This window comes from Lissotriton vulgaris, unplaced genomic scaffold (assembly GCF_964263255.1).
Source record: "Lissotriton vulgaris unplaced genomic scaffold, aLisVul1.2 SCAFFOLD_1376, whole genome shotgun sequence".
Taxonomy (NCBI): domain Eukaryota; kingdom Metazoa; phylum Chordata; class Amphibia; order Caudata; family Salamandridae; genus Lissotriton; species Lissotriton vulgaris.
Genome location: NW_028254681.1, coordinates 412,252 through 473,199, shown reverse-complemented (window position 1 = coordinate 473,199; position 60,948 = coordinate 412,252). Strand labels below are relative to the sequence as shown.

At 49.4% G+C, this 60,948-nt stretch overlaps 2 long non-coding RNA genes across 2 annotated transcripts; one reads left to right on the top strand and one right to left on the bottom strand.

Moving 5' to 3' along the window:
• The first annotated feature begins 1,848 nt into the window (after positions 1 to 1,848).
• LOC147659466 (uncharacterized) lies at positions 1,849 to 13,732 on the top strand. Its single transcript, XR_015307240.1, has 3 exons — positions 1,849 to 1,934; positions 12,169 to 12,259; positions 13,190 to 13,732. It is a non-coding gene; the product is annotated as an uncharacterized LOC147659466 (long non-coding RNA).
• A 2,487-nt stretch (positions 13,733 to 16,219) lies between these two features.
• Positions 16,220 to 26,161, bottom strand: LOC147659465 (uncharacterized). The gene is made up of 5 exons (XR_015307237.1): positions 25,950 to 26,161; positions 23,946 to 24,357; positions 18,400 to 18,518; positions 16,818 to 16,896; positions 16,220 to 16,317 (listed from the first exon to the last, which is right to left on the bottom strand). It is a non-coding gene; the product is annotated as an uncharacterized LOC147659465 (long non-coding RNA).
• Positions 26,162 to 60,948: the final 34,787 nt, after the last annotated feature.

The following is a 60,948-nucleotide window of genomic DNA, read 5'->3' as shown; positions in this document are numbered from 1 at the left end:
ACTTCCTGTCTCTTTATTTCATGAACACCGAGGCTGCCTGGTCTTGGTTCCACCTCGTGCCTCTTTCTTCCCCCTACACTTCCTGTCTCTTTATCTCATGAACACCGAGGCTGCCTGGTCTTGGTTCCACCTCACGCCTCTTTCTTCCACCACCTACACTTCCTCTCTCTTTATCTCATGAATACCGAGGCGGCCTGGTCTTGATTCCACCTCACGTCTCTTTCTTCCACCCCCTACACTTCCTGTCTCTTCATCTCATGAATACCGAGGCTGCCTGGTCTTGATTCCACCTCACGTCTCTTTCTTCCACCCCCTACACTTCCTGTCTCTTTATCTCATGAATACTGAGGCTGCCTGGTCTTGATTCCACCTCATGCCTCTTTCTCCCCCCTACACTTCCTGTCTCTATACCTCATGAATACTGAGGCTGCCTGGTCATGATTCCACCTCATGCCTCTTTCTCCCCCCTACACTTCCTGTCTCTATACCTCATGAATACTGAGGCTGCCTGGTCTTGATTCCACCTCATGCCTCTTTCTTCCACCCCCTACACTTCCTGTCTCTATCTCATGAATACTGAGGCTGCCTGGTCTTGATTCCACCTCATGCCTCTTTCTTCCACCCTCTACACTTCCTGTCTCTTTATCTCATGAATACCGAGGCTGCCTGGTCTCGATTCCACCTCATTCCTCTTTCTTCCACCACCCTACACTTCCTGTCTCTTTATCTCATGAATACCGAGGCTGCCTGGTCTCGATTCCACCTCATGCCTCTTTCTTCCACCCTACACTTCCTGTCTCTTTATCTCATGAATACTGAGGCTGCCTGGTCTTGATTCCACTTCACGCCTCTTTCTTCCACCACCCTACACTTCCTGTCTCTTTATCTCATGAATACCGAGGCTGCCTGGTCTCGATTCCACCTCATGCCTCTTTCTTCCACCCTACACTTCCTGTCTTTATCTCATACTTGGAATTTTGTTTCCAATTCCTTCTCCTTTTCATGTTCACTGTTTTCCTATATTTCTATCTCTTCTGCCCAGATCTCTGTGGGCTCGCTCAGCCCTCTCTGGTTCTCTTACTCTCTCCAGGCCTCAGTTAATGTGTGATGTTGAAAGATCAGTCCCAACACCCACCTCCTGCAACCCTGGACACCGAGCGCACTCCACAGCCGGGCCGGCGTCTGCCGCTGCACTATTTACACGACTGTCTCACCAGTTCTCCGTTTAGAAACTTCTGAGGGATGAAAGAGCGCGCTGCTCGTGTGAGAATCCAACCTGTGACCAGTGGATTAAGTGCCAGTACCAGCAGCAGGAGAAAAACCCACTGAGCTGTTAGGACAATGGACAAGTTTGAGGTGGACGTTTCTACCGCCTGGACTGCTGGTCACCTCATGTCTGAAAGTGCAGACTCATGAGTAAGGGCTTGAATGCATCACTGTGTGAGTCAGAGAGACCTGGGCAGAGAGGATTGTGGGATACCTCCATCTGGATGGGATTTAAAGTGTCCGGTGTGAGTCACGAGGGTGAGGCGTCTGCTGTCCAGGCCGGACATTGAGTGGAATGACGCATCACACGGACTCCTCACGGCTGCGATCGCAGGGGGCCCTGGCACAGTCACTAGTGCTTCACAAGGAAGAATGCTCGGCTAGCGCCCAGAAGCCCCGAGGCTTTGATTGACGGACACCGCTCCCTGATGCCCTGCTCGCCTTTGATGTTATGCGGTTCATAGTCATAGACTGATTTTAAAAGACTCACTTGGAGCGCTGAAGCTGGACTTGGCTTTTATTTCAGTCCCCTCCTGATAGAGCCCGCGGTGGGCAGCCCCCGTGCCCCATGCCCGGGCATGTCGATGCCCCGGCGTCCTTGTACTCTGAGCCGAAAATGATAAATGCTCCCACCTACTAGGATCCGCAGGGGGTAGTAGCACGTTGAGGTACCCCACCCTTCGAATCCTTGAGTATTGGGACAGCACTGCGCAATGGGGAGGGACAGGCCAGGCGCTGCGCAGGAGGGGAGGGGGGGGGTGGACAGGCCAGGCGCTGCGCAGGGGGGGGGGACAGGTCCGGCGCTGCGCACGGGGGGTGGGGGGGGGGGGAGACAGGTCCGGCACTGCGCACGGGGGGGGGGAAGAACAGGCCAGGCGCTGCGCACTGGGGGGTGGGGGGGGGGGAAGAACAGGCCAGGCGCTGCGCACTGGGGGGGGGGGGAAAGAACAGAACAGGCCAGGCGCTGCGCACTGGGGGGGGGAAAGAACAGGCCAGGCCAGGCGCTGCGCACTGGCGGGTGGGGGAACAGGCCAGGCGCTGCGCACGGGGGGGGGGGGGGGGGGGTGGAACAGGCCAGGCGCTGCGCACGGGGGGGGGGGGGGGGGGGGTGGAACAGGCCAGGCGCTGCGCACGGGGAGGGGGTGGGGGGTGGAACAGGCCAGGCGCTGCGCACGGGGGGGGGTGGAACAGGCCAGGCGCTGCACACGGGGGGGGGGGGGGAACAGGCCAGGCGCTGCACACGGGGGGGGACAGGCCAGGCGCTGCGCACGGGGGGGGGGACCAGGCCAGGCGCTGCGCACTGGGGGGGGGGGGGAGACAGGCCAGGCGCTACGCACTGGTACTGGGACAGTTGTAGGAAAGTAGGATCTACTTATGGTTACCCCCACTTTTTGCTAAATGTAATACGTTTTTGACTAGTCTGACTGGGCACCTGCTAATCAGGACCCCAGTCTATCTGCTTTCTCTCTAAATGGCTATGTACTTAGGCACACTCCAGATTGGATACTGGGGTACCCTTGTCAGTCCCTAGTATATGGTACACATGTACCCAGGGGATAGGTACCCCAGAGGCCTCCCATGGGCTGAAGCATGTATTATGCCACTCATGAGAGGCCATGTAAAATGGAACAACCGGCCTGCCATTGCAGCCTGTGTAAGTTGGAGCATGCACCACTTACAATGTAGGTTTACTATATTTAAGGGTCACTGCACTTAAAACCTAGAAGTCACCCCTTCTGCAGGCCTTTATAATCCTGAAGGCAGGGTGCTTGGTTCTAAGTGAGAGGGTGCCACTGCATGAACCCCTGCTGCCTACTGAGTCCATTCTCCCGGGTTGTCAGTGAAGCAGCCATATACAACCTATAGAGAGGCATTATGCAACTGCGTGATGACCAACTCTAAAACAGCTGAAACAAACCCGGTCGTGTTTGGTGTCAAACATGTTGGAATCATACCCCCACAACAGTAAACAGTGTGGGAGGTATGATTCCACCTCTCTGTGGCGAGCTTCGTGGGGTCCCTGGTGTTCCCGGTACCAGCCTTCTAGTCCTGTACTGCACAAAATGGTTGCTGCCAGAGACATTTCTGCACTCCTGCTGCTGAGCCGAGCTCGAGCAGGGGAAGGCAGAACATTAAGGTGTGACCACCTCCCAGACAGGATTTAGTGTATTAGGTCTGGGTGGGTGCGCTTGCCAATGACCTAAAGTCTTCATGAGGGGCACATTTGGGGTCTCTGTGCAAAGTCCAGTTCAAACCAGTCCTAGGAGACATTGGCTCCTGCTCTGGTGCGTAACTGGACAAAGGAAATGGGAGTAACCTCCACTCTGTTCAGACCCTTCCCTAGGAGGGTCCCCTAATTCTTTCGAACCCTCTCCTGTGGGTACATAAGAGTTACCTGGCTGTAGGACCTTAGATTCGACATGGACAAGATACTGAACCAGAAACCACTGCACTTCGACCGTCTGGACCCGCTGGACTTAGTTTGGGCCAGACTTCATCTACCTCTGTCTGTTGCACCTTCTGTGCTCGTGCATCATACAGGCTCCGTGTAGGACCCGTGGAAGCATCAGGGACAACCAAAGATAATCTCCCTTGGAGTGAAGGAGTCACTTCCCTGCATTCGCAGGCAGCTCAACACTGCAAACCGATCTGCTGATCCGGAGCTCCTACGGACTCCGAAGGATCCAGCAACACAGGAGATGCCCCTTAAGGCCTGAGCTGCCCTCTTACTGAGTTTGAGGCCAGTGTCTCTTGCGGGGGCTGCAATACCCGAACCCCTGTGCGCCGCGTGCATTTGCAAGTGCATGTGGTTGTTGGCAATTCCTGAACAAGTGCATTGGGCTCCGAGTAGCCCCAACATCTGGCACTATTTCCTACCAAGAACTTTGACCTCACACTGGGTGCTCCGTGGGCTGTGCTGAAATCGCTCGAGGTCCTCTTGCGACTCCTGTGCCTTCGAACTGTGGGTCCAATTGATGGTCAACTTTTTACTAGTGGAGAGCATATACCAGGCCAACTTCACAGTTGCGGTCCAGGTCCGTTCTGTGCTGGTACAAGAGGTGCAATGCATTAGCTGGTCCATAGAATGACTGCAGACACTTCCCCAGTCACCTGTACACATTTACCTGTGCACCCACGGAGGTGCACAGAAGCCTCGCCCCTATTATTATTATTATATTTATTTTTATAGAGCGCGCAGCTACCCGGAGGTTTCCCGGCGCTAAAGACATTTTGAGCGAAAATACAGTACGGGGACAGAAGGGCTTATAGGAGGATTATTGGTTGAACAACAATGTTTTTAGGTTCCTACGGAATTGGAGGTAGCATTTGTCCGTGCGGAGCTGGATGGGGAGAGAATTCCAAAGAGAAGGGGCAAGGAATGAGAAGGAGCGTCCACCCATTCTTGCTCGGTTAATCCTGGGTACCTGAAACTTATGTTGGCTTGAAGAGCGGAGGGTTCTTGGAGGGCAATATTGGTGAACAAGGGTGCTCAGGTAGGATGGTGATTTGCCTGCCTTAATTCTGTGCATGAAACACAAGGCTTTACATTTTGTGCGGCTTTCGATTCGAAGCCAGTGAAGACTACGTGGACTAGAGGAGGTGTAATATTTTTTGGGCAGTTTGCAGAGCAGCCTAACCGCTTCGTTTTGTACTGTTTGAAATTTCCTCGTGACTTCTTTACAGGCTCCCAGGTACAAGATGTTGCTGTAGTCCAGTCTAGATGTGATTAGGGCCTGGACTACGTTTTTTTGTGTGTCCTGGGGGAGCATCCACATGATTTTCCTGAGCCACTTGAGGATGGTAAAACAAGTGGCTGCAACTCTGACCGCTTGTTGTTTCATAGACATTTGGTCATCAAAAATGATGCCAAGATTGCGAGCGGTTTTGGAGGGAGAGGGTGTGGGTCCCATCCGAGATGGCCAATGTTGGGGGCCCCACAAGGCAGTGTGCTTACCAAACAGAAGCAGTTCGGTCTTTCCTGCATTGAGTTTCAGTTTGTTATCATGCATCCATTTGGCAATGTTGTTAAGGCCGGAGCAGAGGGAAGACGGGTTAGAATGTGCATTAGCGGAGAGGGAATAAATGAGCTGGGTGTCATCAGCATCCGAGTAGATCGTCAACCCAGATAGTTCCGCTAAAGTAGCAAGGGGACTGATGTAAAAATTAAATAAAATGGGGCTGAGAATCGAGCCTTGGGAGGAGGGTGGAAGAGAAGACTTGGAAGGTTCTGTCAGTAAGGAAGCTTTTGAGCCATGCAAGGGCAGATCCAGATATGCCACAAGTTTGCAAGGTGTTAAGGAGGATGGTGTGGGAAACCGTGTCAAACGCGGCACTGAGGTAGAGTAAGATGAGTGCCACGGTTTCCCTATTGTCAACTTGCCGGCGTATGGTCTCGGAGACCCGTAGAAGGGTCGATTCAGTTGAGAAACCTGCCCTAAATCCTGACTGAGATGTGTGAAGGAGGTTATTTGTTTCTGTAAAGTAAGTTGGGTAACAATATGTTTTTCCAAGATTTTAGAAAATAGGGGTAGGAGCGAGATTGGGCGGAAATTAGAAGGGTCATCTGGATCCGCAGTAGCTTTCTTCAATAAGGGTGATACCATAGCATGTTTCCACGCCTTGGGGACTTTGGCTTCCCTTAAGGAGGAGTTAAGGAGCTCCAGAATGAGCATAAGGGAAGGGGTGTCGAGTGTCAGAAGGATTTGTGGGGGAAAGGGATCCATAAGGGAACCAGATTTGATAGTTTTGATGATTTCACGTAATGACAGGTTGAGCAAATCCTAGTTAGCTAAATGCTGAGAGGTGTCACCTAAAGATGGATCCGGTCTAGCATTGTCAGAGAGAGAAATCATTTTGGGAAATTCAGGTACTATTGGAGAAGAAGTTGGGTCTTTGAAATCTGCATAGATTTTAGCTATTTTGTTTATAAAAAATTCTGCGAGAACATTGCACTGTGAGGAGTCCAAGCAAGGGGCTTTCGGTTGACAGGTAGAACCAGAGAGTTCTTGCACAATTTTAAAAAGTGCTTTGGGACGGTTTTGAGCATTCTCAATAGTTAATTTGGTATATTCAGCTCTGGCTATTTTACAGTTAGCATGGTATTTCGATAGGGCAGCTTTATATAATAGCTTTATTGAGGGGTCGTCAGGTGCACGCCATCGACGCTCTAAATTTTTGCAAGCAGTTTTTTCAAGTTTAATTGAGTCTGTAAACCAAGAGGCAGGGGGATGATGTGAGTTCTGCTTTTTATTTCTTTGTGGAAGGCATACATTGATGGCAGAACTAAGCCAGTTGTGGATAACTGCGGCCTCCTCGATGTTTGTTATGTTAGTGAGGGGCCTGGTTTCTTCAAGGCGTGCATTCAGCTGGGCAGTTTCGAGTTTTTTCCAATTTCTCATTACCCTAGGTCCAGTAGGAGCAGTCTGAGAAGTGACAGGCAGGGGGACAGTTATTGTAAATTCCACCAAGTAATGGTCGGACCAGGGGATAGGTACATGTGGTTTACATACAATATTGTCAAGATTGGAGAAGATCGGATCAAGTAGATTGCCAGCCTTATGGGTTGGGCCAGAGTTGCAAAGAGTAAGGTTTAATGCTGCTAGGTCAGCTATGAGGTTGGTACTGGTGTGACAAGAGATATCATTAAAGTGGATATTTAGGTCTCCGACTATCAGAAAGTTAGTGGCATCTAACAGGAACGGGGCAATGTACTCAGGAAAGGAGGTTGCCCAGGTGCTGGCTGTGCCGGGAGCACAATAGATTAAAGCACCAGATAAGGTGAAGTTTGTGGATAGTAGGAGCTTAAAAGATCCAGCTTCGCAGTTTTGGATGTCAAGGTCTATCCATTTACAGGTGTATATATTTTGAAAAATAATTGCAATCCCACCTCCCTCTTTATGCAGTCTATTTTTGCTAATGTAGGTGTAGTTCGCGGGTAGGGCTGCTGCTATATCTGGCCCTGAGCTGTTCAACCAGGTCTCAGCACAGCACTGCCCCTAGCACAGACCCCTCCCCTCCCCTCCCCCCCACACACACACACACAGAAAACCCTATCTGGGGTTCGGACTTCCTGTCCCACTGGGACAGTAGCAAACTCCCAATCTCGGATTCCGGCAGAGGCCGCAAAGCACTGAAGCCTGCAGCATAGTACAGGTGCACCCGACAGTGCTGCGTTTCTTGGTAGCCCACGTCAGGCACCCGACAGTGCTGCGTTTTTTGGTAGCCCACGTCAGGCACCCGACAGTGCTGAGTTTCTTGGTAGCCCACGTCAGGCACCCGACAGTGCTGCGTTTCTTGGTAGCCCACGTCAGGCACCCAACAGTGCTGCGTTTCTTGGTAGCCCACGTCAGGCACCTGACAGTGCTGCGTTTCTTTATAGCCCACGTCAGGCACCTGACAGTGCTTAGTTTCTTGGTAGCCCATGTCACACCCCTGACGGTGCTGCTGTTTCACAGGCTGGACTGTTCCCACGAGGCACAGTGTCAGACTGATCCCACGAGGCACAGGGTCAGACTGATTAGCATATAGCCATGTCTGAACTGGGGAGGGGGGTGCTTGCAATGTTCAACACTCCCTCCATCATCCCCTTTGTTTTGCAGATGCACATCTGGTCAGCTTGATAGATGGTTTGAGTTCCAGGCTGAGCCCACCCACGATTTCATTTTCTGAGTTTCCAAAATTAGTACCATTGATAGTGGTAACACTACTAGCGCTTGGAGTCTGACTGGTTTGGCGATGGTTCAGTTGTCATATGGTGCATTAAACCTTAAAGCACATTGGACCTTGATGTCTGCAGGTGTGGTGGTGTCTCACTGATGTAGATTAACTCTCATTAAGAGCACTGCCCTTAAATACTGGCTGCCTCCATACACGCATTACATACTATAAGCGCCAAGAAGTCCAGGCACAAGTCCCACGACCATATATACAGCCAAACGCCCCTCGCTATGTGTATGAAGCCGGTTCTGTACATACACTATACCAAAGAAAGGTGTACTGTGAACAGAGTCCCCAGAGGCTTAAGTTGTTAATACTAAAAGCTCCGAGTGTGGTAGTGTGGTCCAGCAGTTTGGCTTATCAGAAGGTAGAGTTAAGAAGATCTTGAACACTCAGACAAGAAATGATGTCACACACTCAAGGACTGAATCCAAGACCAATTGTTTTGTATTAAAAATTATTACTTTGTTATTTTATATTTAAAATCAAGAGTAACTAAGTTGCAGGTAAGTAAGTTTTTAAAATTAGCAATATTTTTCGAATGTAGCAGGAATTTTTTTGCAAGGCAGTAATCAATGCTTTACAGTGATAGAAATACTTGATATTGCCAATGAGAACGGGAGGACTTTGCAATGCGTTGGTATGCTATGGGAGCAGAAACGTTCTACGCATTAACAGGTAACTTACTTTTCCAGTCTTCAAGGGTTTGGACCAACACTGGGACAGGAACAGTTTAAGGTAGGTAATGCACCAGCAGCGGCACAGGGCATGTCAAAGGTCACAGAGCCCAATGTTAGTCAATGGAGACTGAGGGCACCCGAAAAGGTGTGGGATTCAGTATCTACACGGCGGCCGTCAATACTGCCATGAATATTTATCGTAGCAGGGGAGCAATGTAGATGGATAATATTCATTAGACGGCCAAACCAGTTACCGTAGTGGTCGCCATCAGCAAGTTGCTGGAGATCGAATGGAGTCACTGATAACCCAGTACTTGTGGTCGTAGGGACAGAGATGGGATGGAGACAGGACATATGTGGAGGGGATGGAGTAGTTCCGCTCCTGTCGGACTGCCAGAGAGGCAGCGGTCGGGCAGGTGGTGCAGGAGGGTGCCGACAAGGCATCTTGCCCAATGGCACAGGCTCTCTGGAACAGAGCTGCGATTAGCTTGGGTCGTTGAGCCAAGAGGATCTCTAGCTCATGGGAGCCGTCCAGCTGCAGTGCTTTCATCTGGCAGGGCAGAGTCCCATCGACAAAAGTGCCGGTTCTCTACCACTGCTGTCTTAGGGTTCTTTTGCAGCAGTGCCCCCAAAGGCAGCCTTCCCGCCTCTAGTTAAGAAACCTAAGGTTCAGCAGCATGGGAGGAAGGGCAAGTATAGGAGGGGGTCGGGCAAACCAGATCAGGACAGGCGGCCCCCTACAGGTGTTCCTCTTGAACCGGCGATCCATACTGTGCCGCCCCAGGTGCCTGTGGTACCGCACAGCAGCACCCCTACGACTCCGGTGGGGCCCACACCGAACGACGAGATGGGGGCTATGTTGGCAGAACTTCGGGGGGCATTAGCTGCAATGGTCCCTAGCCCCACCGCCTTCGCTGCAAATACAGGAAGCAGTCCAGTAGTGGTTAACAACCCCCCCCCCCCTCGCACCCGTAGCGCAGCCAGTAGATGCTTGTCCAGGGGGCGCAGTAGTGGAAATTTTGAGTGCCCTGAGGGCATTGGCGCCGGGGCCGAAACCCCGGGAAATAGAAGGGGTAGGGGCATTGCCAGTGGTGGGGTCTCCCCCTCCTCCCCTTGGGACCACAGCAGCGGCTGTAGCTCCGTGGGCGCCAGGGATCCCAGAAGGGGGCGCGCTCGGCGAAATTAGCAGGCAGCTAGCCATCCTGGTCAAGGCGCTGGGCAGCAATCCACCAGCAGCGCAAAATGTGGCCCCAACCCTGCAAAAGGCACCTGAATTTTCAGGAGGTAAGCCTGAGGACGCGGGCAGGGTGGCGGAAGGGGTGGCTAAAGTAGGGGGGGCCAGGGCTATGTACTGTCCAAGCCGCGTAAGTTAGCGACGCATGTAACACCTGAAGTGAAAGAGAAAATCTTGAAAGGGGAATACATTGATATGTTCTCTTTAATTAGGCCAAAGCGTTGGGAGGTGGAAAGCAAAGACAAAGAGGGGAAGGACAGCTCCGTTAGGGACAGGAGACCGAGGGTTGAGGAGTCCATCACAAATTGGCTCTTTGGTTTTCAAGTGTTCATGACAGTCATCATGGAGAAAAAGCCTGAGTTGGCTGTGTCGTTGGTATATTACATGCATAAAATTCTGAAAGCACACACGACGCATGGTGGTACTGCATGGCTCGATTATGATAAAGACTTCAGATGGAAAAGGTTCAAGACCCAGAAATAGGGTGGGATCAGGTGGAAGACAACGTCTGGCTAGAGAGCGTAAATGGGAGATCTGAGGGGGGTTCAGGTCTAATAGGCAGCCCTTTCGGCCATCCCAGGGAGGACCTGGGGAGAAGAGGGGTACGTGCTGGGCCTTCAAAAGTCTGAACTTGGCCCACAGGTTAGTGTAAATTCAAGCATGCGTGCTCCTTCTGCGGGCACCCCTCCCACCCAGAGTTCAAATGAATCAAAAAATCCAAAGTAAAAGGAGGTAGTGGCAAGGAGATTAAGCCTCCACAGCCTTAAGTTGCCTACTCCTGTGGATATAGGGAAACAGATTTATTGGCTGAATCAGTACCCAGACCGGTCAGCAGCCAAACTACTGTACTTGGGGTTTTCAGAAGGTTTCCGCATTCCAGCACAAGGAGTTCCCCTATAGAGTATTGTAAAAACTTAGCGTCTGCGCGATTACAGCCTCAAGTAGTGGAATTGAAGGTAGAGAAGGAACTAGCGTTGGGGCGTGTTGCAGGACCTTTCCCGGTCCCGCCTCTGCCCGGTTATGTCTGTTCCCCCCTGGGTGTAGTACCCAAGAAAGAACCTGGCCAGTTTAGAATGATTCATAATCTGTCTGCGCCGCAAGGGGCCTCAGTAATCGATGCGATTGACCCATCCATGTGTTCAGTGACATATTCCTCATTCAACGCTGCCCTGAAAAAATTGAGAGAATTGGGTCCCAAAGCGATGGCCAAAATAGACATAGAACAGGCATTTCGCCTGTTGCCAGTCCACCCTGAAGATTACAAGTTGTTAGGCTTTCAGCTGAATCAGCAGTTTTATTATGACTGGTGCATGCCGATGGGGTGCGCTGTGTCTTGTAAGTACTTTGAAACCTTAAGTTCCATGCTCCAATGGTGGTTTTCTCACAGGACTGGGTGCAAAGAGGTGGTACATTACTTGGATGACTTCATGGTCATGGGTTCTGCTGTGTCAGGAGCATGTGCACAGGCGTTAGAGCAGCTGGTAGCCATGTTCAGGGAGTTTCAGATACCTTTGGCCCCCGGACAGACAGTGGGTCCGGAGACATGCATGTCCTTTTTGGGCATTGAAATTGACACAGTGGCAGGCGAGTGTAGGTTGCAGCTTGACAAGGTACAAGCCTTCCCCACAGCAATTGATTCTGCATTGGCCAGTGCCAAAGTAACTCTACACCAATTGCAGGTGTTGGTAGGCCAGTTGAACTTCGCCCTCAGGATTATCCCAATGGGCCGTCCCTTCGAGATAAATAGCAAGGGCCATGGTGGGCTTGACACAGAAGCATCACCGAGTGCGCCTTCGGGCTGAGGTGAGGGAGGACCTTAGAGTGTGGCGGGATTTCCTGGAACATTTTAATGGCGCGGTTGTGAGGCCGGCACCACCGGTGTCCAACATAGAGCTGGGCCTGTTCACGGATGCAGCAGGCAGCATTGGTTTCGGGGCAATCCTGGGTCCTCAGTGGTGTGGGGTCGAGTGGCCACAGGAGTGGCATGAGAGTCGCCTGACCAGGAACATAGCCTTCTTGGAATTATTCCCAATCCTAGTGGCAGTGACCATATGGGCAGAGCAATTCAGGAATAGGTCAGTCATATTTTGGTTGGATAACATGGCAGTAGTGGAGGCCATTAACAGGCAGAGTGCTACATGTAGGCATGTCCTGAGGGTACTGTAGCGCTTGGTGTTAACATGTTTAAAACTGAACTTGCTGTTTAGGGCGGCACACATCCCAGGGGTAGACAGTCATGCTGCTGACGCTTTGTCTCGTTCCAAGTTGCAGGACTTCCGGAGGTGTCACCCCGAGGCGGAGGATCGGATGACAGGGTTTCCACCATCACTGTGGAGGATTGGAGCCCCGCACTAGATGGCTGGTAGGTGCCTCATTGAGTGAACGCACTCGGAAAGCATATCAACAGATTATTTTGTCTTACAGGACGGTGGTGCAGAAGGCAGGTATTGCAAATTGGTTTTCAGATCAGGCAATGTACTTCTTCCTCCAAGAACTCAGGGATCAAGGCAGGCCACTCTTACGCCAGGGCCCATGTGTCAGCAGTGGGGTTCTTCGCTAGATTAGCGGGTGCACACGACCCTGGGGCATCATTTGTTGTCAGGAAGGCCTTGTCAGGGTGGGCTAAGTTAGAGGGCCCTAGGCGAGACGGTAGACGTTCTTTTGACATTAGGATCCTGGGCTGCATCTTGGGAGTCCTTCCTAGGATATGCATTTCGGTGTTTGAAAGCACGCTTTTCTCTGCAGTGTATTCTTTAGCCTTTTATGGGGCTTTTCGCTTGGGAGAGATTGTGGGGACTGCTAGAACTGACCTAGATGGGTGGGGGGGTGGGGGGGGATCCAGTTTGAGGACACCAGGATTGCCGCCGGGGAATTGGTAGTGGTCCCGAGGAAATCTAAGAACGACCAGTCAGGCAAAGGGGCGGTGATACATCTGAGCCCCGCGCCTGCGGCACCTATTTGCCCGGTCGCCTGTATGCAGGCATACTTAGTAATCTGCCCGCAGGGGAGGGGTCAGGCCCTATTCATTCACAAACAAGGAGACTGTGTCGCAGTACCAGTTTAAGGCTGTGCTGCGGAGGGCCCTGGTAGAAGTGGGACAGGGAAATTCTGGATAATCATCTCATTCCTTTAGGATAGGGGCAGCGACACTAGCAGCAGGGGCAAGACTGTCCTCTTCCGCAGTAGTGGGACGTTGGTCGTCCGAATGTTGCAAACGATACGCAAGGCCTGAGTTGCTTTGACATGATAACTTGACTATGCCTGACTTTTCCATTTCTTCTCCGATTACTAGTATGCGGAGAAAGGTGGTGTGGGTATTGGGACACTCGTTCGTGCGGCGGTGCGGTTGCAACAACGGCGAGTGCGGAAACCATCTGGCTTGGAGGGGACTGAATTCTTGTGGCATGGAGTAGGAGGAATGCGCATTCGGCATTTGCGGTGGCTCGTCGAGGATATTAAAGAACGTGAGGGACAGAAGTCCCCGGATCTGATCATCATCCACCTGGGAGGCAACGACATGGTAGATCGTGGACGCCTGGCAGTTAAAGAGGCGCTGCTCACAGAATTCGCATGGTTGGGGAGGACCTTTCCGCAGGCCAGGATCGCATGGTCCTGCATGATCCCACAACAATCTTGGGGGAATGGAATCCGGGCTAGGGTTTTGAATGTGTCGGTCAGACGTCTGAATGGGGAGTTGGCCAAGTTGTGCTCAGTGAGGGGTCGCTTGGTCCACCTCCCACACAAAATGATTTCCGGAGCTACAATGTTTCACCAAGATGGAGTTCACTTGTCGGACTTCGGCACGGACACATGGATCAGGGAAATTTTGTCCTTTGCGCAGAATTTACTTGAGGGGGGAGGGGGGGGAGGGGGGAGGGCGACGGACCTGTGGCCCTAGTCACCCTTGTGGCGGTAATGAGACATTGGACCATTGACATACACCTACACAATTGACGGGAGTCCGCCTTGCGCACTCCCTAAGCCAGCACCGAGGGTAGAGACGGTAAGCTCTCCGCAGGGAAATGGAGGCCACCAGCTGGGGAGGAGAGGGCGACAGGTACGAGCCTCCTGGGAACCTGGGCAGCCTGGTGGCCGAGGGGTGGGCCCTGGAAATGGCGGACAAGGACTCGAGGGTTGGGGCCCACCACTCAGAGGGCGCAGGTGGGTTGTACCTGGCATGGGGAACTCAGCCTGGGGAGATGCGAGCCAAAGGGCCCCTTGGTGCTGAGGGAAAGAAGAATGTTAATAATACAAATGCCAATTTGATGAATGTTTAATGCAATTTGATAATGTTTATGTTTACCTGATCTTAGCTTTGTCATGTGTAACCCCTTACGTGCTGCCTCGGTGCATTGGCCGACGGCAGCACTACCTCCTCAGTGCTGCACACGACCATTGGACGTCCATTCAGCACTAGTTCCAATGGACAGCGCAGCACTGGGGCGGAATGTTTAATAGCATCTTTGAGGTTATGATTGTTGTTATTAAACATGGCCGTTTTACACCGAGCCTTTCTCAAAGAGTTCATTGCAAGGTGGGTTTGGGCGGGCAGGGAGCATGCTGGGGGATCCGGGCCCTATTAGATCCTGCATAGAATCAATTTGGGTCTGCAGCTCGGAGCTGTGGCGAGCACACCTGGCTGACACCGCTGAATCACCGTGGGGGGAGGTAAGAAAACTGTGGGGGTGGTAAGGAACACAGTGGGGTACGACCGCCGCAATACATTGTGGGGTGCGACCGCTGCAACAGCTAGCTGATTGCGTGTCTGTTTGTGGCTGCCCACCTCCCTCCCCTTTAACCCACCAAGTGAATGCCGGCTGTGGGATCACGAGGGCTGCTGGTGAGCTTGAGAGTCCGGGCACACATGGCGCAAGGCCCAGCTGCACCAGTTTCCCTGCATGCATAAGTGCCTACTTAACTGGGTGTCCGCAGATATTTTTCTGGTAAGAAGTGAATGTTGCTGCAGACTTCATAGCCTGCACAGAATGCATCTTAAGGCCGCCACACCCCTCCAGCGGCTGCACACACTACACCCCTACCTCTCGTCCCAGTATCCTATTACTTCACGTTGTTGCTGGGGTGAGGTCTGGTGCACAGACTTACTAATGACCTGGCGCTGTGCTGTTAGGCACCCCAGTCTGTCCCGATAGGCCTGACAACATGCTGGAGTCTGATATTTGCAGCCATTATATCTTTCGCCATGATGCCCCAGAATCTTACACCTACTGCTCCGTGTGCGAGCGAGTCCTGCTCATGCCCCGCATAGTGGAGGGTGCTGGGGTGAGGCAGAGCCTCGAGCGCATCATATTGCAGATATTAGATCCACCTGACTGGACCCAGGTTATTTAGGTGGACAATCCCACATCTAGTATAGAGGATCCATCTTCCACTGCCCTGGATGCATGCAGCGTTGTGCCCGATTGCTGCACAATAGGAAAGGCGGACGCCAAACAAACCAAACTCTTGTTTGAGGGCAACTGTCACACCCGCCAGGTGGAAAAGCCCCAAGATCAAAAAAATACCACGTAGCCTGAGAATCATGTGGCGACCGTTGAGGACATCTGCTTGATAACACTGGATGTAAACTCTAACCTGAGGAGTTGAGACCCCAAACTAGACCGCCTTACGGCTCAGCTGGAGCAAGCCAAACAGCGAGTGGATAAACATGACGAGACTCAATCACCTATAAACCAGGGTCTCCGATGCAGGTTATATGCAGGTCGCAACTAAGCAGCATATGATGCAGATGGATAAAGTTCTGGATATTATAAAACGAAGACAAGGAGGCCGGCTCCAGGCACAACATCTTACGCATTTCAGGTATTCCAGAGACCACGGCCATCTCAAAAATTGAGGACTATGTAGAGGCTTTACTTGGGAGAGCTTATTGGCACTGACCCATCCGGTATTTTCTTTGTAGAGAACCCACCACTCACTTAGCTCAAGACCACCACTGGGAGGCCAGGCCAATAGTGGCTCGCCTACTGAACTACCACACAGACATCTCTAAAACAGGCTCACAAGCATGGGGCGATACACCAGGGCAACAACATCTCCTCCTGCACCGACTTCACCTTCACAGATCACAGACTCCCTCCCCCACTAACACCATTCTAATAGCTATCTTACATTGCAAGAAACTTAAGGGAGAAGCAATTTGGTAAAATAAGTCACTACCCCTCACAATTAAGTGGTAAATTCCATCTTCTAAAGATGGACATTAACACTATTTGCAAACATTCAACCCACAGGAGAGCCCCTGTGAGGAAACCTTGACCACCCTTTCCAGTTCTCAAAATTAGCACAGACACAATTATTCAGTTCAACACTTTATTTTACAAGAATGTGAAGCTGTGAAATGAGACGAGGTCTGGTCACCAAAGATTTCCTCCAAGAGGCTTCCTGTGGGAGGAGCGTCACCTACAAGAAAACAAGATGAAGAACATGAGTGGGGACAGCTAAGGTCACCAGATGTTACAGCATCAAAAATCAACCAAGACTATCAGATTATTTACAGGTTTACTCCAACCTCTGCTGTAAACCAAACCAGTAGGATTCCTCCTTCAACCTACAGCCGAGAGAAGGCCCTCAAGCATGTCAGCATATTAAAGGAGGCAGAAAAATGGAGTATGCACAGGCCACTGCCTAGTGAGCTAGTAAGAACACATGTATACATATACCCCATACCCTTGGAAACTTCACTCCTTGAAATTCATTGCTGGGCCACCCTGTGTGTGCGCAGAGATACTTTCTATTCTCCAATTCCCCTCCAGTCCTCTGAGCAATACCACCTTACTCGTGCCATTCCACCACCAGCGTGGATCACTGCTTTCTCCAAACTACTATAGCAAATTTAGTCACATGCGCAACATAATTGGGTAGTGCATGTTACGTCCACACTTCATGAACCCATCACTTACCTTTCATAGTGCAGGGAAAGTCAGACACAGAGTGGACCACCGAGCAACACCAGGTCAGCTGCGGAAGGCGGCTCAGAGGCTGTGGAAAACAGCAACACATTAGGATCTGAAACCATGCACTTGGTTCAGAGGGCAATGATAATTGGTACAAAACTCGGCAAGCCAATATGATTTACCAAAATAATGTAGCAAGGCCTCTTCTGATTCTACTGGTCTGCAGAGGCGCTTGCAAGGGCACATTTGTGAGCTCCCTCCAGTCCTTACTGCATGCGCATCGTGCCCAACTGCACTGCTTCATTTCCACCTCAGGCCATGGAAAGACTCTAGAACACATTTTGCTCTTACATTGCTACTATTCATACTCCTTACAAACCCAGTTGCGTTTGAAGACAAACGATTTCATGAATTACAGGGTGAACGGAATTACCTACTTCATAGATTCAATTTTAATCCTGAAAAAGCAGAGCAATTGGTTTCCAGCAAGGTTTAGAGTATTTCTCTTCTCCTCCCTCCCTCCCTCCCTCCCTCCCTCCCTCCCCACCACCACTGAACTCAAACACCTTTTTTATGAACATCAAAACAGTCAGGTTCTACAAACAGGCGGTTAATGAAATTCTTTGTGGTAAAAGTAAATTGTACACTTTTCAAAACTATTCACCAGGGATTTAATTGGAAACAGGTTCCGCATTGTTATGGTATATTCTATTGCAGATGGAGAAAAAAAATTCCAACACACAATAGTACTCAGTTTATTTTATGGTAATTTGAATTAAATTTCAATAACACTGGATTTCCATGATTTAGTCACCTCAGTTTACTTGCCATCACAATGGGTGCTTCCAACACCCACCAACCACGCATGCAACCTGTGAGTCATTCTGGACAACGCTCTGACCCAGCAAGTCAACACTTTCTTCCTCCTGCTTCAACACCCTCCGCAAGATCTACAGATGGATCCTCACTGAAAGCAGAAGTCACCCAAGCACTAGTCAGCAGCAGGCTGGACTATGGCAACGCCCTCTACACAGGAACCGCGGCCACACTCCAGAAGAGACTAACACATACAAACCACCTCTGCACGCCTCATCCTTGTACTCCCTCACCACCCACCTGAGAGATCTGCACTGGCTCACGGTCAACAAGAGGATCAACTTCAAGCTCCCCACCCACGCCCAACTTCAAGCTCCTCACCCACGCCCACAAAGCACGCCAACACTGGACCAGTATACCTCAAACGACTGTCCTACACCCCAAACCGCCAGCTTCACTCAGCCAACCTCACACTCACCACCATGCCACGCACCGCCAAACGACCACCAGCAGAAGATCATTTTCCCACCAAGACATGGAACACCCTCCCCATCCACCTGTGGCAGACCCAGGGTCTGCTGACCTCAGGAGAACTCTCAGACCTGGCTGTTCGACTTGCAGCTGCTCCCCAACACACACACACACACACACACACACACACACACACACACACACACCCCCCTCCTCTGCACCCTGAGACCCTCACGGGCGAGTAGCACGCTCTACAAATGTTTGATTGAATTGATTTACATCATATAAACTCATGACTTACCCTTTCAAGTGCAGTTTGATTTAGATCGGTTCCAAGCAGACATGTAGGAAACGTCTTCATCTGTGCATCAGGAATTTGTTCTGGATTGAGAAGAGGCCGCTTCTAAAGCAGTGGTAAATCTGTAATGATAACAAGGACAAGTTAGAACAAAGCTCCAGTGGAGAATCAATTATCTTCAGGAGGGACAGTGACATATTTGGCCATACTGTACCAGCAATCAAAAGGTAGCAGCTCGTCTGCCACAAGGGTTTCTCCTCGAGGGATTGGAGTATATTTCACTGCGAGATGCCCAAATAGAGGCGTTCTGTACGGCCCTTGGGTGCCAAAATTCAGGCTATCTCGAGAGAGGCGACAGACCAGCGCCAATTTCCGCCACCTCTCCATAGACGTCAGCACTGCAGCCGGTTCCCCACATGGTCACCACCCCTAAAAGTCCTTTGATGGCCACATGGGGAGCCGGCTGCAGTGCTGAGGTCGGGCTTAAATTAAAGCCACATTTTTTAATTTAGTCATCACATAATAAAAAAAAGTAGTAAGAAATGAGAGTAGAGAAAGTGGGAATACAAAGACAGGAAAGACAAGAGGCAGGATATTTGCGGAAAAGTAACAATGTAAAGATTGGGCATCACAGCTACCCACCAAGGGGGTACTCAAATGTTTTGCATCTAAAGACATTCACCAAATAATCTTCACTAGCCATCCCTTATGGGAGGCTAGCAGCTCAAACGCCGGGACATGCAGCCTTAATTGGCACAAGTACCTAGGGCATGGTACTAAAGAAGCTGCCCAAGGGCTGCAGCATGGATTATGCCACCCTCAGGGAGACACACAAACTGCATGCAGACTGCCACTGCAGGATGCGTGAAAGGGTGCACGCCCTTCGGCAAACCAGACCTAGCACACCATGTGCAATGCCCAAATTCAGTGCCTTATATGCAATTCAGTCATATAGCAGGCGTTAGAGTCATAGGGTGCATTCTAATTATTGTACGGGGCATATCTGCATGAGCCTAGTTCCATAGGCAGTTCAGGCTGGACTGAACCCAAGGTGAGCAGGGTCAGGATTGATTTGCATATGGCTGGGTTTGAACTGGAATGGCATTGGAAGCCACAAAACAGGATTTAGGCCCAGATCTCTGTTCTGGAGAGTGAATGTCTGGCATTGCTCAACATTCTGTCCATCAATTGTGTTTTAAAAGTTCCCTTAAGAAAGTATTGCAAGCAATCAGGCAGCTCTGTTAAATATATGTACTGGTCATTACAAGTTACTCAGCTACATAATCAAGGAACCAAAATGGTGCGTGGTATCAAACACCTAGCCTCAATAAATCTATACGGATGCCAGGCCCAGATGTGCAAAATGCACCCAGAGGGCATCTTAAAGGTGCCCCCTGACTGGCATTATTCAGCCTGCCACCACAGACCAGACGTTTGATCCAACCCCCTTCCTTTGCCCCCCAGACTTGAGTCGCACTCTGGCCAGAACAATGCCTGCTTTGGAGGAAGGGTGTTCACACCACCTTCAGCAGGAAGGCTAGAGAAAGCAGGATGTCAGTCTGGGGATGAAGTCCTCGCCAGTCTTGCATAGGAGAGCATGGCTTACCTCAGACGAAGAAAGCTTCCCCCTGCCCAGAGGGGTATTTGGCATCAGAGCAGGTGGGAAATTAGTCAGTAGGTGTGTCACAGGTTAGGCTCACCCGTAAGGTGCGCCTGCTGAAGGACAGCCAGGAAAAAGGTTTCACCATCTTTGATTTGATGACACTAGGAACTCAGTCGGGATTGTGCCCAATCTCCACCAGAAGTGGGGCTAGGGAGGAGGAGGGGGGGGGGGGGGGGTGTAGTCATCCCAGCATAAGTATCCCATTGAGTACTACCTTACACTCCCCCTAAATTCAGTATTTAGGGGTCCCCGACAACAGGAATTCAGATTATACTTCCTCAGAGCTGAATAGGACAATAGAGCAGTCACCGGGAAACAGGAATGGTCACGCACTTGGCGCAAGACCCCGTGTAACTGCTGGAATCGCGACAATTGCAAAAACCCAACTCGTCCGAAAGCAGTGCATCCTCTCCAATGCTTGGAGGACGGCCCGTCACTTTGACAGCCAGTTAAAATCTCCCTTCGGGTGGAGGAGCCACCCCCCTACGATCACAGTGGTATTGAGACCTGCTGGCCAAGAGGCTCACCAGGGGCGCATCTCGCTAGGAAGAAGTCTTCATAGCTCCAGGAGATCAGATCCATCCCTGTGCCAAGTTGAGGGATGAAAGGCCCTCAAGGTGTTCTACAGCACCATTAATTACCCTGCCCTTGTATGATCTATTTTATTATTATGTCACGATTAGAGCATGTTATGTTATGTGTGTCTTTTATAGCGCTCGGCTACTCAAGAGTGTCCCGGCGCTTTATTGACAGCCTGAAAAAGACAAACACAACACACAGATTAAAAGAGAACAGGGTTGGCAGAATAAAGAAGTCTAGGAAGCAAAAAGCCAAGTTTTCAGGCCCTTCCTGAAGGCCAACAAATTTGAGGTACTGCGCAATGTCAGGGGCCGAGAGTTCCAAAGCTGTAGGGCCCGGGACAAAGGAACGACCTCCAATACGGGCCTTCCTCACATGAGGAACAGTGGCAAGAAACAACGACTCTGATCTCAGAGATCGTGAAGGACGATAGAAGACAAGCCTCCTTTGAAGGTATTTAGCCCCTGCGGCATAAAGGGCCTTGTGAGCAAGAGTTAAGGCTTTGAAAACTACCCGCTTCCGGATAGGCAGCCAGTGAAGAGACTGCAACAAGCCAGAAACTGACTCGCCTATGCAGGCCAAAAATGGCACGCGCTGACGCGTTCTGGACCACCTGCATCCGTTGCAGGAGATATTCCGGCAGGCCAAGATATAGGACGTTGGAATAGTCCAGTCTTGAACCGATCAAGGCCTGTACCGTGGTCCTCCTGGGTCCTCAGAGAGCAAACGGAAAAACTTCCGAAGCATGCGGAGAAGACCAAAGCAGGTGCCAGTGAGGGCAAGGATCTGAGATCTTAAAGTTAGGCCATTGTCAATTTTGATCCCCAAATTCTTAGCTAACTGAGACGACCGCACCGGAGGAGACATGTCAGCGGGCCACCATACCTGCCAGTCCGGATTGGATTGACAGCCGAAGAATAGCACCTCCGATTTATCTGAGTTGCACTTGAGGCTGTTCAGTTGGAGCCCTTTGAAAACAGCCCCAAGGCACTCTCGGATACTCTCTCCATCAAAATCCTCTCCTTTCCAACAGGTAAAGAGCAACTGGGTGTCGTCGGCGTAGGATACAATCTGGGCCCCGAAAGACTCAGCCAGGGCCGCCAGAGGGGTCATAAAGATGTTAAAGAGAGTCGGGCTCAACACAGAGCCCTGCGGGACTCAGACTCCCAATGGCAGCATCTCAGCAGAGCTGAAGGAGGCCCAGACCATTTGTCGGCGGCCGGCCAGAAAAGATGTAAACCAGCTAAGCACCGTCCCCCTCAGACCGATCTCATGAAGTCTGACGAGCAAACCCTCATGGGGGACGGTGTTGAAGGCCGCCGACAAGTCAAGCATTATCAGCATGGCTCTGCCACCCAAGTCCAGCATCTCCTTGATGGCTTCAGACACCTCCAGCAGCGCAGTCTCAGTGATAAGATTAGGGCGAAAGCCCGATTGAGTGGAATGAAGCAGATCGTGCGATTCCAAAAAATTAGAAAGCACATTGTTCACGTGCTTCTCCAGGATTTTGGCCAATGCAGGAAGGAGAGAAATGGGTCTGTAATTGGCCAAGACCTCGGGATCTAGACCAGGCTTCTTAATAAGGGGAATGACCATAGCCTGTTTCCAAGCTGGTGGGACCACGCCCTGGCTCAAAGAGATTCAGGAGGGGATTGACCAGCGGATTTACCACTGCCGCCTTCTTCGCCAGAAATTTGGCCGGACAAGGGTCGAGCGGCGAACCCGATTTAAGATTGGCCAGGAGTGTCAATGACGAATGAGTTGAAATAGGCGGAAAGTCTGTCAGGACTGGCCCTTGGGGAACCGATTGAACTGGTCCATCCTCAAGACAAGGGGAGACAACAGCCGGCCTCGATGGAAAAGAGCCCTGAATCAGCTTAATCTTTGTGGTAAAGAAGCATGCGAGATCCGACGGCCACGTCTCAATGGGGGCAGTCTGGGTCGCATTCACCGTGGGGCAATAAATTCCCTAACGATCGTGAAGATCTTTGCAGGAATTCGAGGCAGCCTCAATCCTCCTAGCAAAGTAGCTCTTCTCGAGGAGGATGTCTCGATGATAGGCTTTGACCATGGTTCTATATTAGAGTCTGGCAACTGGATCGTACTGAGCTCACCAGGCCCTTTCCGCCACCTTGCATTGCCTACGGGAGGCAAGCAGCGCTTCAGTGAACCAGGGAGCAGAGACCCGTTTGGACAATGAACGAGGCCCCCTCGAAGGGGCCAAGTCATTCAGCCTGTCCACAAACCAGGCCTGCAAGGACTCCAGGTCCCTATCCAGAACCCCCGTAAGAGGGCAAGGATGTTCGCTCAGTGCCTGCGTTAACATTTCTGGGGTCACCCGATGGTATGCCCTCGACGCTGATCCTTGCTGTCTGGGGTCACTACTCAGGGGTTTCTTATTGCAAGTCAATAGCTGCCATCTGCTCACCCCCTTGCACTGCCCATCACCATGATTAAAAGCCTTAAATACAGCTATAAAGTGTGCATTTAGCTACACAGCAGCTTAGAATGGAGGGATGGTAGAATCCATACGAACAAATGCAATGTATCAAAGGGATGCAGTGAGAAGAGTTTGGGGGGGCTGGCCTGCTCACACAGGTGGTATTGGATTGGCATCAGATTCTATGGTGAAGACTGCAGCATGACTAAAGGTACATTGAATGGTTTCATTTGTTGTATGGTCAGTTGACCCTTAAACCAGGAAGTAGTATTCATTTCCATTCCCCAATCTGTTGTTCAAGAGTCTGATTTTCTTGCCTCAAGAAGGGTGGAGCTGAAAGGGGTCTGTTTTTTGGCCTAATCAGTTTTGTAGTTTGTAGGGTAAAAGAATATTACAATGGCAGAGTGAGAGTTGACTCTTATGCACCAAGTTCAGAGCAGGCCAGGTTCATCCAGAGGGTAAGAATAGACTAGAAGAGCCGACGGAGCGCAGACTACCCAACGGAGGGAACTTAAGTACAGATAATGAGTTTATGGCAGAAACACCTTTATGGAAAAGTTGTCGTTTTACGGGCCTCACACTAATGTAATAAGGTGCACTAATATAAAGCCAGTTTCTGCAGTTTGGATTTTGTGCAGTTTTAAGGGCTCCTACTCCCCTTGCAGCCCAGGGTGAGCAGTGGCTCCAGTAGATTCACTGTGTGTATCCTCCCCCTCAGTGTTCATGGAGTCTGGCTACAAAGAGTCACACTGCAGTCTTTGAGAGGAGAGGCCTTCTTGAAGATGAAGGTCACTAAGCTTGGACCCCATGGATGAGAAGCAGCGTTGCCAGATTACTCCGGACTACACTACATTTTAACGCGCTTACCTCAATCTTTCCTGAAAATGCTCTGCATGGAGAACCCCAAGTAGAGCAATTCAGCAACGCCGGCTTAAACCCAGAGATTGCAGGACCGGAGAAATTGTCTTCGTGGCAAACACCAGGTTTCGCTGAATTACTTTATTTTGAGAAATCAAAGTCATGGGCACACTGATTTAGTGGAAGAGTCCAAAGAAGCCACAGGGAAGCCAGCAGAACCTAATTAGAAAGAAAAAACTAGCAGATTCATTGCAAGCTGCGGAGGAGAAATCATTCTAGGGGAAATGTCCGCAGACAAGACCCACGAAAGAACCAGCCAAGCACTCCACGACTTCCATCTAAGGAAAGAGAAAGGCTTGGAATTGCCAAGGCAAGCTTCACCACGCTGTGCCAACACGCTACACTGCGCCTCTGGAACAACCTGAAAAAGAGGATAAAAAAAGTTAATGCAAACTCAAGCTAAGACACATAGGCTAGCGGGCAAAATACCATCCCACAACACCCCACCACCTACAAAGGTGGTTGGTACTGACTGATATGAGAAGTTCTGAAAAGTTGCAGGAAACATAACCAGCTACGAGCCTGTATGAAAACAAAAAAAACAAAAAAACACACAAACATTACATTGCACGCCATCTTTAAAGAGATGGCATCTCCACACTGCGCGCTTCCATGGAAACCCACGACCACCCTCTCAAACCGAGAGAACCTACCAACTGTAACCCCTGTACAGATCCACAGGGGGGGGGGGGCACAAACCCCCCAAAATGTACGAACAGCCCCTAAAATATAACCAAAATAAGGAACTGCACCAATCTTTCAGCGGCTTCCCCAGGAGACAGAGGCAACAGACACAGCGGCACAAAAGTGTTCTGGGTCACCTTCTTCCCAAATTCATAATAGGCGCTCAACACCCGTAACGCTGCTCCCACAACCAGAAATGACACGTCCTCTCCCTGAACTCAGCGCTCCCAGCAAGAAGTGTTTTGATAAATGACCGTGCGGAAGCCCCTCTCCTAACTGGAGCTCAACCCTAAGAAACTAACATCGGGTGCCTTACCCTGGAGCCAGACACACGGACTGCAAGAATCACCTGGAAACGAAAAACTAACAGCATTACTGCACAATAGAACCGTGAAATGGACTTTAATTCAAACGGCAAACAACTCGTACAAAACGCCCCGAACCTTAGAACCGAAATTGCATCAAACATTTCCTCTCCCACCTTTAACACCGGTTTGAACAGCAAGCACTGCAAAAGCAGAAAGTTGTTATAAATCGTCTTTATTGGCATTTACAATAGGAGACAAAACAAAGAAAGCAACCGATTCCATCATCTGCCTTTCAAATAACTACCCCCACCCCCGATTCACTCCGGTCCTTGAGATTCATAGCTGTACTGGAAGCGTAAACTAGAATTTAACCTACTAGAATGATATCTTGTTTAATTCTTATCAATTCACTATATCTTGTTTAGGGAACTCCAGATTTCCCAGACTGGTGTGTCCCTTCCAGGTACCATTTTCCCACCCATGAGAGTTATTCCAGTTTTATATTGAACTACAACTCCCAGAATACAATCTTATACTAATAGAAAATTGCTTTGCCAAGTCATTTGACCATATTTACACCAAATGGTTTGTTTTGGATGAATAGTTTAGAAATACACGTTACACACACACACACACACACACACTAAACATCACAATACAAAGACTTAAATATATAAGCATTTAACCTCAATGCGGCCAGGGTTGAAAGGCATAAAAACAGTTCAAATAGTTGTATTCAGTACAGATTAACGTGTACCTAAATAACAAGCCAGAGAATGGAGACAAAAGCGGAGTAATACAGTGTAAGAAATCAAATTGAGGTATAACAGTATCTCAAAGGAAAGCATTATCTGGTCCAAAAGACAACTTCAAGAAAGATTGAAAATTACACGAAGAGCTGTAATTGAACATTTACGAAGTACATAAAACAAACACCACCAACGCTCGGTCCTTCACCCACCTCCGAAAAACAGTTCAGTCTTCAGACTTCATCCGCCAGGAGATGAACACTGAAGGCCTAAAATACAAAACCAGAACATTACGGACACCAAAGTCACTCGGGAACGTTGGGTGAGTAACAATACTCAACAACATAGCAGAAAACGTAAACAGCAGAGAACTGCATTTAAATCCGAAACAAGCTCCCCAACCTCCCTCCACACACACCAACTCACCAGAACAAGGAAACAGCAGCAGAGTTTAAATCAATAGTTCAGGTGAGACACGAGGTCACGTGGCCACCTTTGGACAAAACAGAGGCTCGCTGTTCATTAGAGGCCACGCCTATTGCGGTCACGTGACAGTCTCATGGCCAATCCGAGGCTTCCCTGGGATTTTGGCGGGAACGAGGAGGCAGGTGGAGCTCGAGGGGATGGAGCCGGGTGAACCTTCCAGGTGTCACTGATTGGCTCCAGACTGAGAGCGGAGCTGTGATTGGCCAGGTGGTATTAGGTGATGGAGCAGCTGTGTCTTCAGCTCCCGGAAGCTTCTGGGTACCTGAGGGTGAGCAGGGAATAGCCCCGGAAGAGGAATTGTTCTCTGGTCGGAGTAGGTTCGCCTAATCACACTGGGCCTTTAATACCTCGCATGGTTCATTTCAAAAGGGGGCGTGCCTTGTGCACAGTTTATTGACTAGGGCTGCAGGGGAGAAGCCCAGGAGTGGAGTGAGAATAAAGGAAAGAGGGGGGACGGGTTAGGGTTGTGACCTGCCTCTATTTCACCAGGCCATGCTCTCTCGTCCTGGACTTTTCTTTGATAGTCTGAGGCATTCTGGGAGTTGTAGTCTTGGTTCATCTGCAGTGCACAGCACTGAACATGTCGGATTAACATGCTTCCTGTAAAAGGAAAAGCTAGGCCTGCATCCAAGGGTGGCTGACCGGGACGGAGATGTTAGGTTTAAAAAATATCTGTTATTACATCGGGATTTTGTTTCATAATGGATGCAGCCATCCACAGACAAGATGTGTTCACTTTCCAAACCAAGTTTCAAGGTTTACACACTTGCAACAATGCACTTTTGCTGATGGAGTCCCATTACAAAGCAGAGATACAAATTGGTATGGGGCAGCACTTTTAATGTGGCTTGACCAACTTTACAGTACTTTAAATTAGTAGGTACTGAGTACCTGCACTTCATCAATTTGAAAGGGAGAGTACCAGCACTGGTGAATTACTTGTAATGGGAGAGTACGGACACTGATGCATTGCTTGTAATAGGAGAGTACGAGCACTGGTGCATTACTTGTAATGGGAGAGTACGGACACTGATGCATTGCTTGTAATGGAAGAGTACGAGCACTGGTGCATTACTTGTAATGGGAGAGTACCAGCACTGCTGCATTACTTGTAATGGGAGGGTACCAGCACTGGTGCATTACTTGTAATGAAAGAGTACTGGTGCATTACTTGTAATGAGAGAGTACCAGCACTGGTGCATTACTTGTAATGGGAGAGTACCAGCACTGGTGCATTACTTGTAATGGGAGAGTACCAGCACTGGTGCATCACTTGTAATGTAAGAGTACCAGCACTGGTGCATTACTTGTAATGGGAGAGTACCAGCACTGGTGCATTACTTGTAATGGGTGAGTGCCATCACTGGTTCATTACTTGTAATGTAAGAGTATCAGCACTGGTGCATTACTTGTAATGGGAGAGTACAGCACTGATGCATTACTTGTAATGTAAAAGTACCAGCACTGGGGCATCACTTGTAATGGGAGAGTACCAGCACTGGTGCATTACTTGTAATGGGAGAGTACCAGCACTGGTGTGTTACTTGTAATGGGTGAGTGCCATCACTGGTTCATTACTTGTAATGTAACAGTACCAGCACTGGTGCATCACTTGTAATGGGAGAGTACTAGCACTGGTGCATTACTTTTAATGGGAGAGTACCAGCACTGGTGAATTACTTAAAATGTGAGAGTACCAGCACTGGTCCATTACTTGCAATGGGAGAGTACCGGCACTGGTGAATTACTTGTAATGGGAGAGTACAGGCACTGGTGCATTACTTGTAATGTAAGAGTACCAGCACTGGTGCATCACTTGTAATGGGAGAGTACTAGCACTGGTGCATTACTTTTAATGGGAGAGTACCAGCACTGGTGCATTACTTAAAATGTGAGAGTACCAGCACTGGTGCCCTACTTGTAATAGGAGAGTACCGGCACTGGCGAATTACATGTAATGGGAGAGTACAGGCACTGGTGCATTACTTGTAATGTAAGAGTACCAGCACTGGTGCATCACTTGTAATGGGAGAGTACTAGCACTGGTCCATTACTTGCAATGGGAGAGTACCAGCACTGGTGCATTACTTAAAATGTGAGAGTACCAGTGCTGGTGCCCTACTTGTAATAGGAGAGTACCGGCACTGGTGAATTACATGTAATGGGAGAGTACAGGCACTGGTGCATTACTTGTAATGTAAGAGTACCAGCACTGGTGCATCACTTGTAATGGGAGAGTACTAGCACTGGTCCATTACTTGCAATGGGAGAGTACCAGCACTGGTGCATTACTTAAAATGTGAGAGTACCAGTACTGGTGCCCTACTTGTAATTGGAGAGTACCGACACTGGTGAATTACATGTAATGGGAAAGTACAGGCACTGGTGCATTACTTGTAATGGGAGAGTACCAGCACTGATGCATTACTTGTAACAGGAGAGTACAGATATTTCTTGGTAGCAAACAGGCCTTTTGGGTAGTGAGTAAGCTGAATTTCTATATGTACTTATTTCTTTCCATTTTCAGCCCTGGTGCTAGAGCGCCCCTCATTCCAGTACTGTGACTACTCTGCTGATCTGCGAGAGCACTGCAACATTGTTCTATAGTACCTCACACCCTTTCAATTTTCACTCTGGTCTCACACACAACTCTATTAAACTTCCCCAGTCCTGACTCAGTATCCCTGACCCATCAGCCGTACCTGTACTGGGACCAACGTACCTGCCGATCCAGTGCTGGAACCCCGCCCTCCTTCACCACCACTACTACCCATGCACCTCAACGCTAGTCCTCCTTACCCTCAGCTGCGCCAGTACTGAAACCAGTAACCTGTATGCTGCCGACCCCACTGCAGCACTGACCTGCAGTACCTGGTGCTATTCTGAAATTGGCACCATTAACACAGAGATCCGTACTTTGGAGACCATCGACTACCATAAATGCATGCATGAAAAAACAAGAGGAAATTAACCCCCCCCCCCAAAAAAAATTACTCGATACAACACTTTCTTTTGTTGACATATCTAGTGCTTAGAATCACTGGAGGAATCATCATCCATCTGCCTGGCTCCAAGGCTTGTTGGCTCCAAGGCTTGTTGGCTCAGTCTACAACCGAGAACCCAAGATTTGTTTTATGATGCATAATATAGCCTTATAGCCCGCCATAGCGGGCTATATCGGCTATTAAAGTCCCACTGAATCGTTAAAGGCCCGAGCCGAAGGACTTTAACAAGACAGCGGGACTTTAATTGCCGGTACAGCCCTGCTACGAAGGCCTATAAGGCTATTAGAACATTCTGCCACTAGAGGGCAGAATGTTCTAACAAATTAAACAAAGGGTTCTCGAAGCTCGAGGGGATATAAATCCCCTCGAGCTTCAGAAGCCTTTGTAGAACATTGGAATGTTGCTCTGCGGGCTTTTACCGGCCCATAGAAGCAGGGAGCACTCCATTGTCTGCAATGGAGCTCCCAACATTCCAATGTTCTAATGAACATTATTGACATTTGTTGGACCCGGCCTCGTGGCGTGGTTCCCCCCCGCTACTCAACTCCCCGTTAGCCCAGCTCCATACCTAGAAACCCGTAGTTGCTCTGCCCATGTCCGACCAAACACCCATGGCCTGCATCGGCCTGTCCCCGGCCACCTTCCCAGCCCGCGTGCCCCAAACCCGCAAGGCCCCATAGGCCACCGGCAGCCATTTTCCCTTCCCGAGATCCCTGATGCCGTGGGCCTAGCATGACCGCAGCCCCAGCGCAGCGTAGGCTCCAGACGCGCCAGCCCCCGTTGGGAGGGTGAGGGCTACCCTAGTGAGAGAGACGAGGAGTTTCGATGGCACCTCCGGCTTTCCCTGAGAGACTGGTTTCGATCACACCTCTGGTCTACCCCCTGAGGGCTAGTTTCGATTGCACCTCTGGCCTCCCCGAGTGCTGGCTCCAGACCTGCTGGGCGTCTGGGAATTCCCGGACACATCCTCAAAGGGGATCAAAGAACCAACTCCCATGGGCCTCACCCATGGGCCACCCCCACAGCCTCGGACCTCCACCTGTGAGGGTCCGGACATCAAAGGGCCACTGGACTATATCAAGGGCCACCCCGGAACTAGCGGGCAGTTGTATCTTGGACAAGGAAGCCCTGCTGATCTGATCGCGGCTGAACTGAACCTCGTGAACTCTTTGAGCCCTGCTGACGCTGTCGCGGCTCGTTCTTGGAACTGAACCATCGGAGCCCTGCTGACCTCGTCGCGGCTCGAGCTTGAACCTTGAAGACATCTACTGAACTCTCTGAGCCCTGCTGACGTGGTCGCGGCTCCTCCTGAACTTCCTCCAGAGCGAGCCCTGCTGACGTTGTCGCGGCTCGAGGAATATTCTAGTCCGGCTGGACTATCGAATCTACCAAACAAGAGAGAACCATCCTCAAGTGAGTAGGATCACTAGTGCGACTACCACCTTCCGTATCCCCCCGGCTAGAGGATTGAGAGCTGTGCGCAGGGTACGCTACGTACTGGCCTACGAGAGTAAGACTGTCCCGCTACCCCCTCCCTAAAAGACTTGAGACTCTCTGCGATCCCTCGATCATTGTACATAAGTGTGATAATACTTTTCTTCGTGATTATAAAGAAGTTGATAACAAATCCCTTGGTGTTGTGTCTGTTCATAAGCGTGGTGTTGTCTTCGTGTGTACGATTCGCTACCTGAGGCCTTCCCCGGTGGAGACCCCTCATAAGGCTCGGCATTATTGGTGGGAGAGGTGGGTCACGGAGGAGTTGGGTAGACATAACCCGGCCACTGGGATCGCCGCTTCTAACATTGGTGGCAGCGGTGGGATAAGAGCCTACGCCTAGAATCATACAGTAAAGTGACTGACACACCACCCGAACAAGACCAACCATGAGTCTCACCGGAACCAGCGAGAAAACCGCATTCCAGAAAGAAAAACTGGAAGATTATACCCACAAAGAGATAAAACAATTCTGTAAAGATTTCCGCATCGCTACCACTGGGTTGAGCACCAAAGACGACTTCCAGAAAGCCCTGACGGCCTGGGTGGAAGCCGGGGCCCCTCTCCCCACGACTGAAGGAAACGGTGGAGAGGAAGAGCCACTGACCGAAACTGACGGCCCGAGGGATGAGGGAGCCGACTCCCTGCCACGGAATACCAGCGCGGAGAGAGGTCTGTCAATAGAAGAAATGGCAGACCGGGAGCGCAACCGAAACCACGAGCTAGAACTGGCCCGACTTAAAATCGAAGGAGAACTCAAGCTGGCAGAACAAAAACTAGCCATCGAGCAGTTACGGCTGCAAGGAGAATTGGAAGACAAGAAGCTCCAGCGAGAGCTAGAAGAAAAGAAGCTCCAGCGGGAGCTAGAGGAAAAGAAGCTCCAGCGGGAGCACGAAGGGAAGAAACTCCAACTCGAACACGAGCGCAGCTTGAAAGAGCTCAAAATTAAAGCCTGGAACGAAGAGACCCGACCCCCGGGAAACAGAGACCCTGGACCCCTGGTCGAACCGAAAGTACACATCCCCAAGGATGTGGTGAAGGAGTATTATAAGAATGACGATATCCAGCAGTGGTTCAAAGCGTACAAGGTCGCCATGACAGCCCACCGAGTACCTGAGAAGGATTGGGGGGCTGGATTGTGGGGCCGCTTCCTCAGCGAGGGAAGAGACACCCTGCTGGATCTGCCCTCCGTCAACGTGAACTCCTACACCCACATGAAGGACGCCCTCATGGCCCGCTATGGGCTCACTCCGGAAATGTACCGACAGAGATTTCGCGACTGCAAAAAGATACCCAGCACCACATGGGTCGAATATGTGAATTTCTACAGCTGGGCTTTGGAAGGGTGGATCAAGGGCAGCAAAGTGACCACCTTCGAAGGACTCGTAGACAGACCTCATCGCCTATGAACATCTGACCAACAATTGCTTTGTAGAACTGAGACAGCACCTTCTCGATAGCAAGTTGGCCGACCCCCGGAAGTTGGTTGTCGAGGCTGATCAATGGGTGAACACCCGAGTCCCCCGAAGCCCAGTGGGGGACTATAACAGAAACGAGCAAGAAAAGCCATGTCAGAGGGGCAGGGGGAATCAGAATAGACAGAGGGGTCCCCAGGCAGGGCCTCCTCGCAGTCCCCCTAGAACCCAGCCAGGGACCTCCCCGCCAGACGCAAGGGCCGGATTCCCTCCTGTTAGATCAGGACCCCGAATAGCCACAGCCTGCTACCGATGTAACCAAACAGGGCACTATGCCAACGACCCCAACTTCCCCATGCTCAAGAAGGCCCCTGTTGCAGGTCCCCCTGAGCGCCACCTCACCAACGTAGCTCTAGAAGAAGAAGAGGAGATAGAGGACCCCGAGGGGTGGGAACCAGCAGCCATGACCTTAGTCTCCCTGGGGGATAGAGATATGGTCCCCGGAACCTTCCTACCAGACAACACAGAGAAATACCGACAGCAGGTGACTGTCAACGGGTTCCGCATAGGAGCTCTCCCAGATACCGGGGCCAGCATTACTGCTGTGAAAGAGCACCTAGTCACCCCAGACCAAATAGTACCCCGTGCCTCCTGCAGAGTGATCTCCGCTGACAATTCCGTCCGCACCTGTAAGATAGCTCAGGTCCCATTCGAGTGGGAGGGCGTCTCCGGAGAGTTACGAGTGGTGGTCCGCACCGACATGGCCGTGGACTGTCTCCTCGGTAACGACCTGGAGAGCTCCCCCTGGAAGCAAGTAGAGCGAAAGACACACCTCGAGATGGTGGGCCTACCCAAGTGGGCTTGCGTGACCACCCGATCCATGTCGGCCCGGGTGGCCACTCCCGTTGAGCTGACCCCTGACAACCCTCGCCCTGTCTCCGCCGAGCCGGAGGGCAGCGGGCAGACCGAAGGCCTTGACCTCTTTCCCAGCGAAAGCAGCGACCCCGACCCTGGTCTCCTGGACCAAGCTGGTGAGCCAGCCCCGAGCACGGACGACCTCCCTGAGTTGGCCCAGTGGCGCCAAGAGGGGGGCCCTACCAGGGGGGGCCCTCCGGGAGGAGTTCTGCCTGGAGCAGACATCCTGTCCCTCCCTAGTGGGGCCACGGCAGCAGGCCGCCGCCCAGGCCGCCGGCGACCAGTCCGGCTCCCACCATATCTATTGGGAAAATGGCCTGCTATATAGCGAACAGAAGTCCGCCAAACTAGGGTCCGCCCGAGTGCTGGTGGTACCCCTACGTTTCCGCGGATTCCTACTCAACCTGGCCTATGATGTGCCCTTGGCGGGACACGTGGGTCAAGATAAAACGTACCACCGGTTGGTCACCCATTTCTACTGGCCACACATGCGCTCTGATGTGGAGGCCCACTGCAGGTCCTGCCCCACGTGTCAGGCTAGCGGAAAGAGCGGAGGGTGACGCAAAGCTCCTCTCCAACCCTTCCCCGTGGTCAGTACCCCCTTTGAACGGGTGGGAATCGATATCGTGGGGCCCCTTGACCCCCGAACGTCCTTAGGACACCGGTTCATCCTGGTGGACCACGCCACCCGATACCCCAAGGCCACCCCCCTCCGAACAGTGACAGCCCCCGTGGTGGGGCGGGCCCTCATGGGGATCTTCTCCCGGGTGGGGTTCCCGCGAGAGGTAGTGAGCGACAGAGGAACAAACCTCATCTCCAAGTACATGAAGTCTCTCTGGCAACAGTGCGGGGTGACGTACAAGTTCACCACCCTGTACCACCCCCAAGGTAACGGCCTGGTCGAGCGGTTCAACCGCACCCTCTAGGGGATGATCATGGGCCTCGAGGAATCCCTGAGACGCAAGTGGGATGTCCTCCTCCCCTGCCTCCTGTTCGCGTACCGCAAAGTCCCCCAGAAGTCCCTGGGGTTCAGCCCCTTCGAGCTGCTCTACGGGCACCCCGTCCGAGGACCCCTCAGCCTGGTCAAGGAAGGGTGGGACGATGTCCTTGGAGCCCCCACCAGATGTGTTTCGATACATTCTGGCTCTTCGCAGCCTAACTCTGAAGTTCCGAGACCTGGCTGAGGCAAACCTCGAGGCCAGTCAAGAAGAAATGAAAAGGTGGTATGACCAGAATGCCACTCTGGTCGAGTTTCAGCCCGGACAACAGGTCTGGGTGATGGCCCCTGTGGAACCCTGTGCCCTGCAGGACAAGTGGGCAGGTCCCTTCAAAGTGGTGGAGCGAAAAAGTCAGGTTACCTACCTCGTTGACGTACAGTACCCGAGGAACCCCGTGCGGTCCGAGTTGAGTTTACTCCTCGCCACCGACGTCGGAGCAGAAGAAGAGACGGATCCTCTCCCCGATCTCTTGTGTGTGCGAAGGAAAAAGATGGCTCCGTAGAGGGAGTGAGTCTCGTCCCCTCCCAGACCCACGAGCAGCTCGAAGACTGTCGCCAGTTATTGGGACAGTTCTCTGACCTATTCTCCCTCATCCCCGGAGTCACCAGTTGGTGCATCCTTGATGTGGACATCGGGGTCAGCCCTCTGGTACGGCACAGGGCCTACCGCGTTCTCGACAGAGTGCGAGTCTGCATCAAGGCCGAAGTCTCCAAGATGTTAGCCCTGGGAGTGGTAGAAGCCTCTGACAGCCCATGGGCCAGCCCAGTGGTCCTGGTTCCGAAGGCGGCCGCCCCCGGCACTGTTCCCGAGCTGAGGTTCTGGGTAGACTACCGCGGACTCAACGGACTCACCAGAACCGACGCTCACCCAATTCTCCGAGCAGACGAGCTCATTGACCGCCTGGGGTCTGCTCGATACCTCAGCACCTTCGACCTGACCAGTGGATAGTGGCAGATCGCCCTGACCGAGGGGGCCCGAGAGAGGTCCGCCTTTTCCATCCCGGATGGCCACTACCATTTCCGGGTGATGCACTTCGGCATGAAAAATGCCCCCGCCACCTTCCAGAGACTAGTGAATCAGGTACTGGCGGGGTTGGAAGAATTCAGCGCCGCATATCTGGATGATATTGCGGTGTTCAGCTCCCACTGGCATGAACATCTCCTCCACCTCCGGGAGGTCTTGTTAGCCCTACAGAGGGCCGGTCTCACCATTAAGGCCAGTAAGTGTCAAATCGGACAAGGGTCCGTGGTCCACCTGGGGCACCAGGTCGGCAGTGGCCTCGTGGCCCTTCTCCAACCCAAGATCGATGCGATTGTGGCCTGGGAGGCCCCCTCCACCCAGACGGAGGTGCGGGCGTTCCTCGGGCTCACGGGGTACTACCGAAGATTCATAAAGGGATATGGTAGCATCGTAGTGCCCCTTACCGAATCGACCTCCAAGAACCAGCCGAAGAAAGTTAACTGGACCCCCGCCTGCCAAGAGGCGTTTGAAGCTCTAAAGCACGCCATGTGCACTGCCCCTGTGTTGCAGGCCCCCCACTACTCCAAAGAGTTTGTGGTCCAAACCGACGCCTCCGAGCATGGCATCGGGCCGTCCTGTCCCAGTTGAATGAGAAAGGCCTGGATCAGCCAGTGGCCTTCATTAGCCGGAGGTTACTCCCTCGAGAACAAAGGTGGAGCACCATCGAGCGGGAGGCCTTCGCAGTGGTTTGGGCTCTGAAGAAGCTGAGGCCCTACCTGTTCGGTACTCACTTCTGAGTCCAAACCGCCCACCGACCTCTCCGGTGGCTAATGCAAATGAGAGGGGAAAACCCCCAAATTGTTGCGATGGTCCATCTCCCTCCAGGGGATGGACTTCACTGTTGAGCACCGGCCAGGTGTTGACCACGCCAACGCGGACGGCCTGTCCCGATTCTTCTGCCGCAGTGAAGAGAACCCCCAAGGGGATGGGTAGTTCTCTCCACCTTTCAGCTGGGGGGGGGGATGCGTGTTGGACCCGGCCTCGTGGCTTGGTCCCCCCCCGCTACTCAGCTCCCCGTTAGCCCAGCTCCATACCTAGAAACCTGTAGATGCTCTGCCTATGTCCGACCAAACACCCATGGCCCACATCGGCCTGTCCCCGGCCACCTTCCCAGCCCGCGCGCCCCAAACCCGCAAGGCCCCATCGGCAGCCATTTTCCCTTCCCGAGATCCCTGATGCCGTGGGCCTAGCATGACCCCAGCCCCAGCGCAGCGTAGGCTCCAGACGCGCCAGCCCCCGTTAGGAGGGTAAGGGCTACCCTAGTGAGAGAGACGAGGAGTTTCGATGGCACCTCCGGCTTTCCCTGAGAGACTGGTTTCGATCACACCTCTGGTCTACCCCCTGAGGGCCAGTTTCGATTGCTCCTCTGGCCTCCCCGAGTGCTGGCTCCAGACCTGCTAGGCGTCTGGGAATTCCCGGACGCATCCTCAAAGGGGACCAAAGAACCAACCGCCGGACCTCACCCATGGGCTGCCCCCACAGCCTCGGATCTCCACCTTTGAGGGTCCGGACATCAAAGGGCCACTGGACTATATCAAGGGCAGCGGGCAGTTGTATCTTGGACAAGGAAGCCCTGCTGATCTGATCGTGGCTGAACTGAACCTCGTGAACTCTTTGAGCCCTGCTGACGCTGTCGCGGCTCGTTCTTGGAACTGAACCATCGGAGCCCTGCTGACCTCGTCGCGGCTCGAGCTTGAACCTTGAAGACATCTACCGAACTCTCTGAGCCCTGCTGACGTGGTCGCGGCTCCTCCTGAACTTCCTCCAGAGCGAGCCCTGCTGACGTTGTCGTGGCTCGAGGAATATTCTAGTCCGGCTGGACTATCGAATCTACCAAACTCGAGAGAACCATCCTCAAGTGAGTAGGATCACTAGTGCGACTACCACCGTCCGTATCCCCCCGGCTCGAGGATTGAGAGCTGTGCGCAGGGTATGCTCCGTGCTGGCCTACGAGAGTAAGACTGTCCCGTTACCCCCTCCCTAAAAGACTTGAGACTCTCTGCGATCCCTCGATCATTGTACATACCTGTGATAATACTTTTCTTGGTGATTATAAAGAAGTTGATAACGAATCCCTTGGTGTTGTGTCTGTTCATAAGTGTGGTGTTGTCTTCGTGTGCACGATTCGCTTCCTGAGGCCTTCCCCGGTGGAGACCCCTCATAAGGCTCGGCATTATTGGTGGGAGAGGTGGGTCACGGAGGAGTCGGGTAGACATAACCCGGCCTCTGGGATCGCCCCTTCTAACAACATTGATTTCACATGGCCACACCACCATCCCCTTCAAATGATTCCTCGATCCAGAGTCCTTTGTTGGTTCTCCCCCTGTGCCTTTTGGTGCAAACCCACCGCTGCCACCCGCTCCTTCAACTATTACTCACCAGATGATGGACGGCAGATCTTTCACCATTGTGGAAATGGCTCTTTGTTCTTTTTTGGTGTAGTCCTTCCTCTTCCTGTGTTCGTCCTGCCCCTGAATCATGGGTGCATTACTCATGTCCTTCCACTGCTCACTTTTTCAGGCTCTATCTTTTTTTCTGAGCGTTTAAGCACTCTACTAAAGTGCATCTTTTTCCGCAGTCTCCCTCCTGTGCTTCTACCTGACCCGTATTCCTCCTGCCTAAACACCCTACATTACCTGTTGTGCTGTCCCCCCAAAACGCGATCCCTCTGTTTCTGTTGTTACCTCCCTCACGCCCTTGTCTCCCCATCCAACCCACCCTCCTGTCATTGTCCTTGTTCCCAGCGTCAGCTTCGTAATACCCCTTTTTAGGTCGAAGCCTGTCAAACAGCGCAGCTGTCTGGTTTGCTAAAGGTATCTTGTGGACAATCAGAAAGCTTCCCGGGGAATGCACTCCAACCTTGATTACCATTGGCTTTGTGGTTTGGAACTCACATTTTCTGGCTTTCTATTTGCTGGCTTTATTTGTTTTAGGCTGCTCAGGTTGAGTTTGTTGCTCTCAAGGAGCAAATCCATTTCACACCACCTCTCCTTGTATTCTTTACAAACGCACTTCTTTCTGTAATCAGGCCTGTACATCTTGTTCTTATCTTGTCACGTTTGCTGTGCATTCAAAGACAGAGGTCAAATGTCAGTCTTCAGAGGGAGCTTGGTGTTTACTTTTCTTCCTCTGACTTCAAAGTGAGAGGATTTATGTGGCAATCTTGCTGGATACAGGAGTGGGGAGGTGGGAAAGGGTTTTTGTCTAGAACATATTTAAATCAACTGGGCAAGTATTTTAGAATTAGCAAAGCACAAATGAAGCACACTTTTTTTAATTCTGAAGTGGAAATAAATTCTTTAATCTGATCAAAACAGATAAATACGCTAGATTATGCCATTTCCACACATTATTTTTTGTGCACTGGATAGTCGTATTAGTAAAAGTGTAAAGCTGTGCAAATGTAATGTCCATTTCAATTGAAAATGCATAGTCTGTAATGGCAGTGTCCTACCACGCCATGCATAATCCATTCTACGCCACGGCACTCTATTTATTTATTTTTTATTTATAAAGTTTATATAGCGCGAACTTGATCCCGAAGGATATCAGAGCGCCTTACAATTTGAGGCCAAGGTAACAAATCAGAACGTTAGTCTCACATGGGGGAAGCATAGAATCTTTATTTATTTACCTGCTGCTGGTAAGTTCTAATTATTGACCTGATTTTTGGGCTGTAATTTGATTACTGGTACTGCACCATTCCACTCTACGCCACTTCACTCTGCTCTGGAACAATCCACTCTTCGCCACTGCTCTCTACTCCATTCTGCACCACTCCACGCTATGCAACTGCACTCTACACCACTCTACTTGAAACCATGTAATGTAAGTCATTGCACTCTGCACCACTGTAGTCTATGCAACTCTACTCTATGTTACTGCGCTCTACGCACCTACACTCTACTCTGCAACACTGCACTCTCTGCCGCTGAACTCAACGCCACTCTTCACTGCACTCTACGGGACTGCACTCTATGCTACTTTATTCTAAACCACTCTACTCTACTCTGTACCACTCTACTGTGCACCACTCTATGCTATTCTACTCTGCACCACTGCAAGCTATGCCACTGTATTCTACACCACTGCAAGCTATGCCGCTCCCCTCCAGGCCATTGCACACCCCTATGCACCACTCTAAACTATGCCACCACATTCTATGATGCTACTCTGTACGCCACTATACTCTGCAAGACTCTACGACTATGCACTCTACACCAGCCCAATCCACTCTACGCGACTCCACTCTACGCGACTCCACTCTATGCTTTATGTTAGAGCACCATATTTATGTAATATCAGCGTTTGCAGCACACACCACAAGGGAGTTGTGTCATGGGTACAGTTATGATACAACTCTTCAAGTTTCATTAGTAGGTCTCGGGCCTATAACACCCTCAGTTGATCCTGCAAACATTTAAACCTCGATCTGTCAAGGAATACCGTCTTCTTTGCAGCCGGCTCTCAATCCACTAAGCTATCTGATGTAATGCCATTTAACATATTGTAGCAATGAAAAGTCCTTAAATCCAGAATATGAAAATAGATCTGATTTATTGAAGATTAGTTTCAGGTCAAGTTGATAATACAAAAATATGTAGGTCCAATGGTAACCCCACCGGGAGCAGCTGGACTGCTGCTCAGCCTCGGATGTAACTGACGTTCATTTCAAGCCTACACAACCAGCACTCTATGTGACATCATAGATGTGTGCTGAGCTAGTTATAACAAACACTAAAGAAGGACAGGAAGAAGGAAAAGCAAGATGTAACACATATCAATCTCAACTAGGAACTGACCCAGGATGTTAGAATGCGACAGGCTCAGACAAAAAGCTGAAATGCGGAGCTAGTAATACACAGTTAGCCATCTAACCAGTGTCCATTTTCAGCAAATGGAAACATATCTATCTGTCTTGGTTTGAGGGTACCAGCGTGCCTCTCACCCCCCTGCCTGGGTGAGTGCCCGCCTCGCAATGAACCTAGGTGAGTCACGCAGAGACTGACTCGCCAGGTCGGGCATCTCACAGCCTGATGCGTGACACAGGCTCTGGACTACATGTCTGGGACATAACCTTTGATATTACGGAATTAAGTACATAGAAACTGGTTATTCACCTCGCCACTAAACTGTCTGAGGCGAGTTTCTGTCTGCAACTTCCTCCCAGACCCAGTTTACATTTTTCACTGCATACCACGTGCCCCACCTTGACTTCAACCTTGATGTGCAGTATGTTTTTTTAACACCTTGTTGTGGCTGACAGTTGTTTGGGGAGCCCCCACCAGAGCGGGCTTTACTTTGTGTCACTGTGGACTCAGTTAATTGTACTTGTATTTCTATAGCGCTTACTACCTGTGACGAGGAGTTGAAGCGCTGTTTCGGCGAGTAGCACGCTACTCTAGGACTCAAAAAGGAATAGCAGTGAATTAGTATAGGGAGATATTAAATTAATTTGAGTGGGGACATGTGAGTTTGTTATTTGGATTAAACAAGGATAGTGAAGGGATAGCAGAGGGAAGAGTTTGCATTTATATAGCGCTTGCTACCCCTGATGAGGTGTCAAAGCACTTTTTGGCCGGTAGCACGGTACTCTGGAACCCAAGCAGGATTATTGGGGTAATTAGTATAGGGAATATGAAATGAATTTGATCGGTGGATATGTTAGTATGTTATTTGTATTGAAAAAGGACAGTGGAGGGATAGAAGAGGGAAGGGTGTGCAATTTAAATAGCGCTTGCCAGCCCTGATAAGGTGTTGAAGTGCTTTTTGGCAAGTAGCACGCTACTCCGGTACCCAAACAGGATCAGTGGTGAATTAGTCTAGAAAAATATGAAATTAATTTACGCAGTGGACATGTGAGTCTGTTATTTGGATTGGAACGGATAGTGGAGGGATAGAAGAGACAAGAGTCTAGAAAGTGTTTTTTTGGGAGTTCGTAGCAGTAAGTGGAGATTTGGGATGAGTAAAGGGGAAGTGAATGGAAGAAGAGTCAGAGGGAAGGGATTAGAAAGGCTTGTTTGGGAGATCTGAATAGTGAAGAGGTTTGAGATGATGCAAGGAGGGGCAGAGGACGGAAGAATCTAGAAAGGGTTATTTTGGAGATCATAGTAGTGGCACGGGGTTTGAGATGAGTCAGAGAGTGGAGGTAAAGAGGTATAGGGTGAGATTTAGGGCTGTGCATTGGAGATGCTGAATAAGAAGCAAAGAAATAAATATAAAGGTACATAGGTACATGGAAGGTATGTATGTATAAGTAAGATAATATATCTAGATTTAAATTGCAGATAATCCAGTACTGCCCCAAAATCAGTCACATGGCTGGATTTTCTAAGGACAGTGACGAGTATTTACACCAAATTTTGGCTACGCCTGAGTCCACACGCGAACGGCTAAAAGATCCCACCAAAAAAGCTGAAGAGATGGCTGCAGTGAAGGCGCCTGGAGTCAGTAACACTCACAACTTCCGGGCTCCAGCCAGTGACACAGCCAGTGTGGGATGGGCCCCAGTGCAAGGGAGGAAATGGGCCCCCTGGTCGCTGTCTTAACTGTGAAACACAGCAATAGTTAGGGTTCAGTGGGCTCCGGTGCTACTGCACCTACTGCACCAACAGAAGCCACGCCCCCGGCTCTAACCTTAGTAGATATGATAGGGAGAGGATCCTAGAATAAAGAAATCAGACAAAATACACTTGGATCTTCATGGCCCCCAAAACAAGGTCTCACTCGTCGGTGATGTAAAACAACATGGCGTCCAAGAGTTTTAGATGGGTACAATGAGGTCCTGTTTATTACGCACTGTGATATCAATCAATCAATCAATCATAGGCATTTATATCGCGCACTACTTACCCGGAGGGTCTCAAGGCGCTGGGGGGGGGGGGGGGGGGTCCCGCTACTGCTCGAACAGCCAGGTCTTGAGCTTCTTCCTGAAGGAGAGGTGGTCTTGGGTCAGGCGTAGGTCGGGAGGGAGGGAGTTCCAAGTCTTGGCAGCCAGGTGGGAGAAGGACCTTCCTCCTGTTGTCGCTCTGCGGATGCGGGGGACGGTGGCGAGGGCGTGACTGGTCGAGCGGAGGTGGCGTTTGGGGGCGTAGAAGTTGAGGCAGCTGTTGAGGTAGGTCGGGCCTTGGTTGTGTAGGGCTTTGTGTGCGTGGGTGAGGAGCCGGAAGGTGATTCTTTTGTTGATCGGGAGCCAGTGCAGGTCTCCCAGGTGTCTGGCGATGTGGCTTCATCTGGGGACGTCGAGGATGAGTCTCGCCGAGGCGTTCTGGATCCGCTGGAGTCTCTTCTGGAGCTTGGCGGTGGTTCCGGCGTAGAGGGCGTTGCCGTAGTCCAGTCGGCTGGTGACGAGGGCCTGGGTGACTGTCTTCCTGGTCTCGGTGGGGATCCACCGGAAGATCTTACGTAGCATGCGCAGGATGTTGAAACAGGACGAGGAGACGGCGTTGACTTGTCTGGTCATGGAGAGGGAGGAGTCCAGGATGAAGCCCAGGTTGCGTGCGTGGTCTGTTGGTTTGGGTGCGTTGCCCAGGGCGGGGGGCCACCAGGAGTCGTCCCAGGCGGAGGGTGAGGAGCCCAGGATGAGGACTTCTGTCTTGTCTGTGTTCAGTTTCAGGTGGCTGGTCGTCATCCACTCGGCCACGTCTTTCATCCCTTCGTGTAGGTTGGCTTTGGCGGTGGCGGGGTCGTTGGTCAGGGAGAGGATCAGCTGGGTGTCATCGGCGTAGGAGATGATGTTCAGGTTGTGTTGGCGTGCGATGGCTGCAAGGGGGCTCATGTAGACATTGAAGAAGGTAGGGCTGAGTGAGGATCCCTGAGGGACGCCGCAGATGACTTCCGTGGCTTCTGATCTGAATGGGGGCAGACGGACTCTCTGTGTCCTTCCGGCGAGGAAGGAGATGATCCATTTCAGTGCTTTCTCCTCGATTCCGACGTTGCTGAGGCGCTGCACTAGGGTGCGGTGGCAGACAGTGTCGAATGCCGCGGAGAGGTCCAGGAGGATGAGGACCGCTGTTTCTCCGTTGTCCAGCAGGGTTCGGATGTCGTCGGTGGCAGCGATGAGGGCGGTCTCGGTGCTGTGGTTGGCCCGGAAGCCTGACTGAGATGGGTCGAGGGATCCAGTCGTCTCGAAGAAGGCTGCCAGTTGCTTGTTGACGGTCTTCTCGATGACTTTGGCTGGAAACGGGAGGAGCGAGATGGGGCGGTAGTTCTTGAGTTCGGTGGGGTCCGCCGTTGGTTTCTTTAGTAGAGCGCTGAGTTCGGCTTGCTTCCAGCTCTCAGGGAAGGTGGCGGTGTCGAAGGAGGTGTTGATAATGTCCCGCAGGTGGGGTGCGATGACAGCGTCGGCCTTGTTGAAGACGTGGTGAGGGCAGGGGTCGTTTGGAGATCCGGAGTGGATGGAGTTCATCGTGCGGATGGTGTCTTCGAGGTTGATCGGTGTCCAGGCGTTGAGGGTGGTGGTGGGGGGCGTTGGTGTGGTCGTGGAGAGCGTTGTTTGTGTGCTGAAGCTGTTGTGTATGTCAGCGATCTTGTTGTAGAAGTAGGAGGCGAGGGAGTTGCAGAGGTCTTGCGATGGGGTGATGTCGTTGGTTCCGGCGTTGGGGTTGGAGAGCTCTTTGACGATGTTGAAGAGTTCCTTGCTGTTGTGTGCGTTGTTGTCCAGCCGGTCCTTGAATGCTGTTTTCTTGGTGGCGCGGATCAGTTGATGGTGCTTTCGGGTGGCGAGCTTGAGGGTGGTCATGTTGTCCGGTGTTGGGTCTCTTCTCCAGGCTTTCTCGAGGGCACGGCAGTACTTTTTGGAGCTATGGGGCTCGACCATATGTTGTCACACAGGAGGCGTCACAGTCTTCAAGCACCAGCATGAATACAACACGTAAAGCGTTAAGTGTTGATCAGTGCAGATAGCGCTTGTGCCCAAAACAGTCCCGGTGTGAGAGAAGAGGCTGCACGTGTTTCGTCAACCAGACTTTTTCAAGGCTAAACTTGACAAAAAGCAGATCGTAAATAGTAATCAACGGTGATCCTAACTTCTAGTATGTGATGTATATGGTGTGGGGGACTTGGGGGTGTGGGGTAATGCTATTGCATGGCAACTGGTCATGGACAACGGTGAGAACAATAAGTCATTTAATTAATAATGAAATGCAATATTGGCATTTATCAGCAGTAGTGAACATAGGCGATAACAGAAAAGGGCTTCAGCGCCTCGCCTGGGGTAGTAAGCGCTATATAAAGACAATTACAGTTACTATCTTGCACTCACTGTCCTACTCACACTTCAAGTTGCCGGGTTAGTCCCTTCTGCGCACGCGCACACTCCGCTCGGTGCGGCCCTCAAGCCTAGAGGCTACTCTTTCATTGTGGAACCAAGAAAAGCGTCCCAACATCTGCCTGGCAGCTGGAAAAACCTCTGCTTCCTGTGCTGAAGGGATGTCCCCTCCTTATCTCCCACTGGGGAATGTTTCCATAGCCAGGAGGCGTCAGCAGCTGGTGGCCTCGTGGGTGGGCCGGAAGCGGAAATGACTTCCGGCTACCAGCGTCCTGGCCACGCCACAATCACAAGGGAAGCCCTTGTGGGGAGATGCGGCCTGGTGCACACAGTACCCACTGCTGGAATCATTCGAGGTACATTCCAATCCCAGCTTCCAAAACTGATCAAACTGTGTGATTTTGGGAAGGTCACAGTCACTTCTTGTGGCCTGTGGCTCAAAACGCCAATTATACTCAGCTACTACATTTCAGATGTCTCAGAAATAAACACATAAGGTAGAAAGCATTTAAATATCAACTTTATACTTCATGTTTTGTGGAAGGTTTCTTAAAAAAATGAAGAGGTTTACGCCCAACCATAAAAATATGATGATTGATACACAGCATGGAAAGAAATGCTTCAAGTAAAAAAAGAAAAACACTCAAAAAAGCTCAAGTCACTTTAGTGATGTATAATTGGAGATCCCAGGTATACTCCTCGGCAAACTGTGTGATCACAGGCAAATCACAACCTGTCCATCATCTCACTTTCCTTATCTGCCGAATTTCTGGGTGATTTTCAAATGGCTGAACACAGTTCCCAACAGTATGAAAAGACTGGCTGGTGCAAAGATTATGTCTCATGTTAAAGTGACGTCACTTGCTGCTGGCCCCAGCGTCTCCCCCCCCCCCTCCCCCACGCTCAGTCCTGCTGTATTCTAGAGTCACCGACTTCTACCTCGTTACATAGTGCACCCTAAAACTTGGGTCTTCCCAACTGATGCAGGAACGGATCCATGCCAGATTTTTAGGATATCCATAGGCGGTACCTTTTGTCACACTCACTCCTCATCGCATTCCTTTTCATTCCCTGCGGTTATCGTGAAAATGTGACATGGATTTTGCACCCTCCCTGGAAGCCAGGCAGAAAAAGCTGACGTCACTCGGCCATTCTCTGCACACCAGCTCAGGTCCCTAAGCTGGTATTTGTGGTTGTGGAAAGCTTGTGGCTTTTGACAGGTGGCGGGCGGCCTGTGGAAGCCCTTGCCAAGGGCTCTGGTTCCTCGGCGCTGCCAGTTGGCGGCTGGCGCAGCGCGTTGCTGGCACCACAGCTGGTCTCTTGAACTCAGGTGCTCCAGAACCGGTTCCCAGGGTCTGTGAAGCCATTCTGGGTCAGAATGGTCCTTTCCCCCTCCAGGCCCACTATCCTGTGAGTCGCGCCAACAAGCTTGGCCCAGGTTGGCACTGGTCAGCCCATCACCAGACTGTGGAGGGCAGCTGCACAGTGGGGGCTTTTCTTGGGGGGGGGCACAGCTGGCAGGAAGGATTTGATGCAGCTGGGAGAGATTGGACCAGGGCTCTGTGTGGACCATTCAGGGCTCAAGTTGGTCTAAAGTCCTGGACAACCGCGCCTTGTCATGGCCTTCCAGCACCCCAGATGGCTCATTGTGCATAGAAAGTGTCGGAGGGGAGACTCCTGCCAACGCTTCAGACTTCCCATCAGCGACATTTAAAGATGCTTCGCATGGGAGAAGCGAACATGCAGCAGGCGCTGGAAATAAGATTTTGTTTTTTAAATGGTGAAAGAAAATAGTCACTCTCTAGTTACATCATGTATTAATTATGTGTCATGAGTATGTATGGAGCCACGTGCAACAAAGGCCCCTTTGGACCCGTCTGAGCTGCGACGTGGAAGGAGTCTTTAAAAAAAAAACCAAGCATTGGCAAAGTCAATAGGCTCGGCTTCATTCTGAGTCCTGATTAAACAGTACAGAAAAGCCTGCGGCATTAAAAACAGACTGCCCTCTGCATCCGATCAACCATGAGATACAACATTTAATATGCAAGGATTCAATGTTGTTTTGAGATATATGTAAAATAGTCCCTCATGCATTGCAATGCAAGCACTCCGATGAAAATGAATGGTTCACAAAGCAGTCGATAGCATGAGGTCACAGGACATATCTCTGGGTGGGGCTAAAGTGCACTCACATATTTTAATGAATTGTTAGCAATAGGTCTTACAGACCTAAAATGTCTTCCTGGTTAGCTAAGACTTTAGAACCAGCTGGAATACTGAGGAATCGCAACCATGGAGGAGAGGGAAATACAAGTGCATGTAAATGCAAAGCGAAAGAAACACAGAGGGGCAGAGACAGAAAAACAGGATGAGACCAAGAGAGAGAGCAGGCTCAAAGTTACTATCAAAAGACTGTTGTAGGTGTAGGCCTCGCTTTTGTTGATTCTTGTCCTTGGTCCCTTGGATTCCATCCTGCTGACCTTCAGACATTTCACTTACGCTGGACAGCCTCATCTCTTTCTCCCCCTCAGGTCCCCCTCTCTCCTCTCACCAATATCAGCCTCCAACTCTTCTCCCTCACATACCGCTCTCTACCCCTTTTTATTTAATTTATTTTTTATTTATCTTTTCACTCTGTAAATATGTGATATATACTTGTCCAAGCCGAATCTCTGGTAATATGGAATCCTGAGAAAATCTACTATTTGTATATATATATATATATATATATATATATATATATATATATATATATATATATATATGTATATTGAGATAACTCTAACCACTAGTATATGTAGTAGACCTTTGTACTCACTACCATTCCTATGTGATTCTTAGAGTTTATCCATTTGTATCTCCTCCTTGAGTGACTTTACAACTTGTACATTTGCAATTTTTTCTATTTGTATTTCTTCCTTGAGTGACTTTACAACTTGTACATTTGCAAAATTGTTTCCTGTTTGTATCTTTTATGTAACTCATGTAATCCTAAATCCATATGTATCGCAACTGGTTCTTTTGTAAAGCGCTCTGACACCTTCGGGTAATGTTTGCGCTATAGAAAATCGCATTAAATAAAATAAAAATCTAGGCTAAGCCACAGAGAGGTGTAGAAAAACAAGCATGAGAGAGGCTCAGAAGCCTATATATTAAGGTAGAAAGAAAGAGACAGAAGCCACTTGAACCTCTATAAAGTCACAGACAAATAGAGAGAGCAAAAAACAGGCAGAGAAACTGCGACAAATAGGTAATGAGCATTAGAAGAGACAGATCTAGGTATGGAGAAACTGAGAAATCATAGACACTGGAAGTAGGAGCTAGGGGGTGGGGGGGGGGGGGGGCTGATGCAGCACCTCTAAAACAACCACCCAGCACTTCAAAATATGAATGAGCAATAACACATTGTTTTTATCGTGTCACAGAGGTCAAATGTCAGGCTCCAGCTTTGTTGCTTATTCTTTTAACCTTGAGCTTGGTGTTCACTTTTCTTTCTTTCACTGCAAACTGAGAAGATTATGTAAAGTGAACTGTGTGACAATCTTGCTGGGGTACAAGGAATGCGAACGGAAAGGCTGTAGGATGTCAGTTTATTCTAACACACAACAAGACATATATACTTGTAAATACACTGCACAAACATTTCAACATTCATCAGCAGTTAGAAAAGCACAAACAAAGAACTTTCTTTTGTAATTCTGAAGTGCAATGGGAACAAAGGTTTTAATATGATCAAAACAATTTAAGGCACTTTACTTGTTGATGCACAAATGACAAATATTCATTGAAACCCGATTTCCACGCTATCATGTGTGGGCTGTACAGTTTTATCAGAAAAAACACATATCTGTGCAAATGTCGTGGTCGTTTCAATGGAAAATGAGCTGTTTGTAAATGTCAGTGAAGTACCAAACCATGCTTATATTTGCAACAGTGTGCTCCAAAATGCACCACCAGCTACATACTACACCCTTAACATGCTCCTGCTGCACTGGAGTGGGGAATTTGCTAAACTTGCTCTTCGTGTGGCACTTAAATTCTTCACAATCCCTGGGACTTTAGTCATAGAATATTGATAGCAGCACACCCACTCTGAAAATTGTTGAATTGCCACTGGAATTAGTGCCTGGACTACTAGGCAGAAAGGATGACATTCATGTGTGTGTTTGTGTAGGCGATGTGTGAGTATATGTGTGTGTCTGCCTTGTGCCAGGTTTTCTTAAGAGTCAACATACGCACTAACAACATTACCACGAAAAGAGTCTTTAACGCGTGACCATCAACAGTATGTGAAGGGTGAAGGTCAAGAGAAGATGTCTTGGGAGATAGACTAAAATCTTTGAACTGATTGGTTGGCATGTATTCGAACCCTCCATGTGAACCTGGTGGCGGGGGGGGTAAAGAAGGTCCAGGACAAAACCAATTGTACAGCAAGGGCAGATAGTGCGTGGAGCGAGACACACATGTACTCTGTGGGGCAGGTCTTCATTACCACACATCAAATCCTCTGTTTCTAGGACTTTAAAAGATCAACAAATATCTTCTGAAAGTACCAGGAGGAGTTGTAAGTGGGATAGCAAATTTCCATATTTCATATGAGCCTTTCAATTTCCTTTTTTAAATTTTTTATACAAAGAAAAAGAACCCCCAGACAGCGGCAGCATTATCGTAGATGTAATCCCACCGGCATGTCATAGCGCACTTAATGGTCGTTGAAGGTTGCAAGGAGCAAGGTTTTTTTCAGAGAATAGGACTGCATCTTGATGGATTTTGAGGTGATACAAAAAATATTGGTACTGATTGATCACTGTGAATGTGCAGGACCTACAAAAGAGCAAGGCGCTTGATCTGCAGGGGAACATCGTTAACAACGAAACTTTTACCACGCACTACCATTACAACGTAGGAATTACAACGAAAGTCGTTACAACGACTTTCGCTGGAGGGCGCTGTTGGATAGGGATAGTTTAATTTTCTATCCAACACCTTCCCTACTATCCACGGGTACTGGAGTTGGAATGGAAAACTAAACTATTCCAATATCCAGTGCCCCCCAACACAAGTTGTTGTAACGACTTGCGTTGTAATACCTGCGTTGTAAAGGCATGCGTGGTAAAAGCATGCGTTGAAACGTCATACAACCGATCTGCCACCTCACATGAGGCTTTACCTTAGTTGGGTTCGAATACTGTCAACCGGGTCACAGACATCCAAAATATTCTAAACACTGAAGAAAATTCTACATTTTACCAGGGTGTTCCGTCCCACCTGTACTAGTTGAAAAGTTCCCATCCAAGTCCTTTGATGGAGGTGTGTGATGGGAGCTTTCACACGCGTGTGGTATGACTCTGCCACAAGCTTCATGGGAACCACTCTCGCAGACCAGAAACTTGTGCATCAGCTAGAATGCAATGTTCCAGGAAACGGCCCTGACTTGGTATTGTGGACATTTCGTAATTTTCCCACGCTTCAGAAGAGAGAACTTGTCTGAGAACTTGGGTGTGGAGGTAAAACATATACAAAGGTGTCACCGGTGGCGTGTGCCTTGGAAGGACAACCTTCAGATTCTTCCACCCTGTGCCGCGCCCAAGTTGCTGTACAGTGTGGGAAAATTTAACTCCGCTGTGTTCGCAGGGTCACAGTTTGTACTACCATTTTAATAACATACACAAGCCCATCCCATTCATGGGAAATGATAGTACTGTACGCTAGAATAACCATAACAAAAATATTGTCTCACATAATTATTGTAGACTAAACATTTATCAAAATATTGGTCTACTGGGTGTAGACTTTCCATTTTTCACTCTAATGAGGTGATATTTATGCCAACGATATTTAGGACACAATATTTTTGCCGGACAATATTTATAACACAATATTTTGGTACCCTGCTATGATTGTTGTCAAAAAGCAATCACCCCTTACAGTTGTAATAGCCAAGGGCAAGGTTAAGAGTTTATTTGCCAAGGTTAGTATGATAAATGACTTGGGACATCAGTTTGCTATGAAACAATCAGATCAAAAGAGGGCAAAATTATTAAGTGTGAACCGACGGTGACCAAGTGACCATGTGGCATGACAGTGGAGCAGCACAATGTATGCTCCACCCTTACACATACAATTGCAGAAATGCAATTATATTCTCGCATTTGATATGATATTTACTAAGTGCCTTAAGTTCATTAACATGTGTGAAGCATTTAAAAATAATAATGAAATGTATTCACTGTAGAAACTAGAGATTTGTACATGTGTGCACTAATGTTCAGTTTAAATATGTACACATGTACTCTTTATTCACATTTTACATTCACACTTATATTTCAAGTTATATTCTCATATGTGAACATGTGCTCTTTTACTAAAGTCTTACCTGTATTTCTTAAAGTTACACACGTGCATGTATAACCAGGTATTCGAAGTGCACATTAAATGCTTAACTAAATTAGCATGAATACAGGCCTCAGTTGAAATGCGTTTTGCTGTGCCAGCACATTCTCTTTTTCTTTGCAGGTTTACGATTGTGATTTTCTTTAGCTACAAAAAGGCTTATTGTTTGTATTAGATTGCTGACAGAGAGACCTGGAAGGAAAACTTGGCAGTGAACGTGGAGAATCAATGGGCGAAAGAGGCCTTCTGTCCGTCATGTACAAGGACAGAGAGACATTAAAGGTTGAGAACTGCAGTCCCAGTTTGACACGTTGGGAAACTGAATCGATGCTGCAGATGCACTTGAGTAATGATTTGATTGGTCCATGGTGGTTTAAAAGGAGATAAGGACATTACTGAATCTCCTGTTACTTTTAAATTGTTGTTCTCACAGTTGAAAAACACAGGGATTCCCTTTAGACATAACGAGATACAGACCTCTCTGTTCGTCCTATTCCTGAAAGCGGGAAGCTTTATGCTAAACACTTAGGGCCAGATGTACGACCCTTTTTTGCATGCGCAAAACAAATGGGGCAGGTACTAACCCTATTTAGCGAGTCGCAAATGATTTGCGACTCGCTAAATAGGATTAGCAAATCACTATTAGGAAGGGGTGTTCCAAGGGTGTCCCTTCCGAATAGCGAGTCTGAGCCCTATGGAAGACTGTTTTGCGACCGCAATTGCGGGTGCAAAACAGTCGCAGTTTACCACCTTTCTCATACGGGTAGTAAAGCACTCGCAAATAGGAAGGGGTCCCCAGGGGACCCCTTCCCCTTTGTGAATGGAGGGGAAAATATTTTTTAAGGGCAGGCAGTGGTCCCAGGGAAAACAGGCTGCATTAAAATAAAAAAAAACTGCTTTATTTAAAAGTAGTCCCAGACATGTAGGTCTGCTGAGCCCAGAAGGCCACCATACCTGAGGGGGGCAGCCATTCCTAATGGGCTTGCAAATTGCGAGAGGCTCGTTAATATGCATGAGGCATGCAATTTGTGACCCCATTAGGAATTGCTAACAGTGTCTCTGACACTGTTGTACATTGATGTTTGATACTCTCAAATTACGACTCGCAATTTAATGCAATTTGCGAGTCGCAAATATCAATGGTCGTACATCTGGCCCTTATGTCTTTTTCCCAAGACACCTACTGAAGTTTGATCATGCCTACACCCTCTCTGCTCTGGAATTAGAGACCCTTGATCGATGATCCTATTTCAATCTATGTTTAGAAGAGAGAAGGAAAGTTTCTTTATGGAACACCCGTTTGCTTTTATTTGTTTCTGTATTTTTGTGGCTATCACAATTCTGTATCTCATTCTACTATATTGCTGTACTAATTGAAATAACCTTGGCTTGCGTATATACTGGATTGGTTGGTAATCCAAATAAAACCCTTTAACTATACTCATCAATTCCTAATCCTTATTGTGGAGTCACATTGGCTTCACAAAATTGAAATGTGTTGTTTTTTTGTTGTTGTTTTTTTAAAACTTTTTTTGTCCTCATTTGCCATTGCCCCCGTGCAAGAGACCACCGACCACCGCTATGTGTCTATTTGTCCATGGCCAGGGATAGAAAGATTGGCACCCAGACCGAGACACAGATAGCATTCTGTCAGAGGAGGGAAACCGGCACAGAGCGGGCGACCTGCTATCCATCAGGGTATGTAGCGACCCGTTGGACCTCAATTTCATCGAGGAGAGCCATTGCTTTGAGGTCTTTGGAGCAAAGAATAGGCATAATCATAGGACCCAGGGGAAAAAAAACACAAAAAAACCCCAGAAATCCTAGCTCCATTGAACCAGAAGGTCTCAAAATGCAAGCTTTTTCCTACTACCAGATCTAGCCTGGTCGACCTTTGAGACTTCGTATAGGGACGTCAACCATCCCGAGTATGTGGGGGGTGTGGTATCCACCCAAAACCTGCAAATCTGTTTCCTTGCCAAAAGGATTGCAAAAAAGAGAAAAGACCTGGCCTGCCCGGAGATTTTTTCATCAATCCCAAAGATGATTAAAGGGAGAGTAATACTCAGTGTAGTTTTAAGTATAGAGTTCAGGGCATCCTTCACTTCCTCCCAAAACTGGCTGTGTTGTTGATATGTGTTGTTGTTGTTGTCTTCTACCTTTCAGTGCTTCATGTCAACTAAGAAAGATCCAAACGACCAATGGGGACAAATCTTTAGTGTCTTGACTAAGGGATTACATTGTAAGGCCCAGCGGACTTTCACCAGTTTTGTCAAAGTTTGTTATTTTTTTAAGGTTGAGATGGCAATTGCGACCCTTAGATGGACTTACTTACCGGGGATCCACTTTCAGCTAAGGGATCCCTGCTGTGAAGGCGGGGATCGCTAAATGCTTTTCAAGGCAATCTTGGACTGGATAAATCAGAAGTGGAAACACCACCTGAAAAAGGAGATTTTTCAGCTGTGACCCAATGGTGGAAGTGCCACTGAGTCAACGGCTTCACCAACTGAGCCTGTTGAGGTTACCCTGTCGAAACATAGCAGTATCCACCTGTAGGTGCGGTGAGACAACCATGGGTTTTTCAGTGCGGGCCAGGACGATTTATATTGCATCACTACCGCTTCCAAACCCTGAACAAGGCCCTTTCTCACTTGTGAAACCTAACAAATTTGGCAAGTTTTTTTTTAAATAATGCAAATGAAAATAGGATGGGCAGGGGGAAATAATCTTTAAATGCAACACTTTGCAATACATTTCCCACAAGAAAAAGGGTTTTGAAGAAAAAAATTATTTCAAAAACTTTTGTTGGGAGATTTTATCCTGTGCAAGTTGACAAACTTAACAAAGTTGCCAACATTGGTGCTTACATTTTAGGTCTGTGAGACATGCCCTGGGCCTGTGAGAGGTCTCTGGGTTCTATCCCTACTAGATACAGACATTTAGCCTCTATGTGTTTGAGGGTCTGTGACACTACTGCTATACTCTGAACACTTACTTTTCAATAGTTGAGCAGCTGATGGTCATCCCAAGAGTGAGCAGCAGGACTGGAACTCAAACGAAGAATGTCACAGCAATCACAATCAACACAATACTCAGCCAAAACAATATCTTAAATAAAATAGGTATTCATTTAAATACAGACAGTATCTGGCATTTAACAAGATGGACAATAGCTAAACCCTGAAGGTTCTAGAATCTTCTGTGGCTGTGATCTGGGCACCCTTTTTTTGTGTTCACTCAAAAGCCAGAACATTTTACATAAGACTGTAGCCTCTGGAAACTGTTATGCCATAGGAGGAAGTCTGCAGGTTCTGGCTTTTTTGGAGACCCTAGAACTAAAATCCTATACAACTGCTGTGCTTACGATTCATGGCCAAAAGAACAAACATGGCCGCCGCAATGCTCCAATGTATCGAATGGGCCATGTTCTACCCGTTGTTCTAGCTTCTTACCAGCCTTGAGTGCGAGGGGGGACAAACCAGTGGGTTTGAACCCAGGCAGTTGATTGTTTTTTGTAACCAGTTTTGCAAACTATCATGTTTTAAACATGGAAAAAACCCAGTAGCCAAAGTGAACTGTTATACCCGCCCACAGGGAAATTATAGATTAGCCATTATTATTATTATTATTATTACATTCTTATATAGCGCCAGAATCGACCCCCGAAGGGGTATCTCAGCGCTTGCCTTGGGAACCCGTCCTGGTTTTTCCCTGTGAGATAGCCCCTACAGGGCATCCCCAAGGTGAAAGCCAGGCATCCCGCCGCGGGGGGCCGTTGTGGAGATTAAGCAAGCTTAATGCCCAGAGTTGCAGAGTGTGAACCCATGATTAGGTCAGGCACCGAAGCGAGAATTATCGAGTCCATGGACATTTGAGCTCAACACCCTGCCGCGTCGGGAATTGAACCCTGGTCCCGGGTCTGACCTCTGCTTCAGGGTCTGCCTGCTCTAACCAGTGAGCCACACTTCTCCACCATGACAAAAGACTTGAGCAAAGTTAAAACCTGCTCCCATTGTGATCCTTCTGAGATTGCCACCAGAGATTTCCTCTTTCCCATCTTCTGCAAGTGGCGCACTATCAAATATCCTGTTCTGAATTTCACTTATTTGCCTCTGACCCAGGGCTTTAATTGAGCCGGATTCTGCCAGTCCTCAGCACCAGTAGTTCTAAAAAGCAGGACCTGAGACAGGTCCCGGTCAGGCTCTCTTTTTCTAACCTCACCCACAGGGTAAAAAACAAAAATCGGTAATGTTGCAGCTGTACCACCGTTCACTACTTTTGGGGTAACTTCAAAGATACTCGTTATAGTCTTTCACAGTCTCATCATTTCAGAACGGAAGCATTTTCAATGTTATATACAAAAAAACATAGTTGTTGCCTATTTATCTGATGCAACTAACCACCATTGAAAAAGCCAATAGTCCTGGCTTGTTGTAGGTGTATTGTGACTTGTACTTTATAGCTGGATGCAATGACAGAAACAGCAAAATATAAGAATATGCTAAGCACAGATTTTTAGCTTAGGTGTTTTTAAGCCACGCCATTAATTACATTGGCCACGCCCTTTTGAGAGACACCACCAGTATTTGTATCCCACTTAAAGCCCTGCTCTGACCACAACAGGTAAAAAAGTGTCTCTCTCTGGATATTTAGGATGATGCTGCTTCCGCGGTTGGTGCCACCGCTGGCATTATTTCAAATTATTTCAATTCCCTGCAAACTGAGGTTTGGTTCAGAAATACAAAAAGATGACAGACAGTTGACATTATACGGTGGCTGTCAGACCAGAAAATTTGCCAAAAGCTTTTTTTTTTGCTGTGCCGCCATGCTGGTGTGAACACTTTCAGCAAAAAACGTTCCCGCCGATTTCGCAGGGAATTCAAAATGTGGCAGGCGGTTAATCTTTAAAATGGAGCAGGCAAATCCCCAGGAATCGGGGACATCCACCGGGGTATGAACTAGACCCTAAGCATCCATTTAACAAAATAATTTTTCCTATCTGTAGTTTTGTTGGAAGACTATGGTGATCCGCTAACCATTAAGCACTTTTAGACTTTAAATCACTAACCTGCAGCATTTAATTTGAGCCGGTGGTTGCAGGTGGGGCCCACTGGCACTCAATTTTGGGTCCAGCACTTATTAATCAGTATTTGACTTTGGTCCCGAACAAGAGAGAGAAAGGCAGAAAAGGGGGCAAGATGAGAAGAAGATGAAGAGGAGAAAACAGTGGAAGGAGAGACTACAAAAATGAAATAGAACCTGCAGGACAGAGATTAAAGGGGCAGGGAGATTATGAGTCAAAGAGACAGGAAGTGTAGGGGTGGAAGAAAGAGGCATGAGGTGGAATCAAGACCAGGCAGCCTCGGTATTCATGAGATAAAGAGACAGGAAGTGTAAGGGTGGAAGAAAGAGGTATGAGGTGGAATCAAGACAAGGCAGCCTCGGTGTTCATGAGATAAAGAGACAGGAAGTGTAGGGGGGAAGAAAGAGGCATGAAGTGGAATCAAGACCAGGCGGCCTCGGTATTCATGAGATAAAGAGACAGGAAGTGTAGGGGGTGGAAGAAAGAGGCATGAGGTGGAATCAAGACAAGGCAGCCTCGGTGTTCATGAGATAAAGAGACAGGAAGTGTAGGGGGTGGAAGAAAGAGGTATGAGGTGGAATCAAGACCAGGCAGCCTCGGTATTGATGAGATAAAGAGACAGGAAGTGTAGGGGGTGGAAGAAAGAGGCATGAGGTGGAATCAAGACCAGGCGGCCTCTGTATTGATGAGATAAAGAGACAGGAAGTGTAGGGGGTGGAAGAAAGAGGCCTGAGGTGGAATCAAGACCAGGCAGCCTCGGTGTTCATGGGATAAAGAGACAGGAAGTGTAGGGTGGTGAAAGAAAGAGGCACGAGGTGGAATCAAGACCAGGCAGCCTCGGTATTCATGTGATAAAGAGACAGGAAGTGTAGGGGGTGGAAGAAAGAGGCACGAGGTGGAATCAAGACCAGGCAGCCTCGGTATTCATGAGATAAAGAGACAGGAAGTGTAGGGGGTGGAAGAAAGAGGCATGAGGTGGAATCAAGACCAGGCAGCCTCGGTATTCATGAGATAAAGAGACAGGAAGTGTAGGGGGTCGAAGAAAGAGGCATGAGGTGGAATCAAGACCAGGCAGCCTCGGTATTCATGAAATAAAGAGACAGGAAGTATAGGGGGGGAAGAAAGAGGCACGAGGTGGAATCAAGACCAGGCAGCCTCGGTATTCATGCGATAAAGAGACAGGAAGTGTAGGTGGGGGAAGAAAGAACAATTTAAGATTAACCTGTATACATTTCCATGAGATTTTCAAGTCGTTTTACGAACCTTTGGAGATGATGTCACCCCCAAGGAGATGTCTAGACTGGGTCTTTGTGCAGAATACTTTGGTTCAAATGGCCATGGCATCTAGGCACTCTACTGGGACTTACGTCATGTTCTTGGCGCTATTGCGTGACACCGTTCGACTAACAGAACCCTAAGACTGGGATTTCGAATCCCCGGGCCGGGATTGAATCCGGGGAGATGCTTAATAAATCCTTCCAGGGCTCCTGCTCCGGGCACATCTATCCCCTCTCACTGCTCCCCCAGGGACGGGATGCGCCATTAGATTTATAGGCGATAAGTAATTCCACAACCTTGGCAACTCCAATTTAACAAGAAAAGAGCAGGGAAGGGCTTTTAAGCGCTTTTTAATCATCTGTGGACAGCTGAGGCTGGCTCTGCGGGGAGGTCTCCAGGGGGAGAGTGACTGCGGAGCTGCATTGAGGGGTCTGGCCTTCATACTTCATTTTCTTTCTGAAATTGTGAGTTTAAGAGCACAGAAATGGCCAGCGGCTGGAATTATTCAAGGTCCTACTCTCAAAAAAGCAAAGTCCCAGAGCAGTTGCATTGCACAACGAAGCCCCAGTTGCAAAGTTGAAAATCTAGAGTCACAGATTTTGAATGTAAACATTTCTGATTTCTGAAATTGTCAAAGGTTTACAGATGAAATCTTTTGAGAATCCTCATTTTCACTGCCACAAAGGCATTACTGTCTGCGTAATTGAACATAGTGGCATGCAAAAATGTCTTGCATCAGTAAAAATCAATTTGTTTATTGCTTTTTTTTCCTTCTCCCTGAGGAAAATATGTGTCCCCTCTGAAGCCCAACCAGGAATTATCTGGGAAATTTCCTATTCTATTCCCACTTAGAAAAGCAATGTTACTCCTACCCTTGAAAGGAGCAAATATTTGACCATTTGCAAAGGGGATAAGGGCGAGGAAAATGTATGTGAATACCGACAAAGTTTTGTGGGCGTGCAGAAAATTCTAGTGCATTCCCGCCTTTGGGTGGCCCTTTCACGCCTCAGGCCGTTGATTTACTCCCTCAACAATTGTTATTCGAGCCTCGAAGTGCAAAATCACCCTTTGCGACTGTCAAAGTGATTTTAGACGCCTTAAACGGATATGCGCATGTTTGAGCCAAACTTACAAGTGCAATTAGCTTTATGAATAATTATTCTAATGATACTCTGACACCTGCAGTGAAGTAACCACCCTACTTCTGTCTGCAAGAAGCACACTCCCATGGCGGGGTATGCACTATAGAAGTGCCTCGACGCTTCACCAGGAGTAGTGGGCACTATACACATGCTCATATTGTCTCACACTGATCAGACCCAAGTAGGACAACACAGGCCTGTGGTTACTTGTGGCCTGTCGGGTCGGAACGCACTGTCCTGGGCTAAAGAACACACAGCACCGATAGTAGAAGCAATGGCAACTTTGTATGCTAATAACGACCCACCTCTTTGAAGCCGCAACTATACCTTCCGTGCTCAACTGGGCAAGCCGGTCTTAAACCATCATTGGCTGCAAGGTTGATGGCCTTCAAATTAAAGAAACCATCCCAAACTGGCCCTCCCTTTCCAAGATTGTGAAGTGCAGGCTGTGCGGATACAAAAGAGAACCTTTTAACCACTTATGCTGCTGGCAATGCTACTCCCTGCCAGGGACATTCTGTGGAAACCACTCTTCGAAAGCCACAGTATAAAAACTTGTAATGAGGCGAGGAACTTTGTCTTCGCCACGACGAAGCCAACTGAATTGGCTAGATTTGGTAAATACATTAGAGTGGTACACGACCTCCTTAAAGACCTCGACAAGACTGCCCAAACTTAAATCTGTAAAAGATCAAATCCATCCGCTGAAAGCTGGGCGTGGCTAGCCGCTGCCGGTGTTTACCATGCGTAAGACTATGCACTTTATCTGAACTTTGTCAAGCACATTGAAATGTAACATTTGAACTTTGTTGCAATACAAGGAAAATAATGTTTTTGACTACCACTACTTATACTTTATTTGGGCCATGCCCAATCTCGCTGCTATGGACATCTTCTAAGAATTTTGACACATTATGGCTATTTTCCTCTGTCATAAAGCACTTTAACGTTGATAGCTACCTGAAAGTTTTCTTACTTCATCCCAATGCTGCTGATACCCTCGTTCTTCCATGCCCTCAGACTTTTTAGGTCTCGCACCTTTCGACGCAGCGCGAGGCACTGTTGCCAGCGAGACTTATTGTCAGCGGCTTGCCTCTCAAGTTGTACAGACCGGGGCACGCGCAGGGCTTTTGGTGATTCGGGTCTGTGGACGCACTTGTGAAGTGTGTACAGCTGGTTGGTGGCCTGGCGCGGCAAGTTAATTAGGCTCTTTTTTTGAATGCGCACGCGCGCTGCAAGTGCGTCACGCTTCATCGTGTTTACTTCAGCCGGGGCCCTCAGCGAGTAAAGTACGCTCTATATAAAAACGCATAAAATAAATAAATAAACCTCTCGACCTTTCCCCTGGAAGTTCGTGAAACCAGGAATGCTTTCGCGTACATTTCCTCAGCAGCCGCGTTGTTGCCACTGTATATCCCGTCTTCTGGAGAGCCCAGGCGGCACCACCCCGGGAGCTGGCCGGGCTGCAGTCAGTCCAGGCAGGGTCATGTGAGGTCTGGCGCACCTGTACACGGTGTCCAGCCCAGCCAGGGCAGTGCGCCATGGTGCGCCCTCTGCCGGCCGCCGCGCTCTTCGCCGCCCTCCCCGCTCCACCCCGCGTGTTTATCAAACAAACTTTTAAGTAGCATTGCCTGCTCCAATTCGTTACCTTCTAACAGCAGAGCACACACCTCAGAATCTCGAGCTTCGTTCACCATTAAAGCAACAATTGGAAATGGGGTGGGAGTGAATACTCACAGCGGAGGACTCCAGCTCCATCCTGCAGCAAAGCCGGAAGAGAGGCAGAGGGAGGGAGTTAGTGCATGTGACGTCAGCTTCACGCCCCTGCTGCCACACTGCAGAATGCACACCCTATCGAGGCACCTTGAAAATCCTTGGTGGCACGTTTAACTCCCGCGCCGGCTCTCCAGGGCGGTGCTGCTTACTGGATGCATCGAACACTGTGCACGGTCTGCAAAAACCTGGAAATCAGGGAGCCAAACGGCAATTGAAGCCACTCTTACTGCTTGAGCACACTTGGAGGTATACATGGCTTTCAGGCCACTAAGGGATACCCATTCTCCTGCACGAGGATGGCACATTTCTAAGTAATTCATTTTTCCAGGAGTCATGTGCAAAGTTCTGCTAAGGCCAGGGTCCACATCCACCCAGTCTGAAGCCATTACTTCAGCATGGGTGCAGCCACAAGAGCAACACAGCACGGTATGTGCACGGAAGGAAGCCTAGAAGTGGGCAGGCGGGGACCCATGCATACAAAACATATGTGCGGAATGGCAAGGGGGACTCAAAATGACACCCACACTAATGTAGTCTTTAGTTTGACCAGCTATATGGGTGGCAAGAAGACGTCTGGTTTATTGACCATTTATAGGTGACAAGATTGTACAGGTGGGTCACAGGAGGACACGGATGAATGTTTTTATTTTCCACAAACTCGATGTTTGTGTTCCTTTATTTTGAGCTGCTTTTAGTATTACTGTCACACACACAACCACAACCACACGCACAACCACACACTACCACACACACTGAGGTTCCGTGATTCTGAACCCGTTCAATAAAGGTCGTCGTATCAAGACGATTTTGGTATCAGCGGACCGCAAATAACGAGTGCGGAATGTACGAGTGTTTTCGTCATGTTCGATTGATGGATACACTGCATATTCAGGGATTTCGTTCGAACCTCCAGGTTCCATTTTGTGCGCGTCAGCCAT